Source organism: Ischnura elegans, chromosome 6 (assembly GCF_921293095.1).
Source record: "Ischnura elegans chromosome 6, ioIscEleg1.1, whole genome shotgun sequence".
Lineage (NCBI taxonomy): Eukaryota > Metazoa > Arthropoda > Insecta > Odonata > Coenagrionidae > Ischnura > Ischnura elegans.
The window spans coordinates 88167160-88239248 of NC_060251.1; positions in this window are offsets into that span (position 1 = coordinate 88167160).

Genomic DNA, 72089 nt, shown 5'->3' on the forward strand with positions numbered 1-72089 from the left:
TGGTTACTCTAAAATAACGGGAACCCGTGCTCCAAGAGCCCTTGTATTGAGGACCCTCAATTGAGTTTTTTGGGAAAGAAAAAGTACTATATATTCGTAAAACGTGAAAGTAAAGCCCTTTTTACATTAATTTTCTCCTTCAATCCTAAAATATTTGGCACTTCCTTTCCTTTGCACAATATGCACAAGGACTAACGCACTCTCCATTTTGATCTACATCCGTTAACTGACTGCCTCGTTTCTTCTTTCTTGAATATTTCTAAAGACTAGTGGAGCACTGGAAGACCCGCTGATTTCCTTCATTCCTCCGCAATTCACATACACAAGCGTAATACATACTTATAATATTTTGTACTTATAGAACGCTTCGAAACAAATCATGCTGGAACGGTGCGCAGCCGCATGGTGGCAGCGAAGTATGGTTAATGGGGTCGGTACCCAGCGTAAAACCGATAGTTTTAACTTTTTTCAATTCTGAAAAATAAGGGCCGGCTTAGTGTTTCATGAGGGATCTGCAATATTTCAGGAGGTGGTAGGGGGGGGGGACAATTTTGAGGATTTTTGTTCATAAACATGGGGTCGGTACTCGTTAGTTACTATTCTATGGCAACGCAAACATTTTTTGGATGCACTTTGCAGTTTACCATGAAAACGGTTATTTTCCTCGGTTTCATCCGCTTTCAGGCCTCAGATTTTGAAGGCTGGTTTGGAAGGTCGCTTTGATGGGATTCGCGATTTTTCATTTCAACCCGGCGCACGCGATCCAACGAATCCTCTCGGAGACGTAAATTCTTATGAGCTAAATAATTAGAACTTTTCGATATCTCTCAGATATGCCCCTTATATTATTGGTAATTGAAAGATGCAATTCAAATCCAGTTTTCTGCTGAATTTTGCAACTCTTGGCAAATAAAGAAAAATCTCCCATTGGATTAGAATAACAATCACATTCCGATTAAAATACGGAATTTTGGTCAGGCAAAAGTGAAGCACAGAGTACCATGAAAATTTTATTAAATAATGAAACATTAACACCTCACCGTTGTGTTGTTCTATTTTTTTTGCTCATTTTGCAGTTGAAGTAAAAATAAGTGATAAAAATAAGATGGGCGCTATGACCTCATAAATGGATAGTAGAAATTCTGATTGACGAATATATTTCCTATCGCCCAGAATTTTACTCGTCTGCGTATGTTGAATTTGAATTTTGTTTTGATATGTGTAGTCATGGTGAAACCGTCTCCTTTATGATCCCGTAGGAGTTTTTTCGCTGAAAAAATGATTTTGTAATAATCTAGTTGACGTAACCTCAGTGCGTTGTTGGTTTATTTAAGAACTTTTATAACTTTCCCCAGTAAGCTATTTCAATAATACTGCCTCCAAATATTAATACAATTCTTGGAGTATATATTTTTATAGTTGTAGCGTTATGATAGTTAATAAGTTTTGGAGATAAAAAACTCACGCGCCGATGCAGCCCAAAAAGTTTTTTTCCTACCATGACGAGGACTTACGGTAGTTTTAACGAAGAATTCTTTTTAAATCAATACTAATACTCAGTAATTTTAGTTACTCTTTTGTCCTTTTTTCCGTTGTCAGTTTTTGGTGATCTTCCAAACATTTATGCAGAATTTTAGCATAGTACTGCTCATGGGAGTGTTCCTGGAGCCAAATTATTTTAATATTTGACTGGAAGAGAAATTAATTATTTTAATATCTCCTGGTGAATACTATTGATGAGTTCTTCTAGGGCTTTCATCCAGGTTAATTCTGTCGTATAAGCCGACGTTAAGTCTGAAAATGGGAATTTCAAAGAGTAACACCGCCTTGAAGATGGGAGACAAGTCGTCTCTCGGTACGTCGGCTTATATGAAAGAACTAACCTGGAAGAAAAATGATTTCCTATAACATCCATGAAAAATATTTGCTTTTTCTTGATTATCGTCGCAGTATTTTTCATTTAATTCATACATTCAACTTGACACGGTCTCTGTTCGGTTAAAACCCATCCCGAAATTCCCTCTGAGAAAATGGCTTGGTGGTGTAACTGGCTAAAACACCTCGGGAGATCCAGGTTCAAATCCCGACTAAGTTAAATATAATTTTTATGGCAAACTTTATCTTTTGGATTATTTAAATTTGAATTATTATTTTCTTCCTTTTTCTACTGTCGGTTTTTTGGTGATTTTTTATTATAAATTATCCACCAAACAAATGTACAGATCTTTTGAATAGAACTGCTCATCGGTGTTTTTACTATGACCAAATATTATTTTAATTTTTTTAACAGAAGAAAAATTATACGTACGTACGGCGGATCCAGAATTTGTTTCTGGGGGGGGGGGGGGGGCAAGCAAGGCCGTATCTCGGATTTTGTTCCGGGGGGCACAAGGATACCTCGTAATACAAAACGAGCGCATTGATAATGGGACCGTATTAAAAATCTTGCATATTTTATGAGGGTCTGGGGAGGCACGTGCCCCCGTGCACCCCTAGATTTGCCCTTGATTACCGCCGCTGCATTTTTCTTGAAAGCATCCATTAAACTTGACATGCTCTCTGTTCTGCGAGTCTCGTAGATAGTTGAGTTCGGAAAGCTTTTCTAACGGTAGCGCAATGTTATCTGCTTGAACATTTCAAGCTTTCAGTGCACTTAGCGATCCGGGGATTAAATTTTGCTCATCCCTCTCGAGGAAGATGATACACGTGCCCATGAGTCCTCACGTAAACTCTTTGCCGCTTCAGTCGTTTCGAAATCCACGCCCACGGAAGCCTACCGATTTCCAGCTCTACTAATAGCGTTTCCATGTTTCTCTGGAAAGGAACTGGTCCATTCCGGATCTGCATGCGAAATCAGACCGGCGACAAACTGTCGTAAAAGTGACAGAAAATTATATTCTCCAGAGAATGACCCTCCAGTGCTGGTCCAACAAGTTTTCTGCGGATTAATATGTAATAGTCTGCTGATGTGGATGGGGATTATACCAGAGTTCCAGCAGGTTCTCTCAAGTTTACGCGTGGATAAAAACTACTCGCTTGGTGGTTTTGAAATGACCCAGGATTTTAAACAGCAGGGTATCTAAGCGTTCTCCATATAGCTGCGTAACGATTTCATAGTCGTTTCCAATTTATTTTTTCGTATGGACGGATAATGCTTCTAGAAAGGGATTCAATAGTGCCAGTGCATTAGGTCATCTAGGCATTTAAACCGGGGGTAGATTTGGGGGTGTGGTCACAGGGGTATTGACCCCCCCCAAGTTTTATTCAAATGTTTACTTCTTTATTGGTTTAATAGTTTTTGCATTCTTGTAAAGGGGTAAAGAGAGTATACAAATGCATGGCTTTAAGTCCCGAATGTGAGAGAATTTTGAGTTGTACGATTTGTTCCTCGTATTTATGGTAGAGCATAGCACTCCATACTGTAAATCGCATCTCTCTTCCGCGGGGTATTCCATGCCCCCCGAAGGTTATGACTCTCCCCCCGAAAGTTGATTCTGTATTCGCCCGTACTTTAAACCCACGAAAAATGGGGAGCCCTGGTTCATGAACCCCCTAGCTCAGTGGCGTAGCCAGGGTTGGGCCAGGGGGGTTCGGACCCCCCCGAATTATAAAAACGAGATTATTTTCCTTCATAAAAGAAAACAAAGCATAAAAATAAAGAATTTACAATATATTTCTTCAACAAATGAACTTATTTCCATCATGAAAAGTGTTAAAATTAGTTTAAAACCATCTGTTTAGTACTCTCTTTTTCAAAAAAGTTCACCCCTGGTTTTGGACCCTTCCCGAACGAAATTCCTGTATACGCTACTGCCCTCGCTTGAGGCGGCGTGGGTGGGTAGCTACAAAGGCATTTTCACTTTTAAGATAATCTATTTGTTTGTCAACTTTTTAATCAAAACTTCTGTTCAAATAAAACAATAATACGTTATAATGTTTTTGGTTTAAGCTATGTAACGAAAAAGGAAATCGCGTCCGCATTGTATTGAAAACAAATGACGCACGATTCATAATAATGGACGAATTAAATGGTAATTTTTACGGTCAGCCGCAAGTAAATGATCTCAAGAATCAGTTCATTTTACAGCTATTCTGAACTCTACATTGAAAATTACATTCTCAGAGTAGGTAATAGTGCACACCTGTGGAGTACCGTTCAAATTCATCTAACTCCCGGTTTTATTTCTATTCGCTGCTTTCGTCACCCGGATTGGGAGGATAAAATTGTAGTCAGTCATCGTTTTCTAAAGTTTACATATGATATAACTCCAGGCATTGGGAGTGAATATCCATGGAGAAAAAATTAGCATGCTAAGATTTGCCGATGACATAGCTGTTATAGCAGAAACAGAGAAGGATTTGAAAAATATTCTGGTTAATATGGGTAGGGTAATGAGTAAATATCAACTGAAAATAAGCACGAAGAAAACCAAGATATTAGTATGCAGCAGAAGGGAAGAAGTTAAGACTAGCATTAAAATAGTAAAGCAAAACTGATAGAGGTTGATGAATTCAGTTCTTTGGGAAGCAAGATAACTAGGGACGGGAGAAGTAAGAAAGAAATTATCAGCAGAATAGCTCAGGCGAAGAGAGCATTCCACCAAAAGAGAGACCTACTTACAGCGGGAAACTTAAATATGGAACTAAAGAAACAATTTATAAGAACCTACATTTGGAGTATGCTCCTATACGGAAGTGAGGCATGGACAATGACCGCCGCGGAGAAAGCAAGGATAGAGCCCTTCGAAATGTGGTGCTACAGAAGAATGTTGAAGATCAAATGGATCGACCGAGTTAGTAACGAGGAAGTCCTAAGAAGAGTAGGAGAGAAGAGAAGCCTCATGAAAACCTTAACAAGAAGACGGAACAACCTCATAGGCCACATCTTGAGACATGATGGCCTGATGAAGACGATCGTCGAAGGACAAGTGGAAGGCAAGAACGGAAAAGGAAGACCTTGAACAAAATATGTGGAACAAGTAAAGAGAGATGTGAAGGAGAAGAAATACGTATGTGTAAAAAGAATAGCTGATTGGAGAACTGAGTGGAGAGCTGCGTCAAACCAATCCTAGGATTGTTGACCAGTGATGATGATAACTACAGTAAATACTTTGCGGCCTTTTTATATATAATTAAGGCACAGTATAAATTACTGTCGTCAACAAAATCTCGAAAGTAAAGATCGAACCTTTTATTTCATGAGGTTTCGGATTGAATTTTCCAGTCGGTAGCACTTACGCGTCGACAGATAAATCCTGCCGACGAGATGCCACGTATACCGATTTTGTAATTATGTAATCAAAAGATCGGAATGTAACGATTTCGTACCTTCAGTCTATGTTTTTTCATTTTTAACGTATTTTACTAGCTCTAAGGCTTCAAATATTCGGCACTTCGCTAAATTTTAATAAATAAACAATTGTCGCCAGCACAAGTCGCCTCTCCACCTGCGATGGTGCTACCACCATCGGCGTTTTTATTCGCGTATAGAGACGTCATCTAATTGTATGATAGAATCTCATACTCGACTCCGGAGCGTAAGACTCTTTGAGGATTTTTACGGATAAAATGCGTACGTCGCAAGTCATACACAGCTATGTAAGATTTAATGGGGACCGGTTTTATTCCCTTGTATCTTCATCTGGTGTTCCAATGAGTGATTTGCAAAGTATTACTATTTAAAGCTATAAAATCTCCCTTGGTGTCTCCCTCTTAAGAGTTATTCTAGAGCTCACCGGAAAATTGTGAGGTATATAAAATGCATTAAAAGATAGTGTAAAACGTAATGTTGTACCCTACAGTGATACGGCAAATGTCTCCTTGATTATAACGATCAGGATATTAAACATACTATCATATTCTTTAACCAATGCAGCTTGAATGGAAAAACTCGGAAAATAGTAGGATTGTTCCATGAGCTAATTTTCCTAGTTTTAGGGTAAGATTATCTTTTTTACATGCCCAGATCAACTCGTATTAGTGAGTATATGCATGCCACTACATTTCTAGCTAAAATGCTACGACCTTTTTATATTAGGTACTAACTTATTTGTTTAAGTAGGTGTTGGTGAAGGTCTTTTACAATTCTGCTACCATTAAGTAATAAAATAATAATAATTTTATTTCTCCACAAAAAAATTACGTAACAAAAGCAAAATTAAGGGAAGATAAACATTATTTTTAATGCCGATGTAGTTATTCATTCACGTGCAGTGTTTTCAAAAGAAAATAATTTTCTTTTTATTCATCTTCTCTGCGTCTATTTTTCAGTAGAATCCTCATATCATGACTGTCCATTGCCTGAATCTTTTTATTTGTTAAGCGGTAAAAATACACTTTACAGGACAATGCGGAAAAGGATGTAACCACGTCATCGAGTACCTTTGAGAGAAACAGGATGAACTGAGGCCTTCTGAATGTCAGTTGGCGTTAGTGGTTGTAAGTTAGATCCACAAAACGTCGCAAAATTCAATAAGTACAGGATAGTGTAATTTTAAAAAGGCCCGAGAGGCTGTGAAAGGTCCATAAACATACCTAGCAATGTATCCGGAGCCGATCCTTGAAATTCGACGACGGTGATACTATTCTTCGTATTTCAAGGAAGACAGTTTGTTTTTTTTTTCAGTTTTGAGTTGGATGTAACCATGCAGCGAATGGCGCAGCTCTTCTCAAACCTTTTCCGGTCACGAGTTATCTGACAGCCGTGGCTTGTTGCGAGTTATCGAAGCATCTTGAACGGATAGGATTACATCAAATGGTCTGCATACCTTGAGCCCTGCATGTCTTCCGCAATTGCTGCGCTCAGAGAGCTTTACTCGGGACGGACATCATCACTGTGTCAGAGAGACAAGATTTCGTCCATTACTTACGGCAGTAATGTCTCAAGAAATAACCGCTGAGTATATCATGGGATAGGATCGGAACTTTTCCTGGTATCTGCGATTTTCCTCATAAGTTAGTCGAATACTGATGTACCAGCTTTACAAAAGAAAAGGCACAAAGATTATATTACACTTTCACGTGGTGAACTAACCAAAAGCTTGGCCCATCGTCTTTATTTTTTAAGTATTCAGTCGATTTAGGTAGGTTAGCGTGGAGTATTTAAGAGGTACACTTGCAGTCTCCCTCCCTACATCCATCGCCTTTAAAGAACCCAATATGGTGCAATATAACCCTAATATGTTTGTATAGTTGGCCCTTCATGTTGGGTATTTGTGATATTCTGTCATAAATATGTATACTAGCGTTATGAGTTATTTTTGGAGGTGAAGTTTACATGCTTAAAATTTTACTCTAATATTTATATTTTTTAATTTCAGTCTACATCTATTAGTCTTTTTTCTATTTTTACGCCTTAGAAAGATATTTTTACCTAGATGTTGATAAAGGCTCACGGCTGAGCTTAAAAACCTAGTGCGTTCACCGGGTTGCGGATGGTGGATCGACCTCTAGATAGAGAGGCTAGCTGCGAGAAAAGCGGGTTCTCTCGTCGAATAAGTTGTCGTGGACAAAAAGCGACGGTGTTCTGAGGTGGTATTGGTCTATCCTTGGATAAGGTAGACCATTTGAATGATACCGAAACCTGTGAAGATGCCGTAACTTGGCGACTGGGGACCATCAACAATTATGCCTCTTATCACCCGGGCGAGAAGGCAGCAGCTCTTCTTCATATGTGCGAAGGTGGAGACCATATCGGTCGGTACAGCGACACTCATTTCAATACGGGTGTGGTAACATTTACTCTAATGGCTGTAGTACAGCGATGTGGAAGGCAAGGGCAAACCACCACATTATCATCCCGAGGAGTCGCAGTTACTCCGCTCACTTTATATGATGACATGGTGGAATTCCCTCGAGTATGAGAGATGCCGGAGGTGAACTAGTCCCCCATTCGGATATCCGGGCGGGGATTACGCGAGAGGGTACATCGGTCAAAGGTAATAGAATGTTAAGGATAGGAACATGGAACGTTAGATGTGAAAGAGAAGAAATATGTGGGTGTGAAAAGATTAGCTGATAGGAGAATTGAGTGGAGAGCTGCGTCAAACCAATCTTAGGATTGCTGACCAGTGATGGTGATGATGATGATCGCTAAAGGAGGTTTTCATGCAGCAAAAAATAGGACGTTCATTTGACTGTCGTGGGATCAGCTAGCTATAAAACTAATCAAAAAAGTTGGGTTAGGTGCCGCATCGCTGATTTGATCAATCTAACTCAACGGCCATGCCTCAAGGAAGGAATCACTGCCAAGTTCACTGCTATTAAAATGAACTGCAAATCTCCGGCAGCCAAGTACGCAGTGCGCGTAGCATGACGATAGTGTGTCTGGAAAGAGGGGCAAATTTGGTTCGGAAAAAAAGAGATCAAGTTTTACAATATATTTGCGCTGCGTTCGGAGCTCAAGTACAAATTACTCCCCTTAGAATTCCAAGTACATAACGAAGGTGTGGGAATTTTGGTTCGCGATGTGGGAGGAAGATAGCTGGAGGTGATCAAGAGAATACTGGTGAACTTCGCAAGGAAGAAACTAACCCCCAGTGCCCAAAATCCCCCAAAATCCAAGCACAATTTCCACCTCGGAGTTACGAGCCTCTGAACATTTTCGGCTTCCATCCCACAGATTTTGCCAAGGGGATTGCAAAGAGGACGCCCAATTACATCCCAGAGAAGCTTGATTTCTGTTGCCCGTTGGAACGCATTTTAATCGGTTTTTAAAAATGTCCGTGGCGCGGTGATGAGTGCAATTCGATCCGCTTTTTTTCCGATAGTTTGCATTATAAAGTTTGCCATTGCGAGGAATAGCATTGAAAAGTTAAGCATTGGGTAAATCACATCTTAATGTGTATAAATGTCGGTTAACACCCCTAATTTACACCCTACCTTACTTCCCCGTGAAACTCGGATCAATTTGTCCGTCAGCGACACGAGTGGCGACTTTTGTAAACACATTGAAAAGCGCGATAGTTTGTAAACACATTTAGAGGCAGACTTTAGGATCCTCTTTTACAATATTCGTGGATTTTGCATTACTTAATAAAAAGGTCTTAAATTTTCTCCACCACAACCACCCACTGAGGCATCACTTAAAAAGCTGCCGTGTGATTGTGAAGTGGCCCTTTCCAAAGAATCACCTGCAATTAAACATCGATTAGCAGACATCACTGCAACCCTTACTGACTGCCTAAAAATCCACGACCGCAGTGAGGCAGCCGTCAGCTTTATAAGGACCATCCGTAGCCTCAGGGGAGCAGTAAAGCAGAACAACCTCGTCATGCGCAAGAGCGACAAATGGAATGGGGTCGTAATCATGAATCAGGAAGGCTACATGAGCGAGTGTGAAGACTAAATTAACCAAAAGTAGGTGAGAAATTTTTCTGAAAGACCCACACTTGCATTAAACACCCGAGTAATGACAGTGATAAACTCAAGCATCTCACTCTTTAAAAGACACGGAAAATTCAAAGTAATTTCAATGGACCCGAGGGCCCCAAACCGAATGGACACGTGGTATTGTGTCAAAGTTCACTCAAGCATGAGCTCGCCTGTAAACAGAACCACATCTTCAGAGACATCTCTAGCTCTCAAGCAAAGAGCTCATTATACAACGTCAACACACTAGCGAATGAGCTTACAAATCAAGTAAAAATCAAACAATGCCATTTGATGTAAAAAAATCTTTTCACTTCAATCCCATGCACTCGAAGCAACGAAAATGGCGAACGAAATTTTACTTACCATTCCTGAACTATATGAGAAAATTCAACACATTTGCGTGCTCATGAACCTATGCGTGGAACAAATTTATATCAGGCTTAGCAACCAGGTATGGCGAGTGAAATGAAACGTTTCGTTTCGACCCGGAGGGAAACGAAAATACGAGACCTGGGTTTAGTTTCGTTCCGGCACGAAATTAATATCACCAAGGAGTTTATTTTCAACCCGGGACGAAACTTTATTCCCAGGAACGAAACTAAATTAATCGAAACCTCACTGCTCATAGTTAAGTTTCGATTCCTGAAGTTGTGTGAAGGAGGAAAAGAGGGAAAAGTTTCGACCCATTACGTGTAAAGAGGTTGAAGAATTGAGCTTAAAAATGGAATGGCCAGTTTGCGTTCACCGTTCTCCTGTTTGTGGTAAAAATATAATAATAATAATAATTATTATTATTTTTTTCTCTCTTCTATTCTTGACCTTGTTTAATAAATTTTATAATAGTTCTTGGAGTTTAGGTCAATGTAAAACAAGTTATAGCCAACGTTTCGATCTATTTTAAATCATCCTCAGGGCTCTTAACTTTGTATATATTTATTGATGTTATAAATAACATATAAATAACATAACATCAATAAATATATACAAAGTTAAGAGCCCTGAGGATGATTTGAAATAAATCGAAACGTTGGCTATAACTTGTTTTACATTGACCTAAACTCCAAGAAATATTATAAAAAAAAGGTAAAAATATAGGTGCCCCATGCATCTAATCGCGGTAGGCCCAACCTCTACCTCAAGCAACTAAACTTAGTACTCGGTTATGGTTCGAAAATAAACTGTTCGAAGGTGAAGCATGTGGTCCTTTCGGTGAGAACCATCATCTGTGTTTTGTTTCGTCCTAGATGTTTTGTTTAGTTTCGACCCCGGCTTTAGCTCTCTGGGTTTAAATCCATTTCGTTTCGTTCCTACATTTCGCTCCCGGAAACGAAGCTATTGAAATTTTACTGGTTTTGACTTTCATTTAGTTTCAATTTCCATCCTTATTAACAACCTAATATTTGAACTTCGATTAGGGCTTGCTATGGGTTTTCTTTTATATCCTCTCTTGACTGAAATTTTCATGGATAACTTGGAAATAAATCTTCAGCTTAATTCAAACCATGACAAGTAACATAACATACTGGTATAGATACGTAGACGACATCTTGTACTACGGAGGAGGAACAGAAAGACATATGAACACCATTTCTACCTTCCTGAGCTCCTTACACTGAAACATCTTCTTCACCATTGGATTTGAAAAGGAGAATAGCATTTAGCAATTAAAAAAATCAAATAAATACCGACTGAAATGAATACGAATTTAGATACAGAAAATAGAAACAAAAAAAGTAGAACTAATTGTCACCCTTACAAAAATGTCACTCACGGAGAAAAATATGCCGACAGTGCAACATACCGTTTCTCGGTCCTTTATCTCACCGAATTGCAAAATGTATTCCGAGGAAAAATACTGTCTTTATACAAACTTACAAATAGTGATCCATAGAGCTCTTTCCTATCTTGATCTGCTGTATACCTCCTCATTTCTCGCCCTATCTGTCCATTTTTTCTTCATCATCCTACCCCACCACTATATCTCGGAGCCTTCTATTCTTTTCTGATTACTTTTTTCGATGGTCCAAAATTTGGAAAGGCATATGGATGGGAAAAGCATCGCAAATTTAGATGCGATTTAGCAATTCTGAGACCAGTTTTGGGTTCCGCAAAATTTATCTCTAAACGATCAACAAAATGGACTAATGACACAAAGTCTCGTTGATTAAAGCAGTCTTAGGTTTTTATTCCAGTATCTCCTCATGCTGCGCACCAGATTAATTTTATGGGATCGTATTTATGGAGCACGTGAGTTGCCTGTTGCATGTATAGCCATTTTAAGAGTCGGAATGATTTTGAATATGGGGAAGATGCCCAGCCGAGTGGAACGGCTTTCGTAATTATCTTTTCTTGCTCGAAGGGGTTGGTCGAGAGCAGCCCCACCCTACTGTTCAAATAATTTTTATATGCCTCCTTACTTGCTTTTACATTTTTGTGTGACTGCTTGGCGATTATTCTTCCAAGCGATTCCTTTCACAGGCTAGGTTGCTGAAACCATATCCTCCTCCCTAGCGACTTCATTTTCCTCATGGCCCCCGGCAATTACCGTCAAAGTTTAACTACTTTCTCCTCAAATTACCAACCAGCCATATATACAGGGTCAGAGGGTACATCAGATAGTAATCCACTTTATCCTTGATGCATTGCTGTGGTAAAAATAACTCCAAAATTCCCGCCGGAGATGCTGTTTTAATAGCCTATTTCAATCCGAGGTCTGAATGGCCTTTCCAATCGTAATAGAAATGAAGTTACTATCTTGTACACTGTAGGCTCGTGTCATTAGCTATTAGTGCTCGCTTCCATCAGCCATTATTTTGTGATAATCCTATATAAGTAGTATTACCTGTCGTGTTTACGTTTCGAAAATATTTACGTTTTATAGTTACAATTAAAAGAAAAGTAATTATACGACTGTACCTGCTGTTCGACCACTTTTTAGGCATATACATAGTACGAATTAATTGAGCCTGAGGTTTCCGCGGTGTTTCTTCACACGGATAATGGCTTCCGGGCATTCACCTGCGTAGTCTTGTCTGAAGATGCCCTTCTGGTCTTGTCTGACCTGAAGACGCCAGCAGGGTAACTGGAGAAACTTTCGTCGCCTTTAGACAACTCCACGCGGAGGAACACCCGAATACCGTTACCAATGTTTTACAAAGTAAATATTACTTCGAGGTAATGTTACCTATACTTGTAATAGCTAATTGTTTGTCCATTCGATTGAGCTGCTTGAATGCTAATATTCGCATTCGAGGGCCTTATTTTTTTCCAACAACTAAAACCTTAAAGAATATCAGGAAAAATCTTATAAAAATGGAATGCAACCATTGAAATTTATGGAAAGTTATTACGACAATCGAATCCTACAATAAAATAGGAAACCAAATGGAATAATCCAATTTTAAAAATAGGTCCTATTTTATTAAGTTTTAATAACCGACCCAGATTTCGACAATACAATTTGTCATTTTCAAAGGTTTACAAACCTTTGAAAGTAGCAAATTGTATTGTTATTTTCAAAGGTTTGGTTATTAAAACTTCTTTGGAATATACAACAGTGTATCTTTATTATGTTTCCTGACTTTATGTCATTTCATGCCCTTGAATGATAATTTCTTAATTCCTTGAACGGTAGAAGCAAACTTTTACGTAACCAGAAAGTTGAAAGTCACTACTATTGCAATTTCGTGGTTATGCTATATACTGCCCACGAAAGAAATCGTATTTGGTTTCCGGTGAAGGCGCATGGGATTAATATCGTTTATCGCTTTTGCTTCTAACCTTTCACTTCAATTTCATATATCATCTTGACTGATGTGGAGCATGCCTTGAAAATGAGGCTTGGGAGAAGTCACGCGGTCAATAGTTCACTTCGATTTTTCCTATCAGCATCATTGCCCTGTGTCTGAATGGCATACACCAGATACCGTTAAGGAAACTATTGTATATTAGGAATTGGAATAAGGCAGCATAAAAGATGATTCTACATTTTTTCATGCAAACCTGATGTTGACCAAATAAATTTCATATCCAGAATTCTTTCTCCTTGCAGAGAAAAATATATTCTAACCTACTGAATGAACGGGAAATATGATATGATTTCGTTTTTTGAAACATTAACACAAAAACTTGGGAAATAGAAAAAAATCTGCTTCACTGATAAATCAAAGACCAAGAGCCTTATATTGAGTCGGCACCACCTGAATCATTACAAAACAACTGGTTGTTGAAAAGAGTAGTTTTAAATAAAAAGGCATTTATTGTTCATTTAAATGTAAATAAAAATAAAAAGTGGCACTAAGGTAAAGTAAGACCACTTTTCATACATTAACAAGATACTAATCATGAATTGAAGCTCAAATTCGAATACATTGATCTTTTCCTTTTAAGTCGCGTAAAGCCGTTGATTTTCCCTTTTACTCATCCTTGAAACTTGACTATTTTTTGGTGTACCGATTCTGTTATGCGCGGTGAATGATCTGATGAACTCCGTCCGTGTTTGCAGGGGCGACCACAAACTCCCAAGCCGTTCACAGTTCTTGTATTTCACGGTGGTTAATGGTTTTCAGCGTGTTGAAACGTGGAGCGCGTGCGCCCTTCGGGATCTGCGATACGATCGACCGAGCGAAGAGAACATCTTTGGGCGATAAAGTTGGCAGGGCGCGATGCTCGCAGAGGCGTGTGGACGTGTTAACACCGTGGTTGTTATGGGAGACGGGAGTGAGCTCCCGAGGCGGCAGATATCCCTCACTCCCTCCTCCGTCATAGTTGTCGGATGCCATCTTGAGGAGATGAAGGAAGATGGCGGTGATTGTGGCGGTGTCAAGCGGAGAGGAGATTGAAGAGCGGAGGCGGTATCTTGCCCGAGGCGACAAGGGGGTGGGCGAGATGGGGAAGATCATTTTGAACCAGAGCAATATCGATGGAAAAATTTCGGTCAAAATCGATTTTATGTACAATCAATTTTTAATCGAAACGAAAAAATTCGAAACATGAGCCAAAAGATCGATTAATCGATTTTGTGATGGAAAAATGTCGGTCGAAGTCGATTTTTCGAGAAAACTATTTTTAATCGATATGAAGATATCGAACTTTCAGCAAAAATCGAAATTTGAGCCAAACAATTGATCAATCGATTTGGTGACGGAAAAAGTTAATCACAATTGATTTTTCGAGCATTCGATTTATAATCGAAATGAAAAGGTCGATTTTTCAACAATATCGAAAGACCATTGGTATATAAAAGTACAATGAAACGGCAATGAATACACTAATAGTGGGTAACGAATCGCAAGCAAGAATACAATGAAGGGGATTCGGTGGAAAAGACAACGTTTGAGATACAGGGAAGAGCCTGGTGTCGCCTCTATGGTCATGATGGGAAATATCCCATATCAGCCACAATTCCAAGAAGCCAATACAATCCCTCTTTCTTATTCATAATTCGTTTTCGGAACTGTTTGATTCACAATCAGCGCACCGGAGACCTTGACAATTGCCGAGCAGTAATGGAAAATTCATTAGGGTGGTTTCCTATTATTTTTTTATTGCCTAAATCGAAAGATTATTACTCCTGGAGTACGTATTTCACGCTTTTAGATTTTTAAATGACGATATCTATTTTTCGCGATTAAATGAAAAGTGAAAATTTTCTAGCGCGCGAAAACGCGACGCGGAAGTATGAATGTTGGGAAATCTCTCCGTGTGACGTATTTCTGGTTCCCGCTGCCGCCCTGTGAGGTGACCTTGAGGCGAGGCTTAGTGCTGATACGACGCAGGCTGCTAGCGGGTAGCTGAGTACCCTGCTGGCTGGTAGCGCTTGGCTTAAATAAGGATTATTAATACCTTATCAAATGAAGAAAACTTTCCGACCAGGCCAGTTTTAATAAGTGATTATTAAGACATGTTTCCCTGAGCTCTGCGCCTCATGCATGCATTGGTAACCTCAGACGACGTATAACTCCTATCTTCTCGTATAGAAACTAGGTCCCTGACGTCACGTGGAGTAGTATCGCATGGGCGCCAATCTGGCCCTTTTCAAATGAGGATAAAAATGGACCATTGCCATTCATCTAAACCGGTATTTCTAAAACGAAATAATTCGTATATTATGAATACAGTAATGGTGGGTAACGAATCGCAATCAATGACTTTCGTTTTCTTTGATGAAGGAAACTACCCTATTCACATATTTCCAGTCCCTAAGCCCCTTGTTTAGTTTGATCTATATACATTGCCTTTAATATTACTCTATATGCTTCGTGGATTGTGAAAATGGATTCGATGGAATGGACTGAGTGAATTTTATTGGTTATTAATATGAGTAGATTGGGAGGATGGGCGACACATTAATAGTCTATATTTGGCCCAGATGCGCAAGTGAGGGCAGCGGACGGAGAACCTGGGTAGGCAAGCATTGGCCGAGCAGTGCGACAAGGCTGTCCACTGTTGCCGCTGCTTTTTGACGTGTACGCTGAGGATATGGCAAGAGAAGCGTGGGATGAGTCGAAAGCTGGAGTGAAAGGGGGACTGATGTTTAAATCAGTGGGGCTCGTAGATGAATAGGCGTCGATTAGCCAGTGAGGGAGGGGGTCGTAGGCTCTAGTGGATGCTTTAGACAAGCGATGCGAGAAGTATGGGATGAGGATTAACCACAAGAAGACTAAGGTTATGCGATTTTGTAAATTATTGCGAGCGGGAAATGTGAGACTCAAGATAAGATCAAGGTTCAACTATTTGGGTAGCACAATAGAGGAAAACGGATATACTTTAAAGTAAAGCATAAATCAAGGCTCTGCGACATTTTCGTAGTGAAATAGATGGAATTATATTATCAAGCGTACGTTATTTTGGGACAATTGCGAAAAAATTTAAACGCACAAAAACTCTTTTTTGCAAAACGGTGTTGGGGTATTTTTTTTAAGGTGGATATTTTACCATAAAATAATTTTCATCAAAATCTGAGATCCTAAGGGACAAACGTTAGTCAAATTGGGGTAGAATGACTCACATTCAAGACGGGGGAAATTCCAGTTCCTTGGACCATTTCATTCAAGATATTTTCTAGGCGGCATCCAATTGTTTCGATCATATTTGAGCCCGGGACCCTTCCAGAAGTCATTAAATGCCATAGTTTTTCAAGGGGCTACTATGCTTATGGATGCATTGCATTGCAAGGAAATTGGTGGAATAACGGTTGGCCATAGAGTAGCGAATTCGTGATGAGAAATGTATATCCTCCATTCTCGAAATAAGATAAATTGGCTTTGGCAACAACTATTAATAAACATGTTGAAAATAAGTCTAATTCATAAAGATTACCTCGAGTTTAATCTAAGGTAGATACCCTCTGTATAAGCAGCAAATCATATAAAGAATAAAAAATATTAGTTTACGGTCAAGTTAATTATTATGAAAGTATTCCACTGGTAAGGGTACGTTTTTATGACGCATTCTATGAAACCAATTATCCCATTCTAAAGTGAAATACCATCTTCAGCATCCTGCATGATCTATTTCCTGATATTTTACCTATGAATCCCATTCTCTCCCTCCAGCTACTCACTCATCTAATATACTTCTCTATATTGCGACTTTAAACATGCTCTCCTTTTAATATCCCGACATTAAATATTCTGATAGCTTTCTCTCCTCGTCTTAAAGTTCGAACTCTATCGTTACTTTGCGTGAAGTCTTCCCGGGATTTCTACCTGGTTAAATCGTTGTATACAACCAATAATGATATACAACGATTTAAATTTTATTCTTTTCAGGAGTGGTAAGGTATGACAAACATTAAAACTGTGCTTGTTAAAGCCACAATATATTCTTGCCTAAATCAACATCTGTGGTATGCTTAGACCTGTATCGATATAGGAACCTGTGTAAAATGCGGATTTCAAAAAGTTATTCTTCCATTAAATGCAATTCGGTTAGGAATTTTGCTATGGTCTTCTGTCCATAAGTTACATTATAAGGAGATGCTTCATCAGAAAAAATCATTTAAATGATATGGACTTCGTTCCTTGGGCTAATAATATTATTATCAAAAAAAGACGCCGAAATTTCCCTAAATTTAATATATACATAATAGCAATTAACTTTGTTTGTTGACCGAACTGCCTTCGAAGTGAACTTCATTGGAATGTATCTGCAATGTTGATGATCCAAGGTAGAGATGTACGTCAATGCGATTCGCTGACCAGTCTATAGGCATTCCTCGCGCGGAGATGCGTTCGCTTTACTGAAGCTTGACGCGCGATGTCCTAGCAAGATACACTACCCTTTGCTGCCCGATGACAGCGTCCAGCGGCCGTGGGTGTCTGTTTCCCTCGTGGAAGGGTTGTTGGGGCATGGGTCGTTGGTCTCGTCTCGGTCAACCATCACCATGTCCATATTTTGTACGGCTTTGTAGCGTGGCGATGTTAATGATGCCGAGATCGAGTATCAAGTATCCGTGCGGGCACATCGTAGATTGCTCGTGATGGAAGGGTCTCTGCCGTGTCGAACATTCGTGACGCCTTAACTGCCTGAAGGAGACGTAATGGATGAATGTGCTTGGTCAAGAAAAAACGATCAAACATGAGGTTGAATGATTTATCGTCGTGGAAGGATTTATGAGTCTGCAGCGAGCTCTATTATTTGAAACGAGAGTGATACGGCATATTCTAACTCCGTCCAGCGATTGTGTATTTTGAACGGATTGACGTTTTGGGGTTATTTTTTGAGTATAGAGATGTTTAATGTCAGACGATTCGATATTGTTTTGGGTGTGGGAATACAGTTATCAAACTCGTACATTTTATACGATCCTGTCTAGATTTGTATTGGCAGAATATATCTTTTGTAAATTCACAGTCAAATGTGTGGAAATAAAACAACTGTTCTACCTTTATTATGATATAGATTCTGGATTTCCGCAAGGTATCGCCTAAGACGATAAACTCAATTCATATCTCTCCAAAAGTGGTCGTGGAATATGAATTTATTGGAGGAACTTGGTCTATAAACCATCCCCAAAATTGTAAAAAATCGAGAGCTTGAGGCGCTCCATGTATTAGATTTAAAATGTACTTTGAAAGTCCTAAAGTTACCACATTAGATCTTCTATGTTTGTTAAAGATCAGATGTTACCTATATTATTCCGGGCTTGAGAAGTAGTACTCCAGAATATTTTGATTCCTGACCTTCGGATGAAAATTCCTTTGCCTTCACATCAGCAATGTGATATTTTATGTTTTTATAGCATCGTCAACATGGTATCTAATGACATCCATGAGGACGCCGTAGTGACCATTAGTTTACCTTTTGGTAACTATGATACAAGTCCAAGGGAAACAAACCCCTAATTAGTTTTTATAAACATGACTAGCAGGGAACTTATGAAATTTGAAAGAGTATCCCGCGAATACACCCGAGCAGTTTTATTATAGAATCCCGCACCGCTCAGGTTCAAGCTAATGAAATTACGTATTCACCGAGACTTATCTTGACATCATTCATCTTGACATCCTGGTCAAGGCGAATGATTTTTTTCTCTACGCATTTTTATTAAGTGAGCTATTTCCCTTGAGATATTCAAGAATTGGCTTTTTGCATGGACGATCATATCGAGTGGTGCAGCAAAAATTTAAATTTTTGTGTTTTGGAAAATCTATCAACGCACCTTTCTCTAGTGATTTTTTTGGCACTTACGTTAAAAATTATTAATTCTTCAAGGCTAAGAAAAGCTTCCTTCCATACCTTCCTTTTCATAATATTGGCTCATTGCGCGACCTTTCAGTGACTCAGTTAAGGTATGCTGTTGGCTAGAACGCTATTATTTCCATGTATAATATTAAACTTCATCATTTTAGCCCACTCATATTTTTACGCACTCTGCTTTACAAAATTATAAATTGTTTTTTATATCTGTATTTTCGTGATAGTTTTCAGTCCATATTCTTTCATGCATACTCTGGGAAGCCATTTTTCTTGGCATCAAAAGGTATCTCTTTGTTGTAGTTATTTATATTGTAGTTTTATTTTATACTCTAAGCATGTTTTGAAAGAAATATTTTTTCATCTTGAGGATTATTTTGGTTTGCTGTTACTGGAGCGACGGGCCAAAATCGGTACTATACATTAAATTTAAAGCTAGAATGTAGCAGAAATTCATTTATTTCTCAATATTATACGCGGCTTCGAAGTTCTAAATACATGCGCGCCTTGAAAGTTTTAGCTAAATTGCAGTTATCGTCCGAGTGACCATTCATCATGAATTTCGAAAGCAACTGTCTTGTCACGATATCCTCATACGCCTCTTCATCGCTTCATCTTTCAGCAGGTCATATAGTTCCTCTTTTATTCCCATAGCCGTTACGTATGCCGTCCATGGTCAACTTCTTGGTTTCCGCATGTATGTACTTGAGAGCGAGAATTGGCCCAATAATGACGCTCCCAGTTTCAAGAATCACGATAATGATTTTCGCGCGGAGGATCGTTTATGCTTGATTGGCGAGAGGGAGATATGAATCATTGAAATAATCGTTGCTCGCCGTGCGAAATATCAAGGTGTCACCTTGTCACCATCGCCCCCCCTGGGCCTAACTACTCGCGGAAAACAAGCTGGTGCGAAATTAATTAGGCGCCGAGTTGATGAAACCAATCGTTGCGTAACGTACAAGATCGAAAATGCTCGTGTGGTGAAAGAAGGAAGGAGAAATTTTATTATTATCTCGCTGAAAACCACGTGGCAATCGTTTGGGATTCATGCCATGGATATTTTTACAAGGTGGGGATTAATTTTAGAGTTGATTTCGCAGAATAAAGGTTTCCGCCTGCGTAGGCAGGGTGTCAAATCAATCTATGAGCCTATTCTTATGATCAAACATAGTCCTTATTAGGGATGCATCCAGGATTTTTTCTGGGAGGGGGGGGGCACAAGGGTCTGATAGGCAAGCGATCCTCTCGTACTTGAGGTTAAAAACAAGATAAAACGATTACTGTACGAAACATTCTATTTATTTTTATATGAAAGGTATTGCTATGAAATTCAATGATTGAGGCTCCGTAATACACTAAACCAAACGAACGTAATAATAACAGTATTAAAAACGTTGTCTATTTTATATGCGTCTGAGGGGGTATGTGCCCCCCTAAATCCGTCCATGGTCCTTATGCATTTTTGAAGAGAAAAAATATTCTTCAACATCGTATGGCGTGGTCAATCATATACAGAAACTTTTTCAAGATAATTCACCAAAAATAAAATATATCAAATAATAACGGTAAATCATGAGGTGGCACCCAAATCGGATGTTGTGATGATCGGACCGCAAACATGTGATGATTGTTTATCTGCTTAATTTGATTTATACTTGGTAAAAAACGGCAAGGACTGCACTGGGAATTACTAACTAACTAACTGAATGAGAGATTGAGGAGGTTCCGTGCTGAAAACACTAGAAATGATGTGTAATATTTCTTACCCTGCCGCGTGAACGTCGGTGAAATATACAAGAGTTGTCATGAGAAAAATTCCCCCGGACCGGGAATGGAACCACGGACCTTTGGCTTTCTGGGATAATGCGCAGACCACTAGGCTATCCAGGTTCTTTAAATCCCTTTGCAATTATACCGAGGCTCATGGTACTAGGTGTTACTTAGTAAGGTGTACACATACTGCTTTGCGCAGCTTAAGCGCAGGTTTGAGGCTGCGCATTGGCCCGGAAAGCCAAAGGTCCGTGGTTTGATTCCCGGTACAGGGGAATTTTTCTCATGGCAATTCTTGTATATTTCACCGCCGTTCACGCGCCAGGGTTAGAAATATTACACATACAGCTTTTCGCGGCTTTAGCGCAGGTTTGAGGCTCTCAAACGGTTGTGACTTCTTGGAAGTGCTTTTTCCCTCGCGTTGCCATCCTTGATGGACCGCGAGGGCCTTAATACCTAGTACCATGAGCCTTGGTATAATTGCAAAGGGAATTAAAGAACCTCGATAGCATAGTGGTCTGCGCATTGGGCCGGAAAGCTAAAGGTCCGTGGTTCTTGTATGCTAGAAATGATATCAGATACAATCAATTATCTTAAAAACATCTGCTCGTTGCGTCCCGAAGCAGTCCTTTCGCTAAGACTGACGACGCATCAGGATTAAGACCCTCACGTTATACCTTATTTACATTATTTCATTCAAATTTTTCTTTTACGAATGCCATCGATACACCGTTCTTTTTAAGGTTTCCTTGTAAGTATCTATTTTTTGCATAATAATTTTTTTACTTACCCAAAAAGTCTGAATTAATATAGTAGAAATACCGCTACATGACTTCAATGTAATACCTATGAGTACAGTAGGTGTGGCGAGAAATGCTGTCATTTTTATACCAAAGAATACATTCGGATTCACTGAAATAATATCAGTGAATACGGAAGTAATATTACTGGGTGGTATTTCTGAGCCTCATTTGACATTCTCTTGAAATAACAGAAACACGAAATGCTGGTCAATATATGAGGGATACTGTTGCCGGTAATTGCTAACAAACCGGTTTTTCGGTTTGCTAGGAAACCAACATTATGGTAGAGAACGTATCTCAACCTATACGACGACGGGGTGAAACTGTAAATTGCACTTTTCGCTTGCAGTTATAAATTTTATTTCAGCCAATTAGCAGCTCCACTCAATTTCTGTCTCAAGAGTGTTATCATTTTGCTGCGGGCAGCGTCTTAATTCTTCCTGTCATGATCCTGTCCAATGTGCTCGATAGTAGGGGTAAGATATGTGCTATCATCAAGAAAATTTAAGGTGCACTGTATACTATAGTGTATAGTATACAGTGTATAGTCCTTTATCAACAGTAACGAGATATAGGTACATATCTGGCTTTATTTTTTTTGTATCTGAGGCTTTTTTGTACATACCTGAGGCTTAATTTTTCTTTCTCAGATATAAATATGTGTCCATTCATCACTTGTCAACAATCCTAAGATTGGTTTGACACAGCTCACCATTCCTCTCTCCTATCCGTCAGCCTTGTCATAGCGATGTATTTTTTCTCATTTACATGTTATAACCTGTCCTATGTGACCCATCCCTTGCCATTCTTCCCTTTCACTAGTCCTTCTACGGTTGTTTTCATCATTCCATCATGCCTCATAATGTGGCCAACGGTCCAGTAGCTACGGTGTTCTACTCCCATGCCTAGATTCAAAGATCGAGTATCGTCTGAGGATTGTGTCATATACTATATTTAAACCACTGAGATACAACCTAATGTGGGAATTTTCTTACTTTGTTTGCCTAGAAAATTTCAAGGTGATATCGCTAGTTAACTAATAAATAATAAGTGAGGAATAAAGAAAAATACGATTGTACAATGTCCTCTCATTGTCAGTGCAAACTTTCAATGGGTTATATTAACTTGCTGAAAGAAAAAAGAAACCTATACCACGTCTCGTCTCCTCATTTCATTTTCAATTAAATTTGAAATACGTGAGCGTCGCGGATGAAGCTGAAATGTTAATTCCCGGAGAGTCGGTTGTGTTACGTGACGGTGTCGCAAATATTGACATCTAACCTGTTGGATTCGGGCGTTCCTTTGGGTGTGAGGTTTTTCGGGGCTCTCGCGAGGCTGTGTCGCGAGATAAACGCGGTGTTATTTCCGTGTTGGGCCTTGCTCTTTTTCGAAAGAGCCCCGGCTACCAGTTCTGACTACTTGACGCGCGGGATTACACATTATCCTATTTTAAATACCTGACATTAATGTTTGAAAAGTCATGGCGTAAAGCGTTGGGTCGATGGTGCGGGGAGACATGATTTACGACTGGGCTACAAAAGGAAAGCGGAGCTGTCGGACGGCGCGCGATGGGAGGAGGCCGATGGCGGACGGCGTGGTTAGAAGGGGGTTGCGCGTGTCAGGACATTTGGGGGAGCGAAATTAGGAATTGCGATGCATGAAAATATACCGATATATCGGAATCTGAACTATGTTCGAGGGTAGAATGTTTGGTAAACGAGGGAGAGGAAGGAAGAGAATAGGATATTTAGGTAGAACGAAACGGAGTAGGCTTAATAGTGAATTGATGAGGGAAGTTCATGAAGTAAAGTGAGGCTTACAGAATGCTTCGCACGCCATAGAAACGTACCTTAATCGGCAGAATACTTTAATAATATATGATTAACCAGAAAAGATAATAATTATAATAATGATGATGATAATAATAATAATGGAAAAGTATGAAGAAATTAAAGATGAAATTAAGAGATTATGGAAATTAGATAAAGTTCACATAATACCAATAATTATCTCTGCCACAGGAGTAGTGCCTAATTCAATCCATTAAGGTCTTAAAACTTTTGGACTGCCGAAAAACTTGTTCATTACAATACAAAAAGCAGCAATTTTAAATACATGCCGGATTGTCAGAAAAATTGTCAACGCTGAGTATAAGACGAGAGTGCTTGGTGATACCCGTACCTCGCCTAAAACCAGCAAAAATGCTGTGAAAATTTAATCAAAAGAATAATAATCGGAATTTGATATTTTGAAAACATTACAATAGGCCTATAAGGAATATTGAACATTGGAAGTCATGAGTTATTAAGAGCATCGGGCAACAAGGCAAACTCGCGCCCAAGCGGAAAACTTGGCTCAAAATTTCTCTAGTTTAAAAATGGTGTTCTTTCCACCTAAACTTCATGAGTAATTTTGCCTCCTACTATCTATCCATGGTTAAAGTCCGTGACATAATTTTTCTCCACTCTGTATAATGGAGGGGGTAATATTTTCCGGCGTACGGAGCTGTTGAAGTCTTTTCGGGATCTCCACCGGGTAACACGGCGGCTGCTTCGAAGCCTAGATCTTGCTTCGTCCGCAGGGCAGGGTATAGGAAATTGTTACAGTCTATTAGTACCATGTTCCGGTCAAAGAGTGGCTTATTGAGGGCGCAAACCTGGAATATATTGGCAACGCTAGGCGTCGAAACGTCGTTAGCCACCGTCAACTCACTCGGTTGAGAACTCGTGAAGGCTTAATCAGCGCAGTATATAGAACTATGCGCAAGGAAACATGGAATATATCACTCCTTCCATGAAATGGGACTTACAGCCGTGGTCCCAATAGCGTGTTTAGCGAAGAGCTGGGTACAGCTGACGCTGGTTTTCTTTCCATCACTCTCTTTAGTATTATTGGTTTAAGCTACCGGTTACCTGCTCCCAATACTAGCCCTGAACCATGCGGAAAATAATTGCGAAAGAATGAAATCCTTAACGTAGGATGTGATGGAGTTGGAATAATGCTGTTTCTGTCTGCCAAGGAGTCAAATAGTGGTTTTAGTGCTAATGGTGAATGAGCTAAAAACTATGGCAATTCTACTAAAAAACTTTATTGAAATTGCTTGTTACTTATGAAATTACGTTCTTTTTCCTATTGCTACCTCGAACGAACCTTTTTGCAATCTTTATTAACGGTGACCTACCGGTTAAGGCAGGTATTTGCGAGCTTTTGTGAATCACCCATGCCTGTTACCCCTTTCGTCAGTGGCGGCTGGTGGTTATATATCCAGGGTGTGCATTAGAGAAGATATACTATGATGAAAAAGGGTATGAAGTTCAAATGATTGCTGCTAAATGGCACTGAATGTATTGACGGACTAGGTTCTTGAGCGCAGGTAGTGTAGGTGGCAGCTACACCTCTGCACTGCCTCCGAGATGGGTACTCACCAAATATGCGCGTGCGCACTCGCGTCGTGTTGAGTCTGCTCCCAGCACCCATTTGATCATGGCATGCCCTCCAGCTTACCTCGTCCCGCCAGAGCACCTGCAAGCGATCGCATAGACCGAATATCCGGCCGGCGCGATGCCACGGGATCGCACACTTGTAGAGCGGTGAATTTGCTAAGGAGATAGCAGTAGCGTTTGGAGCTTCATATCCCATCTCTGTGTGGACAGGTTTTTTATCTTTCTCTTTGCAAAGGGATACATGGTTTTCTTTTATAATTCATTCATCTTTGGGTGTGCAGTTGCTTACATGCGTATATGCACGCGCCGCCACTGCCTTTCGCCCTCTCTAGAAACACTGTTGTCTTTCTCCTGTTTCCACGCCAGCATTCTCCCCTCCAATATTATTTTCAGCATCCCCTTCCCACTGAGCACTCACTCAATTCAAGCCCTCTGCCCGACCTGTATCTCGCCCTGAGGATTCTTCTGCTGACACAGCATCTGTGACAATTCACCATTTCTTTTCCTTTCTGCCCACTTCACCTCCCCCATTCTCCTTCACATCTCGCACGCCTCCAGTCTTCTCTTATCCTCTTTCCTCAGCGTCCACATTTCTACACCGCCCAACGCCACGCTCTAAATCGGACAAAGAAAAACTTTTATTTCCACTCTTACTCAGAGATCCATTTATGTAGATGCATGCTTTAGTTTTTAATAATAGACAAGTAATAAAATTACTTGAGAGATGTAATGACTACGGTAAACACTCAACCATCGACACCTACCTTAATTGACACTATCAGTGTAACAAATACAATTTATTCTTCGTTATAATACTATTTAATTCCTCAAAAATTGTAAAAAATCCTTTTACCTGTTCGTTTTCCATTGGTCTATTCTCTCAAAATGACTTTTAATAATTTCCTTTAAATAGTTTTACATCCTATATTTAGACTAAGTTCCGGGTCCTGACGAGGAAATATTAGAGCTAGGTAGAGTTTGATCGATGGTTATGTCGGCGATTATATGTCTACGACTTTTTTCAGAAATTTTATTTATATCTAAACCCATCTTACTCACTTTTCACCAGAAATGACAAGTTTTTGGACTCTGGAGGCAAGTCTAAGTATCTATCTATTACTTTAAATTTGCTGAATATTTTAGTGCTGTTTAGTAATATTGTAAGTCCGTTTTTTAACTCCGTAGTTCTCGTCAAGGGGTTTAATCGACATTGACGAGATCGTTAAATCGAAGACATTTACTGTTTCATTTATTTTCTCAATTCATGCAGCGTGAATTTTTGTGAACAGGTATGGGTCTTTTCAAGGGTAGCATTAACGCGTGTGTATGATATTTTGGAGGGGCTCCGAGAATGCCCGATTTCTCTTTATATCGTATAATTACCCGGTGAGGCTGGCATTTCGTGCTTGTCTTTCAACTCTGAGGTTATTGTGGTCGAACGGTAAATAGCGAAGGGGTCTGGGATAAAAATGCCTCTAACCAAGTAATTGACGGAACAGAATTGGATATGAAAAGATGCCAACCAACTCAGAAAAAAATATTTTCTCATCCGATTGCAAGGGAAACTTCTATTTAATAGTGAATAGGCCTATTGTTAGAGTGGAGTTATTATTTGTGACATTTCATGAAGTTTCGTCTCAACCTTTACTTCGGTGAATAATTTTTTTTATTTTAGCAGTGCATCGATTACCCATTTGTTACACTCATTTTTCACCATTAGCGGAAGGTATGGAGTTGGAGAGTGGGCTTTATAAATGAATTTCCCATTTGGCGGTAAATTTAAAACACCAGGCATAAACTGAATAACAAAGAGTAAAAAGTAATATGTATTGAATTATAGGAAAGTGCCAGCTGTGGCGGATCCAGGATGGGGACAAGGGGGGGGGGGGATAAGTGGAGTTTAAAATTCCAGCAGTAGGTCGGAAAAATTACCATTCCATATACTGTAAATTGGATAACCAAGGGGGGGGGATGTAGCCCCCTTCGCCCTCTCCCCCCATAGATCCTCCACTGAGTGCCAGAGTTAGTATTGTTCAGAGAAGCTCTCAAGTTGTTTTTATTAAAAATATCCTTAATTAAACCTCTTGTCAGGTTTAGCGCTGTACTCTGGTGGCTGTAAAAATACGTTTCTTTCTTTTACTTCGAAATTGGGGCGTGTTGATGTGGTGATTATTGCATTAGACTACCTATAGTACTGTTCTGCGTTCACATCCGGGTAGAGACATTGGAAACTCCCATGGAAATCCTTTTGATGAAAAAAAAACTTATCGTTTTCCGGTAAAACACCACCAAATCTTTGGCTGCCTTAACCATGCGCGTCCATTTATTGGTTCGGAAAAAATGCTATTTGAGGATGCTAAAACCGATGATGGCGATTCTATTATAAGGTATCTCTGCGGGTTGGATTTTTCGATGTCTATAGGTCAAGTTTTATGAGTTTTTTTCCTGATGAAATAGTTGCTACTATCCAGCCTTAAAAGCCATATTGGTATTTCACTGGTCTTACGCAGGTCAGTATTTAAGTGAAACTCCAGTCGGTTAAATTCCACTTTCGAATATCCTCTAGACCTTTTGCATGCAGCACTCTATTGACTATGACCTCATGCTGAATTGCTTTTACTTCTTAATTTCCCTCTATATTTCTTTAGGCTCTATCAATTAGTGAATGGAATTCTGATCTGTGTGATCCACATATTTTGTTCCCCATAACATTCGCCGTTTCTGAGGTTTCTCCCGTTAAAATTTGAAAGGTCAATCTATTTTCTGCTTCTTGTGATTTCTCTCTTGGCGTCGATTAATGCTCTGATTGAGGGGATGCTGCTGACATTTTGCCGTAGCCTACGTAAACCACATCGGAGTTCTTGATGACCATTTAGATTGATTAACCGTTTACTTTATAAATTTACCATTACATTTTTTTAAATATCGAGATAAACTTTTTATAAAAGGCATTTTAAAACGATTTTCTTACTTGTTATCCTTAGGCTATGAGGAGTTACCCACGAGGTGGTAGTTAGCCGTGGTGCAACGAGGTAATTTTGTGGCGAATTAACCACACCGTATAAAGATTAAGAAAGAGTACAGGCTTATGACAAATGTTTCAATTTTATTTCAATTTACCGTTAATGATTAACTATGCCAGAAAGCCACATGCTGTTTGTGCTAACCCGCCGCTGTTTTCGTGATATAACGTAATTGATCGTAAAATTAGTTAAACAATGGAATTGAAGAATCTTGTGCTGACATTTTGATGAAATTTTGAATGCACGTGCAATTAACCAGAATCAGTTGAGATTATATCGTAGTTATGCCTATCCCCGGAATCGTTGGAGTGGGCTTTTTTAAAATTATTTCTTGCCGCAATCGATTTTTAGACAGGTGTCCTTGTTACACTTATTATTATAGTATTTCTTCTGGAATTGTCTGGCTTCCCTAACGAGTCTCGATTTTAAACTTTTACCTTGGCTGTGGTTTTTGTATTTTTCGAAGCGAATTACGGAGCCAAGCGGTGCATGTTCGGCTGGTACGGACTTCTGAGTATGCCCAAGCTCTAAAAATTTCTTCAGTGTGGGTTTTCACCGATATGCAACCCATTACAAATATTTATTTCCGCATGGCTAGCACCCGCGGAGATTTAAGGGGCGGCTTCACATAATTACACATTTATTTTAAATCTTTAATTTTGCTTTATATTCTCCTAAATGCTACTTAGCTACTCAAATATTAAAATCTATTTCACGATAAAGGGGATCGACTTGCGTCTCATCGTGGTCGTGGAGTAATAGGTGGCTTTAGCTTTGAAATTCCTTAATGTTATGTGATTTTTTTTTAGTCAACCTTGTTTGGTGCGAAAAGCATGGCCTTGAAAAGCATGGCCATTTTGAGTTTTTTTTTTTTGTTGTTCCCGATAGTTTTAAGGATTTCAAATGGTATTCAGGCTCATTGGAATCGAACGGTTTCTTGTTAGTCAATATGACATGGACGAAGTGGATAGCATTATTCGCCGTATAAATTACTGGAGTTGTCCAGCCAAGCCGACTTCATTTAAGGAGCGGGAATCCCAAAAACAAATATGATTATTGACCTCATGTCTTCAGTGCAACAAGCCTCATAAAATCGATGGAAAGATTTGGATCGCGGATTTTTCTTTATTTTTTTTATAAAGTATACGAAACAGTAGAGACATTATTCACGACAGACAATTTTTATGAACGTGCGATTCTAGTGTGATTGCCAGTCCACTTCATTTGGTGTAAGGAATGCAAGGGCTCTTTACGAATTTAAAGTTTTCTCTTCTTTTTAGTGACTCACTACGTTTTTTCTTGGAAGGTACGTATTTCTTTTCTTCATCATCACTGGTCAACAATCGCAATCCTATTAATGGTTTTACGCAGCTTACCACTGAATTCTCCAATCATCCAATCGTTCACACGTACGCATTTCTTCTCTTTCACATCCTTGTTCACCTATTCCATATATTTTGATCGAGTTCTTCCTATTTCAATGATGCCATCTGCCTGTCCATCGACGATTGTCTTCATTGGACCATAATGTCTCAAGATATGGCCAATGAAGTTGTTCCGTCAAGGTATTCATGAGGCTTCTCTTCATAGGAATTCTTCATCGCTGCCTCGTCCATATAATCCACACCATTCTTCTGCAGCTCCTCATTTCAAAGGCCTCTAGCCTTGATTTCTCCGCTACCGTCATTATCCTTGTACCTCCATTCAGCAAAATTTATTAGTGACTGATGAGGCATTATAAATTTCTGCAATCCATGCTTGAAGTGTTCACTTATTTTTATCGTATGCGTTTCCGTTGTGTTCGAGGAATTCCTCATCACTAACTCGTCCATATGATCCTCATCATTATTCTGTAGAGCCACATTTTGGAGACCTCTCCTATATTTCTCAGATGCTGTCATCGTCCTTTCCTCACTTCCGTAGCTTCAAATGTAAGTTCTGATATTTTTTTTTCCTTACTTCTTTGTTTAAATTTCCCGCTGTAATTAAATGTTTCTTTTAGTGGAGTACACACTTCAGCCTGGGCTTTTGCACTGATAATTTCTTTCTTACTTCTCCCAGCGCTTCCAAAAGAAAAGAATTCATCCGCCTTCATCAGTTTTTATCTCCCTATTAAAATGTTTTTCTTATTCTTTTCTTATAAGCTATTGAACACTAGGATCGACTGATTTCTTTTTGATCTTCATAACACGGAGGAAGACGGTGGCATATATTCTGTTTCTCATGCCTTGCTTAGTCCACTCCGGCGGACTCGGGAGTAAATTATCTTGGAGGCTCTTTAATTGCGTGGTGATCTTAGCAAGTGTTCCGTTCACTCGACCGTTTGAGTGGCACAATGGAGTCTTTGCTCTGTCAGCGCGCTTTTGCTACCCTCGCTGCCTGCTTAATTAGAACTAGTTTATCATTCAGTTTCTTCGGCGTATTTCGTAAGCTTGTGAATATTTCGATCATCAGAAGTTGCCTTTGACTCCCATAGCAGCTCACAACTACCTACTTAAATTATCCTGTGCCAGCCCAGTTCTATAAGCTCTCAGTCTTAAATGGATTTTAATTAGCGGCAAAGAGAAGAAGGCAAGCGGCTATTACGATGTGGGATTTGTTCAGTTGGACTAGAAAATTATAGCTCATAAGCATCATTGAGGATTTTTCCATGTTCTCCCTCTCTTTTACGTTTATTAATATCCATCGTTATGTAAGAGTTTAAAGAAAAGGTTAGTGATGAGTTTGATCTAGAGTGTAGCTCTTTACGGTGGAGAAATGTGAACACTGAGGAAGGAGGACGAGAGAAGATTGGAGGCATTCGAGATGTAGATATGGAGAAGAATGCAGAAGGTGAAATGGACGGAGAGGAGGAGAAACGACGAAGTGCTGGACATGGTGGGTGAGGAGAAGCAACTTTTAGATGAGATTCGGACGAGACAGAAAGTTTGGATGGAGGGAGTACTTTGCGGGGAGGGGATGTTGAAATCGGTGTTAAAGAAAAGGTTAGTGAAGATTTTGATCTGGAGTGTAGCTTTCTACGGTGCAGAAACGTGGACAATAAGGACGGAGGACGAGAGAAGCTTGGAGGCATTCGAGATGTGGGTATGTAGAAGAATGCAGAAGGTGAAATGGACGGAGAATAAAAGGAAAAACGAAGTGCTGGATATGGTTGGTGTGGAGAGGCAGCTTTTAGATGAGATACGCAGGCGACAGAAGGTATGGATGGGAGGAGTACTTAGCGGGGAGGGGATTTTGAAAATGGTGTTAGAGGGCAGAATGTTAGGTAAGCGAGGGAATGGGATTTTTAGATAGATTGAAAGGGAGTAGGCCTTACAGTGAATTGAAGGCAGTGCTGGAAGGAAAGGGAGGCTCCCAGATCACTTCTTTATATAGTACTCCATGGAAACCTACCTTAATCGGTAGAATATTGTAACAATAATCACTTGATATTGCTAAAATCATTTTGTGAAAAAAATGTTTACTGAACGGGAATTCAGTATCTCAATACTGAGAGCTATAACGTAGAGAAAAGGGAATTGGATAGGGCATGTTTTGAGAGGGAAGGGGATTTTGAATGCAGCAGTCGCGCGAACGGTGTAAGGGGAAAAGTGAAGAGGAAGAAGAAGGCTGAAGATGACGGATGCGGTGAGGTTAGGAAGAAGATGCAGGGAAACTAATGGACACAGTGAGGTGGAGACTTTGGTGTTTGGGACCTGCCGGTGTAGGGCAGAAAACCAGCTGATGATGACTTGATTCAAAGAAAGCAACGAAAGATAAAAAATACTATTATTTGTTAAATAAATTCTATGTAAAAAGGCTTATTAGATGAATTTGTAAATGAGAAAAGTGCATTTACACAAAAAATTTTAAAAAATACACGGGAAAAATTGTTTCCCGAGCTTTCGAAGCCAATAGTTTCATTGCTAAGGAGCAGTATTCACTTTGACGTTGAGGATTCCTCCGGGGTAAGGATTTGGACGGAAGGGAAAAAGAAGGAAGAATACTTACTTTCTAAAATTTTAGGTACCTACCGGAACTCATACCATCGCGTTTAATCCTCACGATTTTCAAATATAAGCCCTCCTTAAAACTTGCCATTTTTAAAAGTTGTAATAAAAGTTAAAGTTAGGAATCAGGATGACTGCCAAATTGCGGGTCCTGCAGCTGCGTCTGTCGTTTAACATCTTCAAACCCACGATTGTCTGAGATTTATTATTACAGTTTCAGGTACCTTTCATAATCAAGGTTGGATTGGAAAAAATAACATCACATAAGTGAAATTTGAAAGAAATATTTACTAACAAAGATTTTGCAGTATACTACACATATGTGCACCTTGGGATTTTGGGACAATATTTTAATACACTCCTATAATACGAAGACATTATTCTCATCAAGAATTATTTATTATCATACGTTATTTTCAATTGATAAAAACTTTATAAATATTTTTTATTAATTTTAAATAAATGAATATACATAGCTTTATGAAAACACTAGAAGATGTACACTCATCTTTCTTGCCGTTTTGTCATCCATCTTGTTTTACGAATGCAAAACAAAACGCAAGTGGCATGCAGTGGCAGAATCGTATACTACACGGTACAAAGAAAGTGCAGCGGGGGGTTTAAACGGCAATGATTCACAATTGAAGGATTATAATAATAAAAACATGGAAATGGACGTGTAAGTACCTTGGGTTATGATTGACTATAGTTTCAAAAGCCATCCTGCTTTCGTCTTCAGGTCGAAGACTTCATTTGAATGGCTTTGAAACTTTAGTCAATCATGAACGGCAGACGCGGCTGGAGGACCCGAAATCTGGCAGTCATTGTGCACAACGCCGCGAAAATCTACGCGCGAAGTTAAGAATCATGTTTTATCAAATATAAAAAAACCATGAAATATTTTGACGCGACCCAATTTTCCCTGAGAGATGCCCGAACGCCGTTTACTACTTTAACTTACTACTATTTTTTATGTGAAAATAAAATTGCTATTTTCATGTCTTAATTACATTATCTTAAATTTAATAAAAATACTGATCGTCTTCCCCGAAATACTACATCCTGCCAGCCTGAGGATGACGCAGTGCGTCGAAACCACGGTCGTGATCGAGTAAATATTGATGTGGAAAAACAAAGTTTAATTTTCATTCAATACGAATAAATTCCACAAAGTAACGCCTCGAGCCATCAACAACAATCTAATGAATTATTTACGTCATTCCGGAGAAAATAATCACTATTTTAATAAAATTTAAGATGACCTATATAATAAAGGCCTAGTGCAATAAAAAAAATAATTATTTTGACGTTAGAATTTAGCAATCAAAAGAAAATTAAAATATTTACTGCCGATTTTCTACGATCGTAAAATTTATTACGACCTAATTTTCAATATTACTGTATGATCTTAAAGGTTAAGATGTTGTAGTAATATTGAAAACTAGAACATAATAAATTTTAAAATCGTGGAAAATTGCAAGTATTTATTTCAATATGGAAAAATGCCACTCCATCACGCTGGAATCTTCTGATTTTAATCAAGGGAAAAGTTTCTGGGTCATTCTCTTGATAGGATGACCTTATTTTCCTCGAGGAACAGTAATAACACATTGGTGAATATGATGTCATCGTTTTTTTTATGTTTCATTGAAGAAAATATTTTCAAATGTTGAGTGACGCAAACAATTCAATATAATGTGGTGCGGGAAGCAAGGGCAGCATATGGATGCCACATCTTTTGAGGAGCATAGGCAGTTCTTTTCCCTGTTTTTGCTATCTGTCCAAGTCTTAGGCCAAGGGCAAACTTTGACTAATATATTATATATTTAAATTCCCCTTTTTACGTAATAAGGTCCAATCTATTAATGTACAACTTGTTAGTTCTGAGCTCCTGACGTAATAAAATATTCGGGAAGACTCGCTACGCTTTTAAATCTCTTGCGAGACTGGAGACATTCCCATATTTTGGCCACCGTCGCGTGTCTCAAGATAACATTAAATGATTACGCGGTACCAGGGAAAACAAGGCAGTAGGATTGCGGGCGACGGAAAGGAACGATTCAATAAACATCTGTTTCTTACGTGAACATGAGATGGAAAAAAAATGTATTTATGGTTTATATATTTCTGTTTGTTTTTTATTGCTCTCTTTTCGGAGACTTCAACGCTGGTCTCAACGTAACTCCAAGGGCTGTCTTTCGACAGTTTGTTCGTTTTATTCGCTTGTTTTTTTTTCACTCTGCCCCTCCGAAGCCGTAACTCTCCGCAATCGCCACATCCCGTTCAGTGGTTCGTGCAAGACCTCATCCTGCCTCCTTATTCCCCCCTCGCATCGCTTTCACCGAAGGAGCTGTAGGACCACTCCCAGCGGAGGAGGCGTCGCACTGCAGACGCTCTATCGGGTCCCCCTCGGACCTTTATCATATCTGATACCTCACTCTTTTTTCATAGTCTCACTCACGATTGCTATATTCTACATGATGATGACTACATCTACATTTTACCCCACAAGGCACTAACAGAGGTGTTGGCAGGGGGTGAATAATTACCAGCACGAATGAATGATTTTATTGATTATCTGAGAAACCCAAAAGAGCAAGAAAGATAAGTACAAATGAAATTCTGCTCGAAATACAATGATTATAAAATAAGCATAACATAAAATCTAGGGTAATTGAATGCAAAGATTTAAAAAAATCTAATAAATCAGCACCAAGTGTCTTACATTTCAAAGGTCCCCAGCCCCCTCGGACCTTTATCATATCTGCTTCCTCACTCCTTTTGCATTGTCTCAATTAAGATTGCTCTATTCAACATGATGGAGACTATATCTACATTATACCCTACAGGACAGAGGTGTTGGCAGGGGGTGAACTATCACCAAATGGAATGAATGGATAAATGGTTTTATTGATTATCCGGGAAACCCATTAGAGCAAGAAACATAATCACGTATGAAATTCTGCTCAAAATACAATAACGATAAAATAAGCTTAACATTAAAATATAGAGTAATTGAACAAAAGGTTTAAAAAATCAAATTAATCGGTATGAAGAGTCTTACATTTCAAAACAGCAGTGCAACTGTTTTAAATATTCTTACCATTTACTCTTAAAAGTTTCCGAAATGGAGGAGCATTTTATTGAGGGGAGGTAATTAATTCCAAAACTTGGATGCTATAATCGGGAAGGAATAAAGGTAGCTGGTTGTACGGGCTTGGGGTATGTGGTAACGGTTTAGGTCTGCCCTGGTTCTTCTGACGGAAACCGTAGTTCTGAGGGTGAATAGAATGTAGAGGTATTCAAGAATATGAGTTTGGAAGAGGTAGACATGCACCAGAGGATTAAAATTTACTTACGCGAGCATGCACCAAGTAAAACGTACGCCACATAAGCTATAGAGTTTATCTATGTCCGACTTATGAAGACAATCTGCCTATGAAACTAGAACGTGCAAAACATGCTATTAGAAATACAAGGAAAATTTAGAAACATGCATTAAGGAATACTTATTTATTAAGCTACGCTACCACTCAACTTTTGCAGCTATCCGGGATGCTATACGGCGGTAAAAGAGGGTTGTAGGTGATAGGGTTGATGGTTATGCCACAAATTAGTATTTTGACGAACGTTAATGCGACTTCGTCACCAGGAATTAAATTTAAAAAATACTCAAAAGTATGTTATCTTCCCATTGTGGTCCCTTAATTGTATCTTATAGGAAAGCAGGAAAGAGAAATATCCCCCTCAGCCCACAATACTTACTTCACTGCTGTAGATTTATATTCTTATAATTCTTATCCTTGGGTCGTCAATAGTCCTTTCATAGTAATATTTGGATAGTTGTATCATTCATCATAATTAGTCAACAATCCTAAGATTGGTTTGACGCAACTGTCTTGTCTCCTATCCGCTAGCCTTTTCATAGCAACGTATTTCTTCTCTTTTACATCCTTTATAACCTGTCTTATGTAACTCATGCAGGGCCGTCCCTTGCCCTTTTCCTCTTTCACCTGACCTTACGATTGTCTTTATCTGGCCATTATTCCTCATACTGTGGCCAACTAAGCTGTCCCATCTTCTGCTTAAGGAAAATTATCTTTTCTACCACTATTTTTAGCACTTCCTCGTTACTTGCACGGTCGATCCATTCTATCTATATCATTTTTCGGTAGCTCCACATTTCAAATGCTTCCGCTCTTGCCATGAGAAAATGGACCCTAATCATTCGTTTCTTTCTGATTTCCTTTTCGGCGGCGAATCCTGGGTCCTATTACTTTGCATCGAATTGCAGCATCGAATGGAGCTGACAGAGGCAACGCATTCAATCCTGAACCTAAACGAGATTCAATCGTTTTTCTTTCACTGCACATAAAACTAGGCCTCATGATGCAGTTAGTAAAGGAACTTCAGAAACGTGGAAAATATTTCGCGTGCAAGGGAAGAAAAACATCACTAATCAGTACAGAGAAGCTTAAGGCTGGGATTTTCGATGATTCACACAAATAAGGCCGTTATGAAAGATCCCATGTACATAATTCCCATTGGAGTTTGAGAAAATACCATCGATTGCTGATGGTTCACGCAATTTTCTGGGAAATTAAAAAGCTAATAGCTATGTAGAGATAGCAGATGAGATGTTTTTAAATTTTTTCAAATTTTGGATGCAATGTGAGTGTCAAGGTTCACTAATAAAGCTACTCGGACTGATTCCCTCAGAATTTTGAAGGGACAAGTAAAGAATAAGGTAAGATATTTAACGGAATATGAATATCATGGAGGACCACTACTAAGGAGATGGAAACAACACATTATATTAGATCGTTGCTGGAATATTTTAGAGCTCATTCTGCCCAAAGTCATCCTAGTATTTCTCGGAAAAAAGCTTCAAAATTATAAGCGGGCTCTTTTTCATAATGTTTTTTTTATCCAATTCAAGTGTAGATTCAATTCAAGATTAGATTTAATTCAAGCGTTCAAGTGTATATTTGTTCTTCCAATATCTTAAATGGAGTATTTATTTCCTCGTTTTTTCGACAAAATAGAAAATTATTTATAATATGTAAGTTTTTATTTCCTATCTCATTGGCACTTTCTCAAGTTAGATAGCCTGGTATTTAAAAAACGAGGGCTGTTACACAAAAAATAACGATGATTTTGGATTCAGGAGGTCAATTACCAGGAAGCTTATAAAAATTCTGTCACCTAAACCAGTGTTTACCAGTGTTATCAACGACGGCCGAAAATTGCCCTTATACCTCCTTTGATCTTTGTTAATTTTCCTCCTTTCACAATGCTTCTGGATCGAGCTAGTATATGGGTGTAGCACCTTTCAAGCGAGCGTTGAATTCATTATGTATTATACGCCTAAAAATGGTCCATGTCACACGCGGATTGAGCCTTTTTTAATTCTCCACGCCACTAAAAAAGAGAAGTCGTGATCACGCCGTAACATCGTATAGAAGGATCGTGTCCGACTGCAGGGCACATTCCAAGACCTCGTACCTTTCTCCAACCCAATTCTTTTCACCGCGTCAAATGCTCCGGGAGATGTCTTTGGAAAAAAATGCGGGTGAAAAACGCTCGGGAATCATTTGTAGCGGAATGGAGATCAGATACGATCACGTGGGAGTGGGGTGGGGGAATTAAAGTGGGCTGCACAGTCACCCACGCGACCCCCCGTAGGTCAGGGGTGGACCGGAATGCCGATGACAATCGGGCCGAAAACAATCCTCCCATTTTGTGGCCGGCCGTCCGTCGTAGCTCTCCGATGTAGGCGTGGTATCGCGCGGGCGGCAAAACGTGAAAAAAAATTCACTTTTTCCGGAGCGATCACGTTTTACGGTTGCCCCTATCCGTCGGCGGTGATACATGATAGCTAATCCGCGGAAAAAGCGAGCGGTAGGACAAAAAATTAACGGTTTTGAGTTTCGTGAACTTACATCAAGCTATCGAGTCTCCTTCAGGTGGATTGGAGGTCACGAAATACGTCCAATATAAAAGGCTCTAATTAATCCCCTGCTGTATATATGTCATTCCTCGGATTTCTGCTATCGTAACCTAATATCAGGTTTTTACCTTTCTGTGCAAGGCGCTTATTCCGCTGATTTCGTCGCTACGGGTTATCTACAGCTTTTTCTATTAGCTAGCCATGAGAAAACAAGTCGTAGAGAGATTCGCTAGTTTCTTTGCTGAGTTTATTTATGGACTGCTCATCATATACGCTATAAACATCCAGGTTTCATTGTTGGATGTAACTAGGAACATACTTTGGGGGGATGAGGAGTGCTAGGGGGGCGACCCTCCCAGGCAACGGGGGAAAAAAAAAATGACACGCCTGGAAATGCATTTTACATCACTTTGGCACTTAAAATTTAGGTTTAACTCGTAATTAAGGGGGAAATGATCACAACAGGGAAAACATTGGTATACTATAAAACTATCTGACGATTACGGCTCCTTCCAGTTACGGCTCCTTCTTTCCCCATATTTCAGAGGATGAATGTTTTACCCTTGAGGCACTTATACAGCTATAAGGTTTTAAGAATATTTTATTACCGTGGAGGAGAAAAAGTAAAACCCAGAATTTTTAATCTAAGATCAAATTCAAAACATTACATTCCAAAACCAAATAACGAAATATTTTGAAGATCATTTATTAATTTCGGCCCTAAATTATTTACTTCCTTGCCTCATCATATACCATGTGTAACAAAGGAGAGAAGTTTCCGAAAATGTGTTAAAGATTGGTTATTCAAAAACAAGGAGATGGAGTACTTGATTAAAAAGTTTGAGTAAAGGTAATTCTCTGATATATTGTTGTTGTATCGAGTTTTTTGTGTTCCAACTAATCTGTTTTTTTTCCTGATTTACTAATGTTTAGATTTTAAATTTACTTTCTTGCATCATCACACATCTTGTTAAACAAAGAGAGATGTTTCCTTAAAATGTAATAGATTGGTAATTTGAAATCAAGAAAATTATGTTTTTGTGTTGATTTTGTGATTCAGAAAAACTGCAGTGTGTTATGTACTTTGTGTTGTGTAGCTAATATCTTAAAAGAGAGACTTTTGAAGAGTCGGTTATCCCCGAACAGGAATTATCCTAAGGGGGACCTAATGTTCCTTGTTTTATGTAAAAAGTTTGTATCACTCAAGCTCTGTATATAATATAATAATAATAATATAATAATAATAATAATATAATAATTGCTTATTACTCCAAAAAATAAAAGAACAGAATAGAATTAATTACCGAAAACGGAGTAACTTTAGGTAGCCATTAAGGACAACCTGTTTTTTGGCTACCATCATTTGCATAGGGTCATGCTGACATATAAACATTTGAATTGAAGTAAGCACAACATTTGAATTGAAGCAAGCACATAATTTGAATTGAAACAAGTACGTACATATATGTTACATGGTATTACATCATAGAAAAAAATCCTCCACACTTTGCATTTTAAACAGCCAAGACTGAATATTTTTCATAATTACATTATTATTTTTTGTTTTCAGACATGATACGGGTAATAAGTTGTACACTTTTGGCCCTATAAACAAGAAACAACGTTTATAGAGCGTAAGGTTAGTCCTAGGAAAAGCAATACATGATCTTCGTAAATGTTATGCAAGGAATAAGATTTCAATTTCAATTTGGGTGGAACTTATCCCCTCATCCTTCCATAGTTACGCCACAGGTACTTATCTTTCGAAGGAAGTTTCTCGCGACATTAGTTACTTGACCGGCAGTGGGCATTGGTATTTGTGCTAGTTGAACCCTATACGAGAAGAATTTAATTTCTTCCGATTTGTGATTTTGATGCATGCAAATTTGTAAGCCAGCTCGCGTGGGCAACCACATTTTTTTCAATATTGTCTCACCTTTGTATAGGAATTACTTCTTAGTATTATCTCTAATTCCTAATAATATTTCATCTTTTTTACTTTTAGGTTGAATGAAATAATGATTCACGACTTCTGATGGTTGTAATTTTAACTCTATTGAAATAAAGAAACAGACTTCACTGACAGTGTGAGCAGTGTAAGTAAAATCTTATTCACAAGGAGTAATTGCACTGGAAAGACGAAAGTTTGACATCCAGCCACTTTACTGATTGAGTAAAACAATTTTTTTTAAACTTTGGAATGGCACAAAAAATTGTCATCGGCGATACAACCATCTAGTATTCAATTAATGCGGCCCAGACTGTAAATCTTATTTTTAGGATGATGGATATCCAGGAGAAGTAAAGGCATAATTATAGTGAATTGGCAAATGGTACAAATGGTGATAATATTGATAATAAAGAAAGTCGTGTTTGCAAAGTTTCCATTCAATATTTGCCATTTGCGTAGTATTACAGAAAAGAATCTCTGTGTGCAAATTTTCGTTTATTTTTAAAAGTGTACTCAACGGTTTGCTGTTATTAATTACAGTATTGTTGAAGATCACCAAAATATTACGGACCCAGCATTAATCATGCAAAAATACAATTCTTGGGAAAATAATGCATAATTGTATGATCTTAGGTTTTCCCGGCGTATCAGTTGCAGAAAATTTTCTCGGGTTTTCCACCGGTTGATGTCTTCCATGTCTCCCGTCGATGTCTCTGCTAATGCATAATTTCTTATTGAAAAAATATTTTTTTCTTATAATTTTAATAACTAAAAATGCCTTTGTTCGTTAGTTTATAGATCAGACGCCTTTGGACCCCTTGCTTCCTTTTATGGGTATGGATCTCTGTAATCTCCATCTCTTCTTTGAACGACTTTTTCGTGCTGATATTTTCCTTACCAGTGACAGCATCATTATTTTGAAAACACAATGGGTCCTCAGGGCTCGAGTACCTACCTATTTAGAGCGGTGCCAGCTGCTGGGCCTTGGGCAGCTCGAAACATTCACACTTGCAACGAGGGGCTATAAAGGTTTTGCCCTCACCTCGTGCTGCTATTTTTGCCTATCACGATATCGGGGTGGATTCTATGCTAATGTCACATTCTGAAGGTCGCGTGCGCGCGACTTTTGATGGAATATGGGATACTGTAGGACATTGTGTGCTAGTAATTACTCATGGCTCCCAAGTGCCTTGCTGTCGACCGGAGAAAAATAACTTGGGGGTGGCCTTGATTGTATGAATATTCAATTATTTGTGGAAACGGGGCTTCGGTCATTAGGTAAAAGTTAAAAGTTCCTTAAGCATTGACGGTTGAGCTCTCATTTCATATAGATGCCAAGATTAACAGACTCTGCCCTGCCTTCAATAGCTTTTTAAGGGTTTAGCCTCCACTTACTTTATTATAACTGTCCTGAATCAAGGTTGGTTTATTTTGTAATAAGCTGCGGAATGAAGCTAAGTTTCACTTTCATCATGAAGATTGTTAACGATATCAAACCCAACTCCAGGGACAACTGATCATCATCATAAGGCAATCTTTCTAAGATAGATTTGACAAAGCTCTCTATTCTGCTCTTCTATCCGCTAGCCTTTCCTATAGGGACGTATTTCTTTTACGTCCTCTATAACCTGTCCTATGTAACTCACTCGAGGCCGCCCCTTTCCCTCCACCTGTTCTTCTACGATTGTTTTAATCAGGATATCATGCCTCATAATGTGGCCAATTAAGATGTCCCGTCTTCTGTTTAAGGTTTTTAGGAGACTTTTCTTTTCTCCCACTCTTGTAAGCACTTCCTGGTTACTTACACGTTCTATCAATTATATCTTCATCATCCTTCGGAAACACCACGTGTCGAATGCTTCCACTTTTGACTTCTCTGCTTCTGTCAACGTCTAACCCTCGTTCCCATAGAGTAGCATACTTAATACGCAGCATCTGATGAATTTTTCCTTACTTCTATGCTTGTATTATAAGCTGTAAGAAAATTCTTCTTTTTGTTGAAAGCCCTCTTCGCCTGGGCTTCTTTGCTTTCTTCGTCCGCCCATCGTTGGTTATCCAGCTACTCTTAGTAGCAATGCTCTTTCACATATTCAAGCTTTTATTTTCTTAGGTCAATGTTTGCCCTACGCTCTTCTCTTTTAACTTTTGTGTAAAATTACTTTAGCTTGCATCATCTTCCAACCACGAACTCAGCGCTTTCTTCAGTTTTCAAGGGATTAGACTCCACTTACTTCATTACGTTAGTTCCGATCCAAAGGCGGTTTATTTTGCAGTAAGCTGTGGTATTAAGCTAAGTTACACTTTCATTGTCAATTTTTTTTAGAAATTTCGGATGCTAGGGACAGCTTTTATATCAATTTAATCGATTTCACAATACCCGCCAACAGTTTTTCTCAACATTTGATTATTTTCGTCGAGCCTTCCCAACTTTCCTCTTATCCTCTTATCGTGTGAAGTACAATCAATCTAGTTACCTTCAAACGCTTATTTGTGCTATTTTAAATTAGTAATGATATTGCGTACCATAAATATGAAATTAGCGCTCAGCATGTACAATGTTAAGTTAGTTTCGGAATATTTTATCGAAAGTGTGTGGTGTTTACGTTGTAATTAGAACTGGAAAAACATTTTATGTCTAAATATATTTTTTAATTTAATTTTAGTGCACTGTTACTCGTGAATACATTGCTAAACCTACTTTATAGGAAAATTTTACGTCCCAGCCGGTGTGATTACTTTGAGGAAGACTTTTGGTTATTGGTAAGTAAGGATGTCATGTTTGATATACTAGATGCTTTGCCATTAACCTTATTATGTATTTAGAATTAATAAATAGATTTAGTGCAAGCTAATCCAACGAATCCGTCTCCTGTGTTTTACTAATAAATAGTTACCATAAACGTAGCATAGGTGACCAATTCGCGGAAATTCAATTATTGCAGTCTTCATAACTTGTAATCACGTGTTACTAAGGCGCTAACGTTGGGTTGTTACGGTGTGTTAAAATAAACGGAAGGAGGGAATTGAAACATATATTTATAAACCTAAGAGTTTTCTGAAAATGTGCTGCGGAAGACGGTATTCTCATATTTCGTATACAAATGCTGAAGTGCACCGATGAACAGCTTCTTTTGGCGTGAGTACTTTTAAAATTTATTATTGTTTTGAGAATGAACTTGAACGAAATCGCAAGCTAGAATTTTCTGTGATGAATTGATTAGGACCGTAAATTCTCGCGAAAATGTCCTGGTAAAGAATATATTTTGGATTTATTTAAAGTCGTGCTCAAGCTGTTTATGAGGATGGCAGATCTCTACATTTTGGACGCGTAATTTAAGGTTGGGTGTCGTTGACGTCGCATATTTCGGGTTTAAGCCCTATGGCGGAGGAAGCATGAAAAGAAATGCATCTTTTCTCACGATTTATGAAGTGTGAAAGGTAATTTGTTATGCACGAAGGGACTGAGTATGAATTCGATACAGAACGTGTGTTTGTCGAGTGATTCTCAGCGTGTGAAGTAAAGGTATCCGATGAGGGATTAATTCTTCAGCTGGCAGATGGCAGAGGGGATATTTCTTATAATTTTCTCTGCAACCCTAAAAGAAAGTGATACGAAGATGGAGGGATTTGAATATCTTTTTGTTTAATCAGAAAAGATACCTCGAACACAAATGATGATAAAATAAATACAATAATTATGATTTTTTACTTTTTCATAAAATTATTTTGTGAAAAAAATTAGTATTTAGTCGCATAAATTTTTGGCAGTTTTGGAGACGAAAAATATCTCTCATTTATTTGAGCTTTCAAGAAGAAAATGGAAAAAATGAGTTTTTAAGATTAAAAAATGTCTTGCATGAAATAACAAAGTGATGCCCTCTGAAGAAATTGCCTCTTAAGCAATTAAGCGAGAGCAAGTGATTACTTAAAATATAATTTCTTGTGTATTCATCCAAAAGAATTTGTGTAATATTTTCGTCGGACATCGTGTAGAATTATATTATTAGCTTGATAAAAAAACACAAATTACTATATGGTAATACTTGATTTATATTTACGGCTGCGTTACAACGACCTAAATCTTAAGAAATCATTGAATTGGATGGATTTCCACCCCACCTTCCACCCCCATTTCTCAAATGTTGCGAGTGTGCAATTTGTGTATATATATTGGTATGGTTAATTTCTTGGGTTAGTCTTGATAATGCTGCAGTGCAGCGAAACATGTCGACTCTAGTGTAATAAATTTTTTATGTGGAAAGTGCAAAGTGTTTCACTTCATATCTTAAGAAATCTTACTAATTCATGCATAATATTGTGCCGCTTTTTGATTTTGAGAATGACGCTGCATGCATGAAAACCCTCCTTTACTTTGAAATTCTACCCAATTCCATTGCTTATCCTACGACTTCATGTGTCTTTGAGAATTATGTATCTTCATAATACGGTAGGTAGCGCTTGACAGTTTTTCAATAATATTATGCTTTTAATTTTTACGACAGAATCGGAGGAAAACAGCAGCCATCCTTCAAGGGAAACCAAAAAATCCTGACAACCCAATATTTTTATGCCTTCAAACGTTTCAAAATTGTATAATCACACAATCTCTAATGTATAAAATTCTTGTGTCACAGTTTTTTGTTGCCTAACTCCTCTGAAGCGGTTGGACCGATTCCTATGTAAGCTTGTATGTATAATCAGTGGGTCTGATAATAGGATGTAAACTATTTTTCATTTTTCCGCTAGGATCATGTGACCCTGGCTTGGGACCTGAATCATTTCCATAAGAAATACATGTAAAGTTCATTATTGATGACTGCAGACCTTTTTTCTTTTTCATAATTTAATAAGTGATAATGGTTACCTATAGTTGAGAAATATACGATTGGAATGAAAAAATATGCTCATTCTTATTCCTGTAATCGATTTTATTTTTCTACGTGATTTACGGTGACATTTGATAAAAATACATAAAATGATGAAATTTTAGCGTTTTTGGCTTACAGTGCCCTTGACGACCGTCAGTATTGTTTATGTAGTTTGACATCTCTTCTATCGACACAGTTTGCGATACCAACGCAGCTTTAAATTATCCACCTGAGTTTTTGAATTTATTTGATTTTCCAGGCATGCCATCGCACCGTTTACAACAAGGTTGGATCTCCAGTTAAATATGCTCCGTAATTTGAACCCACCACAGCTGTGCAATAGCACGCGATTAGTCATTAAAAATTGATGGAAAATCGTTGCCGAACATTTTGAATGGAAATTTCTTAGGAGAACATGTATTATCTACTACGACGAATCCTTATTATGCCGACAGATGAGCCAATTGAATTCAAACGGGTTCATTTTCCTATTAGATTGGTATTCGCAATGACAGTCAATAAGCCTCAAGGCCAAACGATGTCTGTTTACGGCTTAGATTTGGGTACACCGTGTTTTTGATGCAGACAATTATACGTGGCTCTCGTGTGGACAAACCATCCAGTTTGTTTGTGTTGGCTACAGATGGATTCACTAAAAATATCGTACACTCCATTGCACTAAGAGACTGATAATGTTAATTTATTTTAATTCTTATAATTTGTTTAAGAGGTATAATTTGAAATTTTTGATTAAGATAATAAAAGTACATTGCGTTCAACAAATGGATATTTGGTGTTTTGTTATTTTTACAGATCATCATTGTTCACAGCGCACCATTCCTCTTACAGTCACATACCACATACCTACACACTTAAAATAAGTTATTTATTTTTTATTCAACTACCAAAATATTCACTAGAAATAATTTATACGGCTAGATAACGTTTGCCAGGTCAGCTAGTAATAAATAATAAACATATCAACCGAAAAAGAATATGTAGATAAACGTCACTCCTGGTATTTAGATCTAAGGGTTTCCAAATTGTACACCCAAGATAACTTAGCTGATATCGTAGGTCGTATGTTTTCAGATTGATATTTATGCCTTCCACTGCATTTCTAGGGTAAAATGACACCCCGTTTGAATTTTTAAATCCGCCATTTGATTCTATGAACCAATACTCAACATTTTTCGTCGAATTAAGCTTATAAATTAGCTAAAACCCTTCCACATCAGGCAATCCTATAAAAGTTACTAGGTTCCGAGATGACCTTAAGCACTGACCTATCCAACGCAAAGCAGCGGCTTAGATTTCCGTTGAATATGAAACTTACATAATGAAAGCACTTCATCATTTTTAGACAGTTTATTCATTATTCATCAATTTACATCTAATCATATGTTTTCGGCCGTAAATTCACCCGGAAATTTTGAGGCGGTGCACAGCGGTGCCTCGTTTTTTGTACATTAATTATACGGTCCGTTGGGTCGATCTTGTTTCTCCCCCCCCCTCCTCCCTTTGGGATGGTCTGCCTTCCAACCGTTGACAACTTTCGTCGGAGAAATATTGCCATCACTTAGGCGGACGGGTTTGCAGTGGATGCTTGATAGTCGAACTTCGGTTCGTGAGAAAAAAGAAGGTCAAGATGGAGAATTATATATATATTTTTTTCTTCGTCGTCGAAATGTAGGAATATTTTGCGGTTTCGCCGCGTCTGTCCGTGGGAAAAAAGTGAGCTGTCCCCTCCATACACGGAAGGGAAGGACGTTTGGGGACACATTCCTTGAGTCACGCGAGGAGAAAATGCAGTCGTTTGAATGCAGTCGAAGTCGGCGTCTGAGGGCCGTTCGTGCACTCGAGATATGCGGACGAGAGGACACAAGGAATCTGTGACGCGGACCACGGCTTCATGTGGTTTTTGTCGAAAAAGAAGTTGGATGCAGTTGCGGGTCTATGGATGGTGAGGGGGTGGGCTAAGGTTATAGCCCGCCTATTGCACAGTGGGGCCAAACCACACTTTAGGCGGACAAAAGTCCAAAACGTTTAGCGAGAACCCTAAAGTATTCACGTTTTTAGAGACCGCTTTAACCCATCTAATCCAGAGCTGTTTATGGGAGAAATCAAAATTCAAGATTTTTCATTTTGAAAACGTAAAACTTTTACACTCAATGATAACTATCCTGGCAGCTAAATATTTAGTCACTTTAAATTTGCACTACAAAATAATATTTAGTTTAGATATCTCGTAAATAGAGCTAAAAGTTTAAACATTTTTGATGCTGCTTAGAAGCAACATTGGGTTATAAAGGGTTAATGAAATCTGATGTATTAGTTTTTCAATATTTTCGGTTTTTCTTTATTTTTTTCAAATTTTATTTATTATTTTTTCAATTTTCACAGCAACTTTATCAGTTATAAAATATGCTGTATGTAAAATTTTGAACAAATAAAAATAAAAATTTTTCACGTCTTTATCTCTAGTCGTCGGAAAAAATATAATATAAAATTTATAAAACTATTTTAGCAAATACCTTCGCAAAAACTTTCATGCTTCATAGAAAAATAAAGATCTGATCTGAAGTTTGAATTTTCCATTTTTAAATGCGCATAGAAATAAAAAACTGTATAAAACTGTAGACATATTTGCAGTAAAAAAAGATACAATCAAATATGGTGTAGTGCGCGTAGAGAGTTAAAAAAAGTACTACATTGGCGATCCGGAATGGAGTAAGTACGCCTCGGAAATAACCCTTTCTAGCGCTTCATACATGACAGTGGTGGAGTCTCGGCAATAGTCCCTCTACATTTCAAAAATCTCATCCCGAGTGTGGAAAACTTCACCTCATTTTCCCAAGAGTAGATGCAAGAGTCAATACATATGTAAATATGATTTATTACAAAAATATAATAGCTCATTCTTTAATGATTAATTCATCTAAAAATCACGGTACGAATCCGTCCGATTATATTGGATCGAATTGTGCACTAGGTAAAATAGAAATTTTTGGAGGTTTCCTTTTTGTGCAAAAGTATTCAGTTATATTTTCCGGCAAATTACCAACTACAGGGAATAAAAATATATATTATTTTTAAACCTAGGGCCTATTTTACAGGGTTCGGTGCTAATAGGACGACCTACTATAAGTGTTTAATAGTGTCTTTTTTAACAAAGAATAATATGCCTAAGACCACCACTTTTGAGTCTTGAAAATCTAAAATTTCCAAAATTCCCTAATCTCCCTTTCGACGGTGGAGGAATTCCCCAGACCTCTGGTTTGCCATCCCCTTGTTCCAAACCTAGATCCGCCACGGGTTGGATGAAACGTAAAATTCACGGTTGTTGCCTTTTGCTGAAATGATACATGCATCTCTCTCGTTTCCGATCGCTTGTGTTGCCTTTTTGTAGAGTAAACGAGGAGGAGAAAGGAAGAGGATAGTATATTTTAGATAGAATATAAGGGAGGAGGTTTCACTGTGAATTGAAGAGTAACGTACATGAAGAGAGGGGAGGCTGCCAGAATGTTTCATATATTTCTCCTTGGATACCTGCCGTAATCGAAATAATACATTGGTAATAAGAATAATTTTTGCTAGAAACTTTCATCATCACCATGTCGTTTCAAAAAGTGTGGAGTTCAAAATTTACGTGGGTATCACTTGGGACAGTTGAGCATCTGAGAAATTATTACGGCTCTTTTCGAATTTGAAGTATAGGAAAATTTTGGAAAAAGACTTCGAAAATATGTTGATTGAACTCTACATGATTGCATTACAAGCAAAAAAATGCGTCATGGCTGAGAGGGACTAATTAGTCCCCTGAAGAGTCGGCTCATGCCGACGCCGTGTTTCTTTCCACATATCTTAGCCTTTTCTTCCCAGTGGCAAAAATAGCGTGGCTTCCATGCGCCTTCTTCTAATACAAATGCCTTGCACACTTCTAAATTTGTCTAGGGCAATAGAGAGGATAAATTTTAACAATTAAAAAATAGTATAGATTTGAATTAAATGTGTAAGAACGGTTGTTGTTGGATTTGCGGTGATGTTGCAATTGATAGCTAAAATATGTCGTCGACCATTTATACGACGACGACTCTCAAATTTGGCCTGGGTTATATACCCGGAGATGGGTCAGCTTCAGGTGAATATATATACCACCTCTTCAGCGGCGATGAATGTGAGCTTGAGCTCACGCAAGGGAAAAATGACAGTTAAAGTGTAATGGGGACCAGTGTAACCTTTCCAGTGTTAGTGAAGGAGAATAAGAAAGACAGGCTACCAGTGAGCGCGTGCAAAAGCACATTAAAATTAAAAGAACTAAAGATAACCGATATTGGACGTCGGGAAAGGGCCCTGATTGGCCCAAAACAATTTTGAACAAGAAATACCAATTTTTCTATGATTTTTACAATTTATTTTTTTATTGTTGTGTTTTTGTTGTTTGACCATTTATCATTCCACTGCTTATTACATTAGCTGCTCATCATTATTGGTCAACATTCCTAGGATTGGTTTGACATAGCTCTGCACTCAATTCTCCAATCAGCTAATCTTTTCACACCTACGTATAGGCTGGGTGCCGCTGGGGACTCGGAGGCTGCGCGCTAGGCTTAGATTGCTTGAATAATTGAGAATGGATATCTTTAAGAGGGACACGGAGAACATAATATCAGAGCCACACTATATTTCCAGGTCCGATAGAAGCGATAGATTAAGAGAGATGTTTTGCCGAACGGAGAGATATGGGAATTCGTTTTTCCCCCGAACCATAAAGGACTTAAATAAATGGAAGTCCATACTTCGTTAGAGCACTTAATTTTTATGTGTAAACGGCTGGTGTCCTAACACCTTTTAGGCGGCTTGCGGGGTATTAAGTAGATTTAGATGTATATCTTCTCTTTCGCATCTTTCTTTACCTGTTCCAGATATTTTGTTCGAGTTCTTATCGAAACTCTACTTTCTATATCAGCGGCTTGAGCCCTTGCGTGCTGGATTTTGATTTGATTTATTTCTTTTACCTGGCCCAGATGAGGCCCCGGGCCCCTCTTCCTCTTTACAAGGTTATCAATACGGAAATAAAGGAAACAGGCTTCTGTAAAAAAATAATATGATGGTAGATAAATTCATATTATAATGTAGCTAGGCCACATTGTATTTTTTTGCCAGCTGTCGGATCATCTTCGTTCTTAACCAGTCGCGTCTCTCGTCATCCGACAGAGCGTTAAATAAGCGGGTATAGGTGCATATAAATGATCCCGCCATACACGAGGACCTATGGATTGGGACCAGAAATTTGTTTCCCCCATGTCGCGTGTTCCACGTGGGGATATCGCTGAGCAGAGCCATGCTGTTGTGGATGAAGGATGGAACACGGTGCTTCCAGAATTTCCACCTGGTTTGCAGCACTGCGAACTGGGAGGATAGCTAGAACACGACGATGTCCGATTACGCAATTTCAACCTCTCAGATCGGACACTGAGGAATAAAGGGAAGTGAAATGATATCTGGGAAGTGCAGCGTTGTTTCGCCTTCACTCCATTGAAACAATCTTGACATCAATGCCAAAGTTGACCGCAGATCCCTTCAAAATTTTTTTCCACTCCAAATTTCAGTCCGGGGAAACAAATTAACAAGAGACTCAAGAAATGCTGTATCAAATCGGTGTGGAAGAAACGTGATGATAGGAATCATGACGAGGCTTGGTGATCAACAAAGGGATCGTTTTGAAAGGGAATGGATATAATGACGCGATCAAAAATAGAAGGCAGCGTGATCTTTGTCGGGACTAGATTCGGCGATTTGATGGCGTGAAGTTAAGAAGTATTTTTAGAAAAATCTTTGGGAGACCACCGTCGATTTGGTGTGATGCAACAGTGATATGGCATTTTGTGTGCCATCAATTTTTTAGTATAAAAATCACGTGCAACAAGTAGTATGATTGATACGCGAGTGATATACTGATGGGTTATTGTAACATTTCGGTTCTGTAATTAGGGAATATCCTTCATGAGAACCCAGTTATACATTCAATGGGAACAGCCGAGACGCTTATTACTTCAAATAGCTTCACAAAGCAAAGTAGTTTTGCCATGCCTTTTTCCTTGTTGCTTCTTTCTGTGACGTTGTATCGCAAAGAACACACAATAAAGCCAGAACCGGAAGGGTGAAAAATGTTCGACGCTATTTCACGGTATCGCTACTCTTGCCTTTCAGAAAGCGTACCGCAAACTGTGTTTAAAGATTGTCTTGCTCGAAGTGATTGAGGATTACCCCTCAGACGAATGATTGTAGGCAATGAATTACCGTTGTTTATTCAATTGTTCAAAAGGGAAATTATCAGATATCGCGTTTTTGTGTGCAATTTGACTTCACGTATTTATTTAAGTGTATTGATTATGATAACTTTTAAGGGTCATTATGAAATACTGGATACATACATTATGGAAAGGGAGGCTCTGATTAGGCTCAGGGACTGATACATTATGGAAAGGGAGGCTCCCAGATCACCTCTTTAGTACTCCATGGAAACCTACCTTAATCGGTAGAATACAATAATAATAATATGAAATACTGAATACCGATAATAGATCATAACCATTACATCATACATTACAGCATCGCTGACACGATTTCTCATTACCAACCACGCCAGAGAGAATCCGAGTAGCATTCGTTTATGATGGGATTCGCCTCATTCTTTTTGAGAAGAAATAGAGTTACGGTTACTATGGTGTCCATTACGGAACATAGCGTTGAAAAAGCCTATAATGGGTTTGATTCTTCTTTGAGACAGTGGAGAATTTTTGGTTTATTAGTGTAGGCTAAAATTAGTAATCTTTTCCAATGATTTTCTTGTGCACACTGAGGTCTAAAATATTAGCAAAATGACTATCACATGCATTCAAAGGCTTTCTACACGATCAATGACATTGATCTATATTGTTTGCTTGGAGAGAGTGATCAAAATGGGCAAATTTCCTTAGCCACATATTTAGCATAGTGTCTACCAATGTGTAGTGTAGACTTCTGTTTTAGACACCGCTATACCAATTTAAAAATCTCTGGCCCTTGAAACGTTTTATTTTCTCCCCAGTCAAAATAATTTGCCACACACTCAGTTTCTGCGGATTACGTTTTATTTTAGTTAAAAACCTCTTTTTTATCGCATTTTTTACTAAATTTTATTCTTTTGACGTTTCATTCCATTTAATAATTTTTCGATCATCGAATGACCTCTCACTATTATTGTTAAAGTTTTCTGGCAGAATAACCTCAAATTGAATGCTTTCATTTCGCAGCTACTTTTTATCTGGTAACTCAGTTTTTATGTCGGTCATGGAATAGTCAAATAAATGTGGCGTTAGTAGGCGAGTTAAAACATAACACACCCTAATGTAAATTTTATGAGCTAAGAATATGCGTTTTTCACCATAGTGTTTTTGTGCATTCATTGCATATGATTGGTGCTATTGCTGCCAGGCTGGCAGTTAGAAATTAAGATTTATGGAAGGAGATTTCTGATGTTAAATAATATTGTTAAGTGTATTTTTGCCCGAAAGATCCCACTATGCTTCACGGCTCCCAAACCGACATTATTTTTCTATTTATACCCATTAGGCAAAGGGCTTTATTTTTAAAAGCCCTTTTCCTAATGTAATATCCCCAGAAGTTAATAATTACGTGGGTCTTTTTTACCTTAGCTTTAAAGGGGGTTTTCCTCCAAAATCTTCCATTCTTTTCCTATTAAATTCAATCTATTTCTTTTACAACTGAAGTATTTTTTCATAACTCTGACTAAGGAATCACTAGAATCTTATTTTGGCTGGTTTACCTCATTATTTACTAAGGTATTTAATTATCCGGAATTATTTGGCCTTAATAGCCTCATATGCGCTAAATTTATGAATGCTGAAAATTGCAATCAATAGGCTGATTTTTAGTATTTATTACTTTCCTTTTTCTCCTTGTAAATTTATTCCTAATTCTAACATTTCCTTCGGCTTGTTTCTGCCTTCACAATTTCACCGATTTTTGAAGAGTTGAATCCAGTGAAAACGAGCCAATCAAGTCGATTCCTTCGCCTGTATTTGATTGCATATCTTTTCCGGCAGTTTGATAGGTATCTAGAAAAAAGCAGACTTGATTTCAAAGGTCTAGGAGGTGGTGAGGGTGATCTTTTGGTATGCTTTCGAAGGGGATCTAAAATTAGCTTGGGCCATTATATGGGCATATTTTTTGTGCTCCAGAGAGTGGGCTATTTTCTGGAAATTGGCTACCTCGTTGGTGGGATCAATTCACTTCCTTCGATCTTTCATTTTCCTGCTGCACCTTTAAGACCAAATTGCACATAATGCTTGGAGAATCAATCAAATAGTATTCGTCATTTGTGGAATGAGAAATAGGGATACCAATTGCCCGAGATTAATGGTATCTGTATGAAATAGTTTATGGGCAATCAAAAATACCCACTATTTGAAAGTGGAAGTTTTAAAAATGGGATGGAGTAGCGATGATTATAAAGCAAGATACAGGACCCAAGTGTTTTTAAATTCTCGTTAAGATTTGGTAAAGTTCAGGAAAACACTTATGGCATCGATATTTTCAGGGGACGGAATATAATTCATCTGAAATGCTAGCACGGCATAAATAAAAAAATGACACGGACCTTGAGAAAGTGAGACCAAAAATATTACGAGCCTTTCGAATTTATCCTTTGGAAATTGATGCAGAGGAAGAATTTAGTTTTTTCGTTTACCTTAGCCGAGTGTTGAGTTATTTAATTTTTATTTATTTATGTAATACCATATTTACATGAAATAACGGTGGAAAGTGATAGAAATTCTAAAGCTGGACTTGTCTACGTTAAATTTGTATCCGAGATTCGTAGAATCATGTGCATTCCTGTTTATTACTTTGTTGACATGCATTTGGGTCTTCCACAGGGTTGAAACAGGTGGTCGCAATCGAAACTAAACGAAAGTCAAAAGCAGTAAAAGTTCAATAGCATCGTTCCCAGGAGCGAAATGTAGAAACGAAACGAAATGGAACTTAACCCGGCGAGCTAAACTCAGGATCGAAACGAAATCGAAGTCAAAATACTTCGGGTCGAAACTAAACTAAAAATCTAGGACGTAAAGAAACACGGATAATTTTTCGCACCGGAGGGAACACATGCTTCACCGTCGAACAGTTTAGTTACGACCCACACACTGAGTACGAAGTATGGTTGAATGAAGCAGAGGTTTGGCCTACCGCGATTAGATGCATGGGGCACTCACATGTTTACCACTAACAGAAGAACGCCATTAGATGATCATTAACCGTTAGCCAGAACTTGAGACCGCATTCTACCCCTGAAGACGATGTCAGACTAAGCCGTTGAAACGGTGGGACCGATTGTCCAAAACCACACCCAGTGGTAAACCCGTTAAATTAAACTGCATTATCCAGGGGTTTTCTTCCTGATTTCTGTCGGCGATAGTGGAACTGAAGTATATCTACTACGGGGGATGAGACTCCTGAAGCCGGAACTTCATGTCTCTTCAGTGTATGGTTATTCATTTTTTTGTGACGACCGGTTATTTTGGGCTACATTTCATAATTTTACAACTATCTTAATTACTTTAGACGTTGTGTAAGTGTGCTTTATGCGTTACATGAACTACATCTCATCAGGACATCACTGTGAATTTGAAGCAGCAGCTCGATATCGACTTTCTGTAGATCTCGAGTTCTCAATCCTTAATATTTCAATTTATTGATGAGGTGGATATTTATGTCGTTTACTGGCCTACTTTGCCAATCAACTGAACAATTTAATTCCTACTGAAACAGAAGTTTCCCTCGTCGCTGAGATAGAGTAAGATCCAGTGTCCTCTTCTATTCCTACTGTGAAATGGATTAAGATGGTACGGAATATTTGGGAAGAGAGAAACTCGTATCGCCATTGAGGGGGTGGAATACCACTTGCACTATCGAAACCTGTAAGTTACTGTTTCTAGAGAAAGGGAGAACCATCCTATCAGGGAAATCAGGGAAACTAGCTCGGGAAGTCATGGAGATAAAAATTGGGACTGGAAGTCGCTGAAGAGTCAGGGAAAAACTCCATATGGATGAAAATCGTAGTTGAACATGCAGAGCATTGCTGTGTTGAAGTGACGAGGTGGACATTTGTTTGCATCTTGGCTGGGTGGATTGGGATATCGCCGACTTGGCGCTGCTTCACTTCATTTCTAACGCTTTATAGACATATTCGCCCCGTACATTGCTGCATTTTCCCTGAAAAGAGCTACGCGCGCCTGCCGTGTCATTGAAATGAGATTATGATTTAAAGGAGGAGGATATAAATTGTCTTTTCCTAAATGTGTATTGCATTATTTGCCTAAAGAGATACGGTTATGTTTTTTTTGTCTAAAAATATGCTTTGGTCTCTTTGCTATTTCCTCATACGAACATGTAGCAAAATATCTTGTATGATTTCATCTTTCTCTTTTTGTATCTAGTTTTCTTCATATGATATGTTTTTTTACTACGTGTCATATTTCATGATAAACATTTATAATGAGTAAAGAATTAATATTTGTTGTGAATAGCATTATATTAAATTTAAGGATGTTAGCTTCAACACCGGTGTTTTAACCACTGAAGCTACCAAAAGCTCCTTCATTTTTGTTAAGTGCATTGCTCGCTTTAGAAATTTGGATAAATAACTTTATTATTATTATATATGAAGTCAGGGAATTTTAAAAAAATCTGACTTGAAATCAGGCTAAAGTCAGAGGCATTGAACGTAGAAAGTTAGTATGACTCTTGTCTGTGTATGGAGACGATTCAGATATTTTTCTCTATTTTTTCTCGGCAATAATAGAATTGTCACCACGGTTGGATACCCGAATAGCTTTCAGCTCCCGCGGAGCGTCCCCGCTCTAACCTTTAACCGCTGCGTGGGCCGGGTGGTCTATCCGTCGATGGCACGCCGTTGCATTATTCATGTCGCGCTCCGTGACCACTCCCTCTATCACAGAGGCTGCGTGTTGTCCTGGAGACGGTAATCATAATCACCGGCGTCGTTTTTAGCTTTTTGCGTGAAGATTTTTTCAGTCCTGGATCGAGTGACCCCATTGGGAAGTCGGTGAGCAATCTATTCGGCGTCCACGCTCCGATTTTGGCTATCAACAGCGCCTATCTAGTTGCCTATCATTATTCTAGGATTGGAGGTCAAGGTATAAAGGTAGTCGAACGCTGGAATTCATATTACTCGCATGCAATTTTCATGAGCCTTGGTTTTCTTCTAATACAGTCAATCTATCAATTCCCAAGTTGCCCAAGAATTTTGCGCGCGAAATTGCACCAGCTGTCCCGGTGGAGTACACTTGAATTAATTATATCGGCATATAGGCATGTTCTCTCTTTTCTTTGAATCACGTATACATTACTTTTTCTCCAGTGTTTTCAAGAAAATGCTTGTTAGAGGTTGTGTATGACGAAATGGCGGTGCCAAGAATGAATCATGCGGTGATAAATTTTCGAATTTGTGAAGGAAAGAAAGGAGACCGTATCCAATGAGGCAATAACTTATTCGCTCGTTGTCTGAGAATATAAATGCCTAAAAAAAACTTCGATTTTCCTGCAATAGGTGTCGCCGAGGTGATACTGTTGATGTGAAATTCCCACTGAATTACCCGTCATCATAATTTGTATTGCATTCCGTCGTATTTTTCCAACGGCTATCGGCCTTTTATTTAGTCCCAAAATTTAGTCCACTGAGTTGCATTGTTTAAATTTTTTTTTAAGAGTTGGCACTGATTATTGCCTCCTGGCGTGAAATGCCTAGTGAGGCAGTCATAGGAGAGCTAACAATGAGGTATGCGAACCGTTTGATGAGTGATGAAATGCTGTGTCGCTTTAGCATTATTATGCGACCATCTCCTTGAGTATAAGATACTCATGAAATTGATCCTTGTCGGGAAAAGGGTTGAGGGAATAATTTATTCAACGAAAAGAGAGATGATAAACATTGATATCTGTCAATTCATGCTTGAGGAGGACAAATATCTTAGAATATATCATCAATATATGTCGTGATGGGGTAGATTATTTAGATCTACACACCACCCATAAAATCACATATTTAGGCGTAGGGCGGAGGTGTTTGGACATTAGCCGTTAATTTGTTAGTGAAATTAATATGTCCTCAGTGGATTAAAGCGTAGCTATTAAATTCCTTTAATACCCACGGTATAAACAAATTTACATTCTCATCTGTTCTGCTATGCATATTTCCTATTTTACTGTTCCTGTCGGGCTTCAGCATATAGTGTGATGTGGTAAAATCAAGTGTATGGTTTTATAGTAGCACCACAGACGCCTGTTTTTGTCTTTTTCTCTTTTATTGGCGTCGTAGATCGGGCTAAAGAACCCTCACGGGTGATAATGTTAGCCCTGCCCGGCCAGCATTACGATGATCGCTCGTTTTCATGCACCAAGGTCATTTTGGGGTGACAACTCTGCTTCATTTTATCGGTACCCACATCACTTGACAATTTTACTTCACTATTTTTTCGTCAAAACTGAAAATAATATATCGTGCTGTGTTGAATGCGCCCATCATTTATATTTATCTTCTGTAAAATAGGTATCAAATATAAACGATTTTATTTAATTTTCCATTGAGATTTGTATGTGGATTTTGAGTTTTCTGGTCATTATAAGCTCTTTGTAACTTATACCCATGCCCAAAAATTCATGGGTTTTGGTTATATTTGCATGTTTCAAAATAAACTCAATAAAATATGTTATATTTAAAATTTATGACCAGTTTGGTGATAACAACTAATTCACGTAAATTTAAACATTAATTCATAACTAGGCAAAGGTAATTAAATATTTCTCAGAAAGCCAATCAACATTTATAATACATGAAAAATGAAATTGCATTTTAGTCGACCAATGTATTCTCGGTATATTAACTCGATGCAGGCATGTATTTTCACATTTAATGCACAGAAATTATCTATAACAAAAGCATGTGAAATCGCAAGGCATTACTCGGTGTTGACGAAGTCTCGTAAAAGGTGGCTATGTAATACATTTGATTTCCATGAAAACGTGGAGTTGTTAATTTAGCATTTTGCCTCCTCCTTCCAGCTGGGCGTCTTCTGTCTCTGCGGGAAAAATCCATCCAAATATCATCGGAGTTATTGACAGAGCAGGGTGAGTAAGATTACATATTATTTATCTATAGCAATTTGTGTTAATCTGGAGTATTTAATGTTATTTGTTTATGGAAGCATTTATTTGCATTCCCCAACTCAGTATTTGGGGAAAAATATGGAAATTACTATAAATAGGAGATGATTTTCTTAATAGAAAGTGCGTGCGTTGTTTCCTTTGAAGAAATCATTTTAGATTTGCCTGATTGAACGTCGTTTACAAGTCTTTTCATGTTGAGATTTGGTATTGTGAGGTAATTCTCTTCGATTCGATGGTACGATTATGTGAAGTCAAATGGATTTATTTGTGTAGAATTCGCCCTAGTGGAAGCCTGTTTTCGAATCTCTCTGTTCAACAGAGGGAAGTTAATGAAGGTTCGGGTGTGGCATCGCAAGCCGTGTAATGAAGCCAGTTCTGCTCGTAATCGCATCGCAGACCGTATCCAACTGAATTGACGGCACCAAGGCCGCAATCATAGTTGAAGCGAATGGGATGTCTCAATCCCTCGCTGAGCATCTGTGAGTAGACTTTTGCGAAAGCGAACTCGGAGGGAAAATGACTATTATCATTTGAGTTAGCATGACATAACAACAAAGCAAATATTCAGTCAGTGAATAAAAAAATCCTCTAAATAATACCGTAGTAGCAGTAGTTCAATCTGCATTACTTTCCTATCGCTCTATTTTTGTAAGGAAAAACAATATGTTTTGGGTCCATTACATATAGTTCCGGAATAAAAAAAAAATTCACCTATAACGTGCGTTTGGTTCGGTATTGATAGAAAAAAATCAAATATTTATTTTGATGGGGAAATTATTTTTTTAGTCACAATACCTCTCCCAAAAAGTGTATTGTTCATTTTTTATGGAATGGAATTATAATCTTATTCGCTGAATTAATAGCGATTTGAAGAATTCTCTGTTATATATTTCCCATTCGATCCGTAAAATGTCTTAATAGGCTATTGAGTTTTGAATTAGTAATCCGCCATTAATTAAACCTAACCCTGCCCGGACATGAGTAAAGGATATTATGGGTGAATCCCAGATAGTTTTCGTTCACATTTATAAGCTCAAAGCAGTGCACAGAAAAACGTGAATAATGTCGTTATATATTCTTCTGTGATGTTTTTCCCAAGAAAAGTTTGCTACGATTTTTTGAGTGATCATGAACTGCCATTTATATTCATTAATTACTTGCAAAGCATTGACTAGGTTGATAACATGGTTATCATTATACAATTTTTACATAATTTCGTTATACAATATGTTTAATGTAGATTCAATAGTGCAGTGTATTGGTGCTCAAGCATTGAATCCACATTTGGAATGAATTTGATGGGAATAAAGCTTTAAATGATTGATTTAATCGATACTCATTGCATTTATTGTCGACTTTAGCTATGTAACTGAAGGAATGACCGAATTACTGTAAAATGTATTTAATATACAGTGCTAGACATTCTACGAACCCTACAAACTAGAAATCGCTTAATGAAGGGATATTCATGCTAAAAGCCCAGAGAGTAACCCTCTCTTAAAATAGCCCCTACGAACTCTATTTCAGAACTTAGGTGACAGTTGATATATTTCTAGCAAAATTTGTATGGCTGTTCGGATTAATTTACATGGTTGAAGCCTGTTTTTCGATGCATCTAAAGATGGCTTAGCAGCCGAAACGTTTGATCTGTGTTAAATTAACTACGAGCGTGCTGCGCCCGCTCCCAGCGGGCTTCCCCCGCTCTTTTCAATGCAGGTCCACAGATGGATAGGCGCGATTCTAATTTTAAAATGTAGAAAAAAAAGGCAGGGTCTTATGTACAAATTTAATTAGAATGTTCATGTACAAATTGAGGTCAGAGGACCTCTTTAAACACAAAATTGGAAGTAATTACACTATCCTCTGTTAAACGCACATGATGACTCACTCTTACGTATCAACAGGAGACTTGAATGTGGAATCAGCCGCTTTTTAATAAAAGTTATTTAAAGAATGCGAGATATTGTTGCAAATGAACAAATGTATCAGTTTGTGCGCCGTTAACGTCTGGAATATTTACCGGTTTTCGCTTCATTTTGTTTTTGTTTTTTTAATTATTTAAAAACCTATTTTAGGAAACAATAACAATATTTATGAAGTTAGATATGCCGTCGCATGTTCTCTGATAAATTATGTGCATTTTGGTACCTCATTTGTAGAGTTTGGTCGCGTATAAGTTGAGAAAATGGTAACTATACAGTAGAAATAATATAGAGGATGGAAGTCGCAAAGTCTCTTCATTGCCAAGGGCGGATCCAGGATTTTTTCTGAGCGGGTTGAGGGGGGGGGGGGCGGGTCTGTTAGGCAAACAGCCCTCTCGCATTTGATATTTAAAAAACATATAATATTAATGTCACGAAATATTCTCTTTATTTTAATATGAAAGTTATAAATATTAAATAAAATGATTGAGGCTCCGTAATACACTAAAGAAAACGAACATAATGATAACAGCATTAAAAATCTTTTCTATTTCTTAAGCGTCTGGAGGGGGGAGACGTGCCCCCGTGCACCACCGTAAATCCACCTATTTTCATTGCTATTATCTACCAAATTTTCGCTCGCGTGTCTGGTAGGATGTTTAGGTGAAAGGTTTGAAAATCACATCTACTTAACAAATATCACACCAATATCTACAAAGGCACTTTAATCCACGGCGTTGTTCTACCATCACTTAGTACACCTGCTGCCCTTTTTGCCTTTTCTTTTCTGTCGTTCCCATTCTTTTCACAGAAACCCGAGTATGAGAGCTACGAGAGCGTAGTCTTCATTAACTTCACATCTCCGAAACCAAGAAATTTTCTTCTAGCAAAAAATTATATTCTGCTTCTATGGTTGTCGTTAAATGTTGGGTAATTGACTTTGTTACGGAGAGATACGCTCCCGTTTTTCTTTATTATATTCCTTCTGTGGAAGTATTGAATAAAAATGCACTGTATCTTACGGTTTTGTCTTTCACTAGATTCTTAATCTCGCCATTAGACATACCTGCATGAAATCGAAAGTAATTTGAAGAGTTCCTGTGGCGCAAATATTTTTAATGACTAACGAATTAGAACAAATCTATAACTTGGAAATGGACTTTCAATTTCTTTCATTTGAAAATCTGGCCAATTTTTAAGAGCAGGGAGATAGTACCTCATATGTGATGGAAATCATCAATGTAGGGGGACAATTTTTACGTTGCTTAGTTTATATGGACCTAGATCCTCAGTATATAGTTATGTTCTCTCTGTATTGATAGTTTTTCTGAGGCGTTAAGGATGGCAATCTTTAATTATTGGTGTCACGCATATCCTGAAATTAGTTTTTTATCGACATTTCATGATTTTTCAGTATTTTTTCGACTTTTATTACAGGGTAGTTATTTGACCCGAAGGATATAGATTTGAAGCTTACTCCAGATTTAGTTTTTTATGCTGGTTTCTGTCTATAGGTTTTTCCTGCATCTGAACTTTTTAAGTTAAAATACGACGTATTAAAAAACCTTGTAGGAAAATGCTGTTACTATAATTTTTCATTTATAAATGGCCATTCCAATTAAATCAAGAATTTAACTCAGCTACCCTGATTTCATCGATCGTTATCATCAGATGTTCATATTGCAAGAAGTTATTTAAAACAGTTAGAGCCAGTTCAGTTTAGGTAAGTTTTGGCTCATCGAGCTCTGGTCGAGGGAAGACTCGCTGCATTCTCCTGGTAGCAAAATTATCTCCCAGAAAGTATTCAATTAATCATGCAATTTTAATTTCTGTGTGAAGGTAAAATGCCATGTTAGTGGCATAAGCAGATTCCGTCTATCGACCTAATAACCTTTATTAATCTTCTGTAATTGGGGTAATATTATGAGTAGGTGTGTTGGCAAGTTATGTGACATTGATATTAAAATTTTATAATATTTTCTTGTTGGGTAATGTTTGCTCTTACACAGTCGATCAAGGCTCGCATTAGATGTCCTTAAATTCATTCTAATATAGATAAAGCGAACGAGTTCAAGGAAACAGTTTCCAATCAAAACGTGGATTATAATAACACGTCTCCGTTTTAGCTGCACTTCGCTCGAATATGATTGATTCCTGTCCTGTATCGATCCAAAATTAGGACGCCAATCTTATTGGCTGCAAGGAAATTTTCTTATTCGTAGTCCAGTCAAAAAGGAATTGAGGTCGCTCAATTTTGTCTATTCCAACCTTGAAGTCAAGGCTTATCTTAAATATATTTCTGGGATAGAAAAATATAATGACTGTGGGTGGTGTAAGGCACGTTATCTAGGATATAACTACTATGAAGAGCTATTCTTTCTATAACAGCACGTGTAGCTATTTCAAGTTCCGTAATGGCTTTTAAAATTGAATCAGAAAAGCACACTGGTAGAGTTACAAAAAAAGGGACAGAAATGGAAGTCTGCGGATCCAACAAATTATCCTCCTCTTCCATACCTTATCGAATGTATTTTTTTGCCCGCTAGAATCAGATGGTTCTTCACTCACTCTTCCGACCCGCTCGACTTTCCCCCGGTGAAAAAAATGACCGCCATGATGCAAGCATTGTTCTCTTACCAATAAGAATCAGATTGAGAGTAAGCAATAAGGAAGGGATTTTGACCAAGGCACGAGTCCCGTCCCATCAATTTTATTGATACCCACAGTCTCCCCACAGGAGTGAATACTTCAATTTGTTCTTTCAGGCATGCGAGCATAGCATTTACGATTGTGTCATGCAAGGTAGGAAATATTTTGAATTTTTTTGGTTATCAATTCTGCGTACAGCGGATTGAGTGACTTGAATGATTTTGGCGCAGTTGTTCGTGAAAAAAGAGAAGTTAATTGTTTCGACTGATTCACATCGCATTTTGGAGCATTATATGCACCTTTCAGGTTTTCGCCAGAATCATTTCTGCATCTGCGTCTGCCGGAGTGGCATACCTGCTTGGGGGATTCGTAATTGTTCTTCTGGAACTCAAAAAAAAGCAGTATGTTACTTTAATATCCATGCCTGTTGCAAACTTTTGATAGCCTAGAAATGGTTGGTAGTTTAATTAGATATAAAGATGGAAGGGCTAAAAAGTGTACGCTTATACCGGGTATTTCAGGAGGGATCTGAATATTTTAGGAGGTGTTAGGGTAGAAAATTTTAACCACAAATGAAAAGACGACTTCGTTGACTTCCACTGATTTATTTTCTTGGTACGACATGTTTAGATCCATAGAGGTAATTTTCAAGTGCTTGTCAAGTACAAGAAGTCAACGAAGTCGTCTTCTCATTTGTGAATATCAACTTCCACATAGTTGAGTCTGATACCGCTGCAATTTCAACCATTTTTTCCATAAATGTAGGGTCACAAATCTGTAGCTACTGAGCTATGAAAGAACAACTTTTCTTCGATGCGCTTTGCAGTTATCATGGATACGGTTTTTCATCTATATCCAACCTTTTTAATTTTATTTATTTTCCTATGTTTTTAAGGAAATTAATTTTGGTTCATAAGGACATTTAGTTTGGACAAAAATGGGCGGTTATAAATGTCTGAAACAATTAATCTCAAAATGGGTGAATTTTCGCTATCTTATTGTCGAAGCTCAAAGCTCTCGTTCAATTAAGCTGAAAGATTATGTGCTTCAGACATTTATAATCAGTTTCACCCAAATATAATTATTTAGTGTATTTGAATATTCAGAATAGTATATGAAATTTCGATAAGGCTGGGTACCCAAGGAAAAATGTTTTCATATTTACTGAAAATTTCATCCATAAAAATCTTTTCTTTGTTATAGCTCAGTAACTGAAGAGATTCAACCTCATTTTTATACACTAAAAATGCTTAAAATTGTCTTCCCTACCTCCATTTGCAATTTTGTGGAATCCTCCTGAAGCATGCCGTATATCTGCGTCTGCACCTGTGGCATACCTTCATGGGGAAGTAATAGTTCTTCTGTGAACCAAAGAGAGGAATATGTTATATTTTAGTATCCATGCTTGCTGCAAACTTGTGATAGTCTATAAATGGTTGGAAGTTTCATCAAATATAAAGAAGAAGGGGCCATGGGGCGCCCTTCTTGGCATCGTGACCTACGAGAATGTAGCTACGTCGTTAAGTCTGCAAATATATTCCTCCGTGCGACTTTTTGTAAAGGTGTGCGGCAGGTGGTGCCAGGGACACCTTCCGTGAAAATGAAATAGGTCCAAATATGAATTACGTTTCAGGAGTATTCTTGGTACAGCGCACTCTTTATTTTGTTCATGCATCTTGCTGGGAAAAGAATTTTTATAATTTAATCGTCTTGAATTATATACCTTTTTAATTTTTTTGTATGAGGTAAAAATTATCGAGTCCTTTATATTACATTCTATGACAATGTGGGAATTATTTTTGGCCGTAAGCCAGCGTAAAATATTGCTTTTCATTCCAATTACCTGTAAATATTTTACCCGATAAACTTAAAAACAAAAGCCGAATGTTGAATCGAAGTAAATAATCTCAATATTTAGGAGATGAACTTTAGAGTCTTCATCGTCTACAAAGAAAGCTAATCGTCATTGACTATGTGATATTTCCCTCGGTCGCTTGCGAAGCGTTTAGTTAGCGCAGCCAACTTCGCAAGTAATTGCTGGAGACCTTAATGGAAGAGGAGGAAAGATCACGTCAGGTCCTTGAAATTCTGTCTGCAATGATGTTTTTTTTTAATAAGAGCCATTAACTTTTTTATGGTAAGAAAACTTTGAAGGCGTGACTATACGCTCCAGTTGCTAAGTAGGCAATTTCGGTTGCGTGTCTGAAGCTCCTTTATTACGGATGCGGCAACATCCGAGAGGTTTACCCCACGGACAGCGAGAGTCATAAACTGTCATCGTGTGAAGTGAAGAAACTTGGGTAGGGATACGTTACGGTGAGAGGAGGCGAAGGAATTTGGGATCTCCGGGCCGAGAGGAGGCAATTATTTGCCGTTGGCTGACGTTCCGTTTCTCGCACCCCATGAATCCTCGATGGTCCCAGAGAAGACTTAATTTCACGGACGTTTGTGGGACCTTTCAAGTTGACTTCAGAATCGTGATTAAGAACAATTAAAGAAGGGGATCCAGCCCGCCATTCGCAGCGGGTCATTCTTTTCCAGGACCTGACCCGAGTTAATATACCTCGGGAAGAATAAATCGTCGTGCCTGATGCGAAGTTTAATCTAATCTCCGTTACATTATTATTAATATACCCTACAGTGTGCTAATTTATATGCATGGAATTATTGAAAAAATCAATCAGCCGATTCATGTTCCTTAATTCTATTTTCGTTCTTGATTTTCGCATGACTTAAATTGATGGTCGTTCCTACGTTTAGACTTTTTCGTCGCGAGTTAGGGCTGTTTCTGAGCCCGATTGAAAATTCCAATTAGTTCCCGCTGTCCACATTAATGAATTTTTAATTGAAAGTATCATTGTCATCGAGGTATCACTGGGATTAAGGATGGTTATTAAGGATGAGGTTCACATTTAAATAAAATTATTCTGTCTTTCACTTGAGAAATATTGGCCATATCTTCTGATTGACGTCAACCAATTTTGATTGATAGTTAGATACCATAGTTTATAACTTGGTGCAAATCATTCCCAAGAAAATACTTAGTTATATTCATCACGCTGTGCTATGACCTTCTACTTCATTGGTTTTAGTCGCTATTTTAAAAGCCACAGTCCTTTTTCCATGCCATCGCGTTTATTTTTAATCGCGGCCACTAGTCAAGGATATTTACGGGAAGACTTTCTCGGTTTTTCTTGCTGAAAGTGGTTTTTCTAGGTAAATCTCTAGTTAAAAACGCTTAAATATAAATTAATTTTCAATGAGCTGTTTTCAGTAGTTTAAAATAGCTATGGAGGGAATGTGATAATATAGACGTCATGATTCACCGATCGCTGTACCCTTGACATAATTTTTTTACGTGATTTGCTGTGAGGTTTTTGCTTGTGATTCACATCCATGTTGCTATCGAAAAATTATTCCTATAAATGATGCTACTAATGAAGCTTTCTTGTGTCTTTCCGGACGAAATAATCGATACCACATATTTTAAATCTTTGTACGTGCACACCCATCAGTGTAATCAATTTCGTTTTTAATGTATGTCGTTCATCTACAGTTGGATTTTACCAAAGATTGAAAATTTCACGTTATGCTATCATGCTTAAATGTTTTACTTCGTGTCAATGGCATATATGTATCAACACGGACAAGAAATGTAGACATTATCTGATATAAGATCTCGAAATTAGTACCCATTATCTCAACTCCAATTCTTAAATATCGTCGTAGAGTGTTTCAGATGATTTGAAACGTTTTTTATTCCTGTTGTCTTTGCTGCTGCGCATTTTTTACTATAATGTGCTGACTACATAGGAGAATTGCTCTAACTGCTCCAGTTAATGTTCATCTGCATTTTAGTTATTAAGGATGACAAGGAGAGCCTAGTGGGTAGAGCCTTTGGCTGTTGATCGAAGGGTCTCGGATTCATATCCTTGGAGAAGCCTTCGGACACCAGGTGGCATAGGGAAAGAAACTGACCTAATAATCCTGAGAGTGTGAACTTCAAATTCCTGTGGCCAAGTTCGGGGTTAGCTCTACCCTCACCAAATCAACCTTCAGCTTGAATCAATGTGTGTGTGTGTGAAGGATGAAAAAGAGAGGAGATACGTGAAAATTTTACGGAGTCGTTAAGGAATGTTAAGTCAAAACAATATTTTGATTCATTCCAGGGCAAAAAATAACAGTCTAAAGGCTAGTTATATAAAGTATGGTTAAACCTCACGTTAACTAACGTGGAAATCACGATGACGTAGAATTTTACGAGAGGTTGAATTTTATAAAGCCTCATACCGACATATAAATAGCGAAACAGTGAAACGAAAAGTCGAAACTGAAAAATCGAGTGTGGAGGATGGTGAAAAATTTATTTACGCTTGTTTTGTAGTGATATTTAGGCTTCAAGACGAAGAAAACGCTTTTCGGTTGCCGTTCCACCTAATTGTCGAAAATTCGGCTTCTGTTTATCTTGGTAAGACTTGATAATCAAGATAATCAAGCAATTACCAGCTAAGTTTTCAAAAATATAAGTCGGAAAATAAACAAGTGTGTAGTTGACAAAAAGAATCATATTTTTTAGTGAGAATGAGGGTAATCTCTATAGTCTCCGCCTTCGGCCCGGCCTCCAGTATCTTCCTCCCCCACTGAAATCACGTCATTTTTATCATATGTAAGGACGTATTTTATGCTTGTAACCTTTGTACTTGATGATGACGCCGCGCCGGGGCGTCGAAACTAGTTTTACCGCGAGAATAAATTCGTGATTAAATTCGTAGTTTTTCCTTTCATTTGTGCGAATGAAGGTGTTAAAATGTTCCCAAAAAGTGACGTCATCCGTTCTTTCTGATATTCTGTCTTCGGATTGTTGAGGCTTCGTCGTCAGAGAGTGGTCTTTGTATCCCAGATTAATAATAAATAAGGCCAATGGAACGGAGCAGTTTTTGAATGCCTTTTGCATCGGATTGGGATAAAAACGCGCCCGGAGAATTTTTCCCTTTCACTGCTCTCCCAAGATCAGCGGTCCGGCGCCACATGCCGCGCGGATGTGGGCAGAGGAGGCGAAAGGGGAGGGTGGAGGGGGAGGAGGGGAGGGTGGCAAGGATTCGGGGGTGGCGTAGAGTGAGAAATGTGGAGTGGGTGGGGGCGAAACCCGAATTCCTTGCTTCCGAATACACTTTCACTTCACACTCTCGTCTTCGTTCTTTCCTTCCTCAATCTCTCTCCAGCCACGCTCTCTCCTCCCCCTTTGCGTCAAGTCACTCCAGTTCTGCCGTGGCCCAATAATCCCCCCCCCACCCCGCACTCTCCTCCCACCTGACCACCCGAACGTGGGGATGCCGAGGAATCTGAGAAATCCCAACAATGGGCCTGTTGCCTCCTGCCGGGACAAGCATCAAGTGGGCGCAATCGCAAGCGATCTAATGGAAACAAATTCCTCCCGCATATTTTGTCAAATAGAGCTTTGTTTTCCTAGATAATGCCCCTTGATATTAAAAAAAACAAAATAGAATGAGGACGATTGAAGAGATATGTTGCTTTCTCAATCTCCAAAAGTGAAGCGTAGCACTATTTTCATATTAATGACGTGAAATGGCTTTAACTGCATTAGTCTTTTGCTAATTACAGTAAGCGTAGTTTGGGGAAGTGTTAATATTACAGTTCAACCATCACTGCTTTGTTGTTATATAATGTTAAAAAGTTTTTTTTTTAATTATAGCTTTAATGAGCATGCTCCTATGCTTAGGCCGGCACCGCTGTATGAGCCAGCGCCAACATTTTTATATCTAAACAGAATCCCTAAAAAAACGTGGAATATAAAGTAAAAATTTAAATAAATTATCAGTGGATGAATTGCAAGTGAATCGAACGGGATTGCACCCTTGAAGCCTGGTCTACCAGTCGGGGCTTTCCATCTTGTAGCTCACGATTATTTGGGTAGAGGGAGGTATAAAGGATAGAGGCATCAGCGCACAGTGTTTTGAGGTTCCCTTTTCCGCGCACGCGAGTCGATTTTTCGGTTTTGCTCAGGCTGTCCCAAAACATTACTTATGTGAACCTAAAGCACAATGTGAAGGTAAATGAAAAGTTTAGTCTAGATTCACAGTTACTTAAAGAAATTACATGGTATTTCGTAGAAGTCTTCTGTGTGAGTTTTCCTTCTTTACTGAACAGTATATAACTTCATATTTTTCAAACCGTATATCAAGTTTCTTCTTGACCGTATATTCCGATTCTATGCCTTATGAGTAAAGGGACCAATTTTCTTCTACGAGATGCATTTACCTTAATTGTTACTTTAATTGGAAATGCCTTTTCTCACGAAAACCAGGGTTAATATTTACTCAGAGGCAATTTTTTTCATTGTAAGTATAAGGGAAATTAAAATTAGCGCGGTCTACCACTGCGCACTCATATGATACGATGAAGATAACTATCCCTGAGGTTATCGCAAAATAATTACCGGCATTTAGCTGCCGTATTTTACTTTATAACCAACCCCCACACTTATTAGGTGTTATATTGTTGTGTGGCTACCATTACGCCATCTCTTGGCATTTCACTTGATAATATGGTCCTATTTCGTGAGATAGTGGCATATACAGTTGATCGCTAGAATTGCATTATAAGCAGCAATGTAATAGCTAGAATTCCTCAGCTTTTACGCATTTATCAGCAACCAATACCGATGGCACTTATCAGCCAGAACAAAACAATTATATCAAACCGTACAATGCTGCTATCACTACGCGTGTATCTCTCCGATCATACGCCAACTACTTCTGCTATTCTGGTACACCGGGACTTTCCGCGCTGATAATTTTACGGAGTCACCCGCAATGCACGAATGCGCGAAATTCCTCAGAGGAAAATTCGGTCACCTTGATCGGAATATATATACATATATTCGTGAAAGGAATGCAGAAATTAAAACATCCTCCGCTGATTTAGTTGGATTGTAAGAATGTTGGATAATGAGTAATACGGTTTCCCTCCGGTTTTCATTGGCATCACTTTATAATATATAAGTTAGTTATTCAGCAATATATTTACAGTATAATTCCCTTTCTTCTCAAATAATATAAAGAATTAAATATATATCTATGTTGTGGAACACCGTTTATTCTTCGATAATACGATCGATAGCCCTTTTAACGTAAAGAAGCGTTCTCTAGACCGCCAGTACTAAAAATTTGAATATCCGAAAATATTTGGACTATGTGTTAATTTTTTAAATCCCTTCATAAATAAGAAATTAAACATAAAAAGACACCATAAAGCCGTATAACACCCAAATACATTTCTATATATGAGATAATAAACTTTGATCCAGAAAAAGCACTCCACAAATCACTGTGAGACTAGCGATGGAAAATCGATTTCGTTTAAAACCTAAAATCGAGTTTGAAACCAATGATAACTTCATCCGTCCTATGCGAAAGGCTTTTCTTGAAGGCCTATAAAATTGGAAAGATCTCGATCATCAAGAAAGCATTACAATCTGTTGATTTTTATAAAAATTGTTAGTGAAGCCGAATAGTTCCAAGCGGTTATCCTGAAACATTAATGAGCGTGCATTTGTACATTATTACTAGTAATAATTCACTCGTGTATTCCAAAGATATTTTTTGGGACTTTTTTTTTACTTTTCAAATGAATATTTCGAGTGTTTAACGAAAGTAAAATAAACAATTTTTTTGCGAACTGTGTTAAAAAAATAACCGTCAAGTATTTCGAAATAATTTATTTTTCGGGTCAAGCTTTTCATTTGAATCAAAATTCGTTGATCGAAAAAAACCTGATTTTGACTGAAAATTTTCCATCACTATGTGGCTATGAGCTTTACCACGCTCAAAATTAGGGGTTAGGATACGAAGAAAAAGGATGAAAGAACCTCGCAGCGTCAACTACGTAACGCGAGGTACCTCTTGCGAAACCAAATGCACTGTATATAATCGTATAAGGCTTGACTTGGTGGAAGTTCGACATATCCATGATGAAAACTACAAATGTTCATTTCCGCACTCTGATACTACTAAGTATTAGACTCAACTACCTATGTATCATTCTTTTTCATTGTTTTTATCATGGACAGATTTAATGTTCCTTGAGAAAGAAAAGATCACGCCACAAAAGAGATGTAGCCCAATGATTTTTCTTTTAATTGGATAGAGTATAGTTTGAATAGCATTGCTCTTTTCATGTCCGTAGAATTTCCCTCTTTTCTTGGCGCAATCTCCTCGTGGTCTCGGTGAAGCCCCATGTCCATCTACGGCAAGATTCAGCCCGTTAACGGTTGATCTCACATTACATTCCCCTCCTCCCCTTCGATCGCATTCGGTCCGCTAATTAGTCTAACGATCGCGCGCGATTTTTTTCCTGTTTTATTTTAAATCGGGTCGGCTTCCACATTTTTCGATGCCTCGATTTCGACGGGCGGGAGGGATGGTAATTAGGGCGGTGGAGAGTGTGAGGAAGTGCGACATCAATAATGTAGGAAGTTCAGTGGAGATGGTTCACTATCCTGCGTGCTGAGGTCATGTCTGCCGTTGGGCGTGATTTTGTAAGTAATTGGGAGAGTGAGAAAGTTTGAGGAGCAGCGACTCAAAAATGACACGTATGAAATGACCATGGCCTTTTGTTGAGCTGCAATATTCTCCGGCTCACTACTTATATACCCGACTATTCGCTCTGACTTAACTCTCTTATCTGCTTCGGAAAAACAATGGCTCCAATCCTGAGGCACAAATTAGAAGACTGATAATTGTCATGCTTGTCTGAAGAATTGTTGTGAGTAGATCCTTATCATGTAGGAGTAATTTTTGCGATAAGTGGCGATCTAATTGAGCGAGTTAAGTGTTACCCTGGCCTGATGCCAAGGATTTGGCTTGCACTTCCGATAATATTTCCTCTCGTAAAACTGAAGTCCTCAAGAAGCCAAGAAGGAATGTAGTGAGAAATTACGGGGTGCTGTGGAGTGGGATTGATAACATTTCATGTTGCCTCAACCTCTTCATCTAGTTTATCTCTTCTCAATTCTATTACAAATTGAGACTTCTTATCAACGTTGCATTTGGCGGTACAAATTCACGATAAGCCTTTGCCAAGCAGGCACGTGGATTTGATGGTTGATAGAGTGTAATTGAAACTGTTAACTGACCCCTGTAAACAAAGTATTTTTCGTTTTTAAATGTGAAAATAAAAGCGCGAGTTGATTATACAACTGGTTGCTTAGCTTATTGAAGGATAGGTAATGATTAGAGACAATGATTTCTGCCTGAGCTACATCGACATCTACCATATCGTAATTATTGGTATAGTTTTTCTTGGCGCGTAACAAGATTTATAAATCTTTAATGGTGAAAGTGGTTTATTTTATTATTTATTTTGCGATTTATTTCA